Source organism: Notamacropus eugenii, chromosome 2 (assembly GCF_028372415.1).
Source record: "Notamacropus eugenii isolate mMacEug1 chromosome 2, mMacEug1.pri_v2, whole genome shotgun sequence".
NCBI lineage: Eukaryota > Metazoa > Chordata > Mammalia > Diprotodontia > Macropodidae > Notamacropus > Notamacropus eugenii.
The window spans coordinates 14,028,153-14,099,050 of NC_092873.1; the positions used below are offsets into that span (position 1 = coordinate 14,028,153).

The 70,898-nt window shown below is 47.6% G+C and overlaps 2 protein-coding genes across 9 annotated transcripts; one reads left to right on the forward strand and one right to left on the reverse strand.

Annotated features, from left to right (window-relative positions):
- The first annotated feature begins 253 nt into the window (after positions 1-253).
- On the forward strand, positions 254-23,093 carry LOC140522136 (uncharacterized). 8 transcript variants are annotated; one of them, XM_072637221.1, is made up of 7 exons: positions 254-1,644; positions 3,282-3,758; positions 4,842-5,534; positions 11,495-11,628; positions 11,923-12,039; positions 15,894-16,048; positions 16,789-23,093. In XM_072637221.1, exons 3-4 carry the CDS (start codon positions 4,853-4,855, stop codon positions 11,566-11,568), a joined length of 756 nt encoding a protein of 251 aa, XP_072493322.1. In that variant the 5' UTR covers positions 254-1,644; positions 3,282-3,758; positions 4,842-4,852; the 3' UTR covers positions 11,569-11,628; positions 11,923-12,039; positions 15,894-16,048; positions 16,789-23,093. The 8 variants fall into 8 exon arrangements, with proteins under 8 accessions (XP_072493322.1, XP_072493328.1, XP_072493329.1 ...); XM_072637227.1 differs by having other exon boundaries at positions 3,614-3,758; XM_072637228.1 differs by lacking the exon at positions 254-1,644 and having other exon boundaries at positions 2,749-3,401; positions 3,614-3,758.
- Positions 23,094-49,186: 26,093 nt separating this feature from the next.
- LOC140522118 (inner centromere protein-like) lies at positions 49,187-66,900 on the reverse strand. The gene is made up of 16 exons (XM_072637193.1): positions 66,880-66,900; positions 66,366-66,493; positions 64,319-64,438; positions 63,995-64,106; positions 62,702-62,904; positions 62,429-62,480; positions 61,129-61,249; positions 60,909-61,043; positions 57,273-57,406; positions 57,074-57,170; positions 56,862-56,978; positions 56,026-56,171; positions 52,878-52,941; positions 52,554-52,688; positions 50,815-51,019; positions 49,187-49,669 (listed from the first exon to the last, which is right to left on the reverse strand). The coding sequence occupies exons 2-16, from the start codon at positions 66,427-66,429 to the stop codon at positions 49,470-49,472; spliced, it is 1,905 nt and encodes a 634-aa protein (XP_072493294.1). The 5' UTR covers positions 66,430-66,493; positions 66,880-66,900; the 3' UTR covers positions 49,187-49,469.
- Positions 66,901-70,898: the final 3,998 nt, after the last annotated feature.

A 70,898-nucleotide genomic window follows, 5' to 3' on the forward strand; every position in this document is an offset into this window, starting at 1 on the left:
AACCAAACACCAAGTTGGTGAAAGGGTACAATTGTTTGAATGATGTTTATAGCACACCAATTGATTGTTCTCTGAGGCCTGGAGGCTCCAAACAATGAGCTTTCATGATGGGCTATGTGGTGGGTAGAAGTCACTTAAGCTGTCTGTACCTCAGGTTTCTCATTGTCAAACCAGGGGAATATTCTGGCAGTCATATCTATATTTCCTGGGCTTCTTCTTTGAAGGGTCCAATGGAATGACCAGCCGTACTCCTAGGTTTGAGGGTAACACTGAAATCCATGAAAGATCCAATTTTTCTCAATGAGCATTGAATGAACTACAGGTATGTGCAGGGCACAGTCTTGTGCTTTGAGGGAGATAGAAAATCTAGAAAAGAACTGGCTCCAGTATTAATATAAATTACAATTTTTTAAATGCATACGAGAATAGCATGGGTGGTTATCACACAAATGCTCACATGTCAAGTGTGCTAGAGGTACTACATCTAATAGAAGTGTAGACCACCTTCTTCAAAATGTCAAATTGAGAACAGGGGGTCATGAAGCATCTGTGGCAAGTGAGGCTATTTCTAAGCATGGGATAATCAATCAAAAAACATTTATTAAGCACCTTCTCCTTATCAGGCACTGTGCTAAGCTCTGAGGATACAAAAAAGGCAAAAGACTTAAGAAGTCAATAGAAAGGAAAAGACTGAAGAATCATAAGGAAAAAAGACATGACGATTGGATCGTGAACACAGGGGAGAATGGGAACAAATCAGAAGAACAGTCTTGGGAACAAATCAGAAGAACAGTCTTAGGAACAACTCAAGATACGTTTTGTTCCAAGATCATGGCAAGGCAAAGATAATAAGGCAATAAGTATTTTTTAAGATCTGGCTCTATATCAGGCACTCTACGACTGGGGTACAAAGGAAAGAAAAGAGAGTGTCCTTGTAAGGAGAATGAATGAATGACTGAATGGATAACAACATTTATTAAGCTCTTACTAGGTACAAAGTACGGTGCCAAGTAGTCCCTGCTCTCAAGGAACTCCTATTCTAAATGGAGAGGGCAATGTGTAGGTTTCAAATGTCAGTCAGATGAAATGTTCCCATCATTCTTACGGTGCAGGAGGAAAACATAAGGTAACCAGCATCCTTTAATGTAATTCCTTCAGACCATTCTTATGTTTCCAATTTGGAAGTTTTTGTGATTTTGAACCAAGAACTTTGGTGGCAAGAACATTATTTTCGGGGTATTTCATAAATTCAGTGTCTTAGGAGGTTGGGGCACTAGCAGGAGTAGTTACCTTTGCCCTTTGTTTTACAGATGAGAAAACTGAGGTACAGGGATGGGGACACGATTTGCCTGAGCCACATTTGTAGTAAAGTGGCCAAAGCATCTGGATTCAACCCCTCAGGTTTCTAGCTCCAAAGACATCCCTCTAGCCAGACCTTAGTGCCCCACCCCGTCCCTCCCCCACTGGTCCTTCTGTCCCTAACTGCCATGGAATTCTGTAACCCCAACAGTCTGCATAACTGCAAAAGGGACAGTTGGTTTGGAGGGTTGCTTGTTGACTCTGGAGATCAAGAAATGGCCCCAAACTGGGGAGTAGGAGACCAAGGTGTGACCAGGTCTCGCTGGTGTGGCTGCAGACCCCTAGGTAAGCAGGAGTGGGGGAGAGGGGGAGCATCAGTCTGGCTTGAGGTTCATTTCGTGGGGGGAGGCAAGGCTGGGGCTGTGGATTCTTGGCTCCATTTTTCTTCTTCTGTTCAAAAGCTTCCCATAGAAGGCACTTGGACAACCCCTTTGTCCCAGGGGCCTCTTAGTTTGATAAGAGATCCCAAAGTCTGAGACGACTCTCTGTCCCCCACATCTTCCTGACTGGCCCGGCTCCGTGCACTGTCATGTGGGTTACACTGCTGTGTGTGTCTGTCTCAGAGCTCCCCTGGTGGACCATAAGCTAAGGTCTAGTCAAGACAATGGTTAGGTTGTCTCTTTCATCTTTGTGCCTTGAGGACCTTGAACACCTGACATTGGCTCAGCTTCAGATACACTGGGGCAGCCAGCACTGCAAAGGCCTGACCTCTTTCCTCGTCACCTGTCACAGTGTTTGTGGCCCTCCATAGGGGGAGACTGCGGGTCCAATATTGGTGCTTCTCCTCTGGACCTGGTCACTTACTGGCTGTGTCACCTTGGGCTAGTCACTGAACTTCTGTCCACCTCAGTTTCCGCAACTGTCAAATGGGAAGAGTCATAGCACCTGTTTCCCAGGGTGGTGAGGATCAAGGGAGATAGTATAGGTAAGGCACTTGGCAGAATTGAAAGCACTTTTAAAAAACGATTATTCCCATCAATTATAATGGACTTAAGATCTCAAAACTCCTTTCCCAGCCAGGGATTTTGTTCCCAGTGGGGCTTGGAGTGGGTGTATGGGCCTGGCTCTCCCTGTCTGTACTTCCCAATTTCTACCTGGCTGCCCTGTTCCCTTCTGGAATTCAGGGCTCACTTAGCTGAGGAGACCTGAAGACCTGCAGTTGGGGCTTGGATTGATATGAGTCATCAGGGACAGGTCTTGGTTGCCTTTTCTGCCTTCATCCTACTTTGGCCCTTTTTTCTGGATTCATCCTTGGGCTATAGGTTCTTCCTGTGGGGAATGGATCTGCTGGGGATTTGCATCCCCTCTAGTTCCCAGGGTGTTGAATTGAAGGGAACTAATCAATGTGAAGAGGGGTCATGTTGACACTGGTGAGCAGTGGGATGCTGGGCCCGAGGTTGCTTTGCAGAATAGTAAGCCATCAGAGGGAGGATTTTGGGTTCCTGGGGATTCTCTTTCCTCAGGGCAGCAGTATGAAATGAGCATGTGAGCTCCTTCTGATGCCCCATGGCCTCCGTGGGCAGGGTTGCCTGAGTCCCCAACCAACTGCTTACTGCATTTGGGGTGTAAAGCATCTGAGGGAGAAGAATGCCAGCTTGTTGCTGGGCCGGCACTCCACCTTAATTACAGGGTTGCCCCTGCCTCTGGGTCCTGGCTTATTTTAAGGGGCAGCAGCCAGTGATGTCTGACCCATGTCACTTCTCTCGAAGGGAGAGGAATGCTTCCTTTGTGCCTGGCCCTGGGCTTAGCATGGCAGATACAAGTAATCCAAGCTGGTGTCAGCCTTCATGAGTCACTAATGTTCTTATGTGGTAGATAACACAGGGAAGTGGTAACCAGTCTGGGGCACTGATTGAAACATACCACCCAGAATGAGTACACTTGACTTTTAACTGTTCATTTGATTCCTTGGAACCATTTAGCCGTTCTGAGATCTCTGGTCTGTTGGAAGAGTTGAAGGAAACCATATGATCTAGGCCAACGTGCAGAATTGTGACTTGAAATGGAAAAAGTGAAATGCATCCACATGCGCAGATATGAAGGTAACCAGAGTGCTGCTGTAGTGAAGACATTCTTCGCATCTGAGGACGCTACTACTGGGTAGTGGGCTCAGGGTGGAGGGATGGGACTGACCTTAAAGACTGGGCCTGGTCCCTTTCACCTGAGCAACGCTGGAGCCTGCTTCAGACGGTTTTCCTCAGCAGGTGACCTGGGAATTCTCATTTTGACCTTCCCTTCTGCTCTGAAATTGCAGATGGCACCATGGGGACCAGCAAAGGCTCTGTGAGCATCCGGGAGGCAGACAACACCACAGTGAGGGTGTTCAGGCAAAATGTGGAGAAGGAGGACATGGTGTGGCTGCAGAAGATTAAGAAGGAGGCTGTGACAACGTTTTCCAGGTAAGCCTGGGGCCAAGGGACACACGTAGGTGCAGCAGCCCAGGGCATGGGGTATTGGGCAAAAACTGAGTGACCTGAGGGATTGGTGACAGAAACCATTATGGAAAATGGGGGAAATGTGTGGGAAATCTGGCCCCTGTTGCAAGGCAGAGCCAAAGGAACTGAGAAAGCACAAACAAGGACGAGCGCGTGTCCCATTACCCTCCTGCTCAAAGCTCTGCCATTTTGGGCTGTTTTCATTCCTTCCTTCCCCTCCTCTTTCTTTTCTTCTTTTGCTTTCTTTCTCCTTCCATCCTTCTCTCCCTTCTTGCCTCCCTCTATGCCAGGCATTGTATGGAGCCCAGAGAATGAGACACTCTCTTCTCTGTGGACTGGATCTTGTGTTCTAAAGGGATCTGACCAGTCTTCTGGACCTGCCCTTCCTATGCTCCATCAGTATCTGGCTTCCCCAGGGCTAAGTGGGCAAGGCAGGACAATGGAGAAAGGCCTGGGTTGGGAGTCAGCATTCATCTCCAGCCCCCTTAGTCTGTGCTACCTCCCTAGGCCTCTGTAAATAGTGGGAGCTGGGCCAGAAGGCTTCCAAGGTCCCATCCATTCAAATGGTGGTCCAGTGATGATGGTAGAACTCTCAACACTGTGCTTGGTGCTGTGGGAAACATGGAGGGAAGTAGGAGATGTTGAGGGGAGAGGAGACCCAGGCAAGCAGCAAGGGTAGGGCAGGGGAGAGTTTGGTGCTGACGTGCAGGCCCTCCAGAGCATCCAGGACCCAGATTTGGAGCCAGAAGGGACCTTGGAGGTCCTGGAGTTCAAGACTCTCATTTTTACAGATGAAGGAACTGAGGTAAAAGGTAAAATGCCTTGCACATGGTCACCTAGCTAGTCAGTGTCTGGGGCTGGATTTGAATTCGGGCCTTCCTGACTCCAAGCCAGTACTCTATCCACTGTGAGTTCCTTAAGGGCAGGGAACATATTTTGGACTTTGTTCGATTGCCAGGCACATGCTTGTAGACTGAGAGACAGAGCCTCTTAGATAGGTGATGCCTAGGGCCGTGGTCTCAAGACCCTACTTTCTGTTTCCTGCAGGGGTTCTGGCCATGGTAGCCCCAAGAGCAGTCAGTACAGCTGCCAGCTACTTCAGAACAAAGACAACTTGGAGAAGCTGGTCCCGGTGGTGGCTGAGAACCGCTCCGTCCCTTGTGGGACCCAAAGCCAAGCAGCAGTGGTTCCCTCGGTGCCTGCATCACCCACGTTGTTCCCCAAAATGTCCGGGAATCTGCCATCCTCAGGTAAGCTCGTACCCATCATGGAGAGCTTCGTTCAGAGAGCAGCAGAGTGCTGAGAAGTGCCTGGTGGCGAGCAAGGCTAGGACAGCCAGCCAGAAGCTCTCCTTTGTCCACGCTTTGGAGTACGAGGAGACATCTGTGCCAAAGGAGCAGGTGGAAAGCCTAGCCGATCCAGCATCTGGGACCTCCTCAATGGGACTCCCTGAGGCACCCAAGGTGAAAGATATGAGACCTGCTCAGTCTGTGGCCAAACTCTGGATGGCCCAGCCAGCTTCTCCAGAAGATGTAGCGCCTGTGCTGACCGAGTCAGGTGATGCCTCCTCTTCTCTAAGAACACTGCCTCAGCCAGAGACTGAGCTCCTCTTGGACTTGCCAGAAAGCCCCTGGACTCGAAGGGGCTCCCGCTGTGACCTGTGCTCTGTGTGTAGGATCCACGTGCACAAGTCCTCAAAGCCCCAACCAGAGTCTAGAAGCCAAGCAGATAGTGACAGTGGTAAGGCCTTGTCGGGGTGATCTGCTGTAGGAAGGAAGGGGAAGCTCTGGGGCTGGTGGTTGTCTGCCTGCTGCCTCCTTGTCCAACCTGCTCTGACTTTGTGTTTACTGGAGGAGCACCTCCCTCTATTCCTTCATTTCCTCATTTCTAGAGTAAGGGCTGTCAGAACAGATGATCTCCTGGGGGCCATCCCTTTAGAGGCTGTCCCAGGCAGGGGCAGACCTATTAGGTCAGCAGACAATCACCAGTAACGTCTCAGACTCCACAGAAAAAGCTTGACTTTTCTCTAAGGCAATTGGGATGTCAGGAGGTGGGGAAACTGTGCTTCAGAGAAGAAATTGTGGAAGAGTGGGATGGCAATGCCAGCCTGAACCTGGATAGGGCAGTCCTACTCCACAAGGGTTGGCAGACTGGTCCAGACTGGCTGCCAGATCCTGGCTGACAGTTCAGTCCTAGCGTTGCATGCCAAGTGTGGGTGTGGGCTCTAGCGTCTTGCTGTAGCATTGGGGGCAGATGAAGGAAAGGTTCATGGGACAGGACTGAGGAGGAGGAGGTCACGTGGGGGGGTTGCTGGTGGTTGTTGGGGTATTTTTGTTTTAGGGAATTCAGCAGCCCAGTGGTCAACCCAGGCTGGCCACTTAATTGAATCTGTGGTTTGGCTTGTACTTCAGATGGTGACTTGGCTCCTCAGTGGACTACCCCCACCTGCTCACCTAGGCAGGGTGGAGAATTGAGGGGGAACCACTTGGCAGCCTGGTGCCCTGGGAGTCAGTGCAACCTTGGGCAGGTCCCCTTTTTGGGTCAGTTCTTCTACTGTGACTTGGTTCCCTGTGTGCCCTAAGTCTCTGACGAGGATCTCACAAGATAGTGGGGGTGAAAAGCTCTGAGTAAGGGTGGGTCTCCATTGTCTTCTTCTCTCTGTAGAGAGCAAGGAGGCCAGGAAGCTTCCTCAGAGCATCAGGTAGGGTGACCCGAGAGTATCCATGAGCACAAGCGGCAGGGAGAGACCACTCATGATGGCCCCCAGAGCTGGCCAAGGGACACAAGGATTCAGTGATGCTAAAGCGCCACTGTGTGCCTCAGTCAGGAAAACATCCTGGCACTGGGCTGAAGGTCTGCCCTCCAGGTGGTTAGACTCAGCCCTTCTCAAAACCCCCGACTACATATACCAAGGCAAGCTAGGCTGTTGGGGAAAACCACTTTCCAGATGAGCTTGGGGTCCCAGAGGCACTCCAGAGAGCCTTGATCTGGTCTCTGCCTAACCCATCCTGACACACAGCTGTCATGTCCGAAATAACTTCATTCTCAGAATCACCGTTTAAGAAGAGTCTGGTTAGTGGGGCAGGTGAAAGGAAAGGAAGAAGTCATTCTCTAAGTTCTCTGGATGATAAGACCTCAGACTTATTGGTGTGACTTTGGGCAGATGACTCTTCTGTGCCTCAGTTTCCTTCTCTGTCAAATGGGTGAATTGGAAGGCCTCTCAAGCTTTCTTGATGTTCTGTTGCTGGCAAAGTGCTGGTGGACCTTGAGTAAACCCTCCCTGTGGCCTTGGTGTGTGGCTCCAGGAGGAGTTGTGGCCTCCAATGGAGATGGAAGTGTCCTCTCTCCCTCCCTCCCCTAATAAACTCATGCACCATGTATAGGTGACCTACATACATACACACACACACACACACACACACACACACACACACACACACCTAACTGTAGACATTCCTAACAGGATGTGAGACTTTGAAGGCAGAACTTGTTCCCTCTTTACTGCTGGAGCCTCAGAACCTAGAACAAGGCTTTTTAATACAGGAGGTGCTTAGAGAAGTTCTATTTGGTTTAATCAAACACTTATGATTACACAGTAGTGGGTGTGTTATTCTCACCCTGGCTGTTGTCATCTGGTCTTCCTGTTAGATTGTGAGTTGCCTGAGGGCAGGTGGGGGGACTTGACCTTTGTCCCTCCCCAGGTCTACCTAGAGCCCTCTAGGAGTGAGCCACTACGTCTGTGATTTTTGAAGTGTGCCAGGGTCAGGACATGGAGGGAGGGGGAAGGCTGAGACCCCACCTGTCAGGGCCTGACTGCCTGGGCTGTGGCAGGGGGCTGCTGTCATCCCTGTCAGGGCCCCCATGGGCGCTGCTTCTGACCCCACGGAAAGAAGAGGAACTACAAGCAGGCTGTCAGTGAGCTGGGTGAGAACTGTGACCACATGGATGACGAGGCTCTCACTCCTCCTTGCATCCATCAACGTCTGCCCTGGCAGCAAGGTAAGGCAGGTGCGCATAGCTCTCATCCTGGCTGCTGCTATGCTGGCACCATGCCCACGCCTTCATGCTTGTCTCCCTGGGCAGGCGGTGCAGCCCCTACGAACATTCCTACACACACTGCAGAAGACCCAGACGCTCATGACGCTGACCTCAGCCAGCCGCCCCAGTGTCATTAAATCATTCTTCAAGTGCAACACTTCGCACTATCTCGATGCCAAGAGCAGCACCAGGGCCCAGGATAGGCACGAGACAGCCTTATTTGCTTGTCCTGTTCCTGGGCCTTTCACGGGACCGCTGGGAGTGCAGTTTTGGGTTGGTGACCTTCTCAGAGAACTGAGGTCCAAATAGTCCAAGCAGTGCCTGTAGGTGAGTCAAAGGTTTGGTCTGAGTGTACCCAAGAGGCACCTTTGACCCTGGCACTCTAGGTCCTGACTAAGAGCTGAGGCTCAATTTAATGTTCCATATGGGTTGTGTACAGTATAGCTGTAGGAGTTTAGCTTGCTTAAATATTGTGTTGGCCCAAATATTGTGCAAGACCATCAGGGGAAACTCAGCCTACTATGGTTAGCTTGTCCGAGACTTTAGAGGAAATGGCTGGGTCAGAGGTTGGGAGGGCAGGCAGCCCCCTGCCCTGGAGCAGCCTGGAGGACTGGCCTTCAAGGGTAGGTTGGTCAAGTCCTCTGGCTGTGTGCCTGGCTGGGGTGTCTGAGGCAGCCAGAGGAGTTAATGCCAGGTTTTTCTCCTTTCCTCTTTTCACAGGGTAGTTTTCTCCTGAGTAATCCACCCACCTATCACCTTAGTAGCATAGCCACCCATCCCCACCCTCCCTACTGCAACACTACTTCCTGAAGTACTAGAATCACTTGTTTTGAACACCAAATTTGTGAGTGTGTCAGCAGAGTAATTCCCTGGGGAAGGGAACCCCAGGAGGTCGAGTTGCTGGTTCAGGGTCACCCAGCGAGTCCCTGCAGGGCTTGTCCCGGGTTGCTGGCCTGGCACAGATGACCCAACACGGGCATGCCTTTTGCTGTGTTAGCAGCCACGACCCAGTGCCTGACCCTCCTTGATCCTGAGGCCTCAAACCTGAGGTCTTGCCCACAAAGAAACAAGTGGCCGCTTGGCCTGTCTTGCCCCCGATTTTCCCCGTACCCTGGCTCCATGGTACTGCTCCCCACATTAGAATGGTAGGGTTGACCTTTTCAGCTACTGTTAGTGAGAAGAACTACGTTTTCAAAGTCTCATTCCTAATTCCCAAAGTCTCTGAGATCCTTGCTTAAGAAGGTTGGAACTTTCCTTTGAGTTTGATGTAAGGAGCACACTACTGTTGAGGCTGGTTCCTGCCCTGAGGAATATTCCACAAAACCTTCTAGCCAGTTGATTTTAAAGTTGTGGAAGTGATTTGCCTTTTGGAATTGAAGAGGGGGAAGAGCCATGAGACAGACCTGGAGTGATGAAAGTGAAGGGAACCTGAGTCTTGGGCAGAGACAAGTCTATCACCATCACCAGCCTCTGGGAATCAGAAAAGGACCCTGGGGGAGCAGGACAGCTGTCTCCATAACTTTTGGCTGCTGTCGGCACAGTCTCGCCTACTTTCCTGTGCCCAGCCAGGGGTACTGCCTCCGGGATCCCCACATGCTAAGGCAGGGGGTTGTTGTCTGTAGGGTGTCTGTGCGAGGTTTGGGGGAGGTCTCTCACTTACCTAAATCTGGGTTCCTGGGGTGAGATTCCTGCTGACCTTCTTGGATACTTCGTAAGAAACTTCAGGGCCATGCCCAAGGTCCAGGCCAAGCAGCTGATTCTATCTTGAAATATTTGCATGCTTCCTCCAGGGGGAGCAGCCTTTTCCTTTTATGTTCTAGAGACCAGAAAGAGCCCAGCAGATGATTAGGAGTCAATGAAACCATATTTTTCTCCCTCTGGGAATGGGGAGTTCCTTGCGTTGGAGCGTTGGGGCACGGGGTAGCATTTCTAGCCAGGGTTGTGGTGTCTTGGCTCTCCTCTGAGGAGAGCTTTGTCCCATGATGACCCACTGAACTTGAGAGTCAGAAGGCCTTGGCATCCCAGGGAAGGCTGTTCACCCCAAAGTCTCTGTTTAGGGAGGGATCCGAGTGCTTTGACCTTCAAGAGATTGTGGACTAAAGGGCAGGTCACGGGAACTTCAGTGCTCTGGGCCCTTTCTTTAGCTTGTCCAGAGATGTAGATAGTGAGTGGTGGAGGGAATTTACAAACTGGGAATTCTCTTGAGACGTGGCTCCCCCCCAAAGCCCCCTAGTTTGTCAGTTAAATGTGCTGCAAGAAGGTGCTGCTTAAAGCATTTCTGGTTTAATTTCTTTCAGAAAGGACTTTTGTTTCATCAGTTGGAAGGGTTTTGGTATATTCGATTTGATGAACATTGGTTGACACCTGAATTATTGAACAGGCAAACCCAGTTGTACCAGTCATCCCTAAAATGTTGTCTCCCACTATCTTCCCCATTGTTATGCTTCCCACTCTCCCACTTCTTAGTCCAAGCTGAAGCACTTGCCGGAATCGGGAGATTTTACCTCTGGATGATGGCAGAAAGGGCAGTGCGAGGAGGGAGCTGGAGCTGAGTGGGGATAGATCCCTTGGGTAGCGTCTGTGTGGTGAGCTTGGGAGGTTATGTCAACTCTAGCTCTGTGAGAGGGAGGTGTACCCTACGCAGCATCCTGACGGGGTCATCTGTCTAGCCTTTACTGGAACACCTCAGAGCAGCAGGGAGCTCCCTAGTTCACAAGGCATGATTGTCAGCATGATGCTTGAGTGCAGTGGACCTCAAAGTCCTGTGCATTGGGTCGAGTTAGAAGGCTCCATTCTGTTCTCCCGTTGGTTTCTTCCAGATTTTGACTCCTTCTTGGTGTGCAGTCTGAGGCCGGGCAGAGCAGAGCTAGTCTCTGTCCTCCTCTGTTCTCCTTTTTCTTCAGCCCCCATGTGATAGGTTTCTCAAGCCTTACTCAGTCTTTCCCCTGGAGGGGTACCCAGAGCTGACAGGCCAAGAAGGCCCTCGGGGGTCTCTCCCAGCACACTAGGTCCACGACTTCTTTCCAGACAGGTGGCCAAGGGGTGTGTGAGGCGTTCTTGTGGGGGCTGCACTCTCCTCGAGCTAGTGGGCTCAGTTATCCTAGGGTCCAATGGCATTGATCATTTGGCTGCACCTCACAGCTTTTGATGGGTGTGAAGCCCAGCTCGCCGTGTCTTGTATGTGCAGCCTTGGATGAGCCCCTTGCCCATCTGGATCAGTGGCCCCCTGACATTGACTATCAAGAGGAGTCAGGACAGCCTCCGAGCCTTGGTTTCTATACTGCCTCCATGGAAGGGAAGGGCAATGAGCCAATTTAACAGATGATGACTTTTGGATCTAAGAGAGGGGAAGCAATGGTGTACAGCCACCTGGCCAGTTAGTGGCTGAGCAAGCCATGGGAGGCTGCACTGGCAGGACACCAGCCACCCCCCATGCCCTCAGCTTCCCTTCCTTTGACCCATTGATGTCAAGAATGGTTGCTAGAGCATGTGGAAAGAAGAGACAGGTGCCTTCAGAACCTGGTTCAGGTCCTGCCCGTGACATACTCTCTGCAGGTGGAATGGGGGGAAGGTGGGCCTCCCAGGGAAAGGGGGTGGGGAGAAGGGAGTCTGGGGATTCTGACCTGTCTTGGTGCCTGGTGGTCTCCCCATCTGCCTCACAGCTGCAGTCCCCTTCCTGTCCTCAGGAGAAGGAACTACAGCGGCTGGAAAACCTGAAAAAGAAGGAGGAGGCTGAGCTCCTAAGAAAGCAGAAGGTGGAGGAGGACCAGCGCCAGCACCTGGAGGAAATAAAGATGTGAGTGACCACCTTCCGGAGGCTTGGACGGGTGGGGTGCTGGGGAGGACTGAGGGGGCTTGCCAAGCCCAAGAATGTGTCCATTCCTCCTTGTGCCCCACTGAAATGGGAACAGTGCCTGTGGAAGGCCCTGCAGGCCCACAAGCAGGCAGAACAGCTGCAGGTAGAGAAGAAGAAATGCACTGAACAGAAGTTGGAGGTCAGAGACAGCCCCAAACCCTGGGCCCCTGGCGAGATGCTGTGTGGGACAGGGCAGGGTCTTGACCCCTGACCTGCTTGGTCAGGGTCTCACAGGAGAAGCAGAAGCTGCTGGCTGAGAAAGCCAAGAAGAAAGCTGCCAAGAAGCTAGAGGAGGCTGAGATGAGGCTGAAGCAGGAGGAAGAAGCCTGGAGGCAGAAGAGACTCCAGCAGGTGAGTGCAGATGGGCCACCATGGAGGGAGGAGTGGAGCTGGCCAGCCTCTGGTCCTTAGGTCCCACTTACTTGTGGGCAGCCAACTGTGTGCCCCTGTGTGCTGAGCCTTGAGGCAAGAGGACCTTAGTTCAGATCCAGCTGTGCCACCTTGGGCAGCTGCTTTAACTGCTGCCTGCCTCAGTTTCCTCTTCTGCAAAGTTATATTTGCCTCCTAGAAGTGTTGGTAAGGACCAGATGAGACAACCCAAGCCAAGCACTTTTGAAATGTTGTGATCTGCATCATTCTTCCTGGTGTCAGAGAGGAATCTGAGAGAGACAGACTGGGGACAGTTCTTCACCGTCCATTCTGGGATACGTGATGCCCCTCACTGCCTTGTGTCTTACTGGGGCAAGGAGGAGGATGATGCCAAGTGCAGAATATTCACTCTGCAGTCAGTCAGAAGCATGGGCCCATTCTGGAGACACTATGGATGATTCTTGTACAACCACTGATTTTAGAGCTGAGGAGATCTTAGACTGTTGAGAGCAGGGGGGATACTGAGGGCGAGCTAGAGCAGCCTGGTCCGTGCCCATACCAGTCCTCCTCCTGCTCAGTGAGTTGTCTGAGCTCAAGGGCCCATCTGGCTTATCCCTCCGCACCTTCCTGATGGGATCCCTCTCCTTTCTACCTGCAGCAGGAGGAGGAGTGGGAGCAGAAGTGGCAGAGGAAGGTGGCAGAAGCCCTAAGGAACACAGTGCAGCAGGGGCAGTGGGAGAGGCAGCTGGCGCTGGAGAGGAAGGTGCAGAGGAAGAGGGAGGAGGAGAGGCTCCAAGCTAAGTGGTGAGGGCCTGTCTGCCTCTTGAACAGCTGTTCCTTCCCTGCCTCTGTGTTCATGTCTGTGTGTGTGTGTGTGTTTGTGTGCATGAGTGTGTGCGTGTGACAGGGCATGTGACAGTGTGTGTGCATGTGTGGGTGCATGCAGGTGTGTGTGTTTGCATGTGTGTGACTGTGCGTTTGTGTGACAGTGTGTTACTGTGTATGTGCATGAGTGTGTGTCTGTGCGTGTATAGATGCATGCATGTGTGCCAGTGTGCATGTTTGTGACTGTGTGCCTGTGTGTGACTGTGTGCCTTTGTGTGTGTTCATGTGTGAGACTGTTTCTGTGTCTAAGATTGTCTGTGTGTGACTATGTGTCTGAGACGCTGTTTGAGACTGAGTGTGTGAGATTGAAATGTGTGTGAGATTGTGTGTGTCTGTGAGAGATTGTGTGACTGTGTGTGTGAGTGGTAGTGAGACTGTCTGAGTGTGTGTGTGTGACGTGCGTGTCTGTGAGAGATTGTGTGTGTGTGACTGTGTGAGGCTGAGTGTGAGAATGAGTGTGTGAGAGATTGTATATGTGTGTGTGAGAGAGAGGCTGTGAGTGAGTGAGCTCCCTGCAGATACCCCACATCTGTGAGAAGGCCTCTTGGGCAGGGAGGTGCGTGGGGTTACCCCAGGCCACATGCTGACTCCATTATTTGCTTTCCACGTGGCATTGAGAATGTCCCTTGCCCTCTCCAAAACTCAGTTTCTTTTCCCAAAACGTGTGGGTGGTAAATGGGCTCTGTCGTTAGGCTCACAGGGTCATGCTGGGCCCTCCTTGTAGTTTCCCGCCTCCTTAGGGGGAGTCTGAGATCGTGGTGTCATCTCTGGCAGACAGGGCTATGGAGAGGATGAGTTTTCAGATTGGGGAGCTTGGGGTCATGGAGCATGATTCCCCATGCACATCCTGCTTTTCTCTCTTTGTCTTTTGCCGTTCTGGGACTCGCTGTTCTCCTTCCCTTGGATGGGCCATTTCTCATGAGTTCTTAGAACATGAGCAAGCACTTTGATCCCTCGCACTCAGCCCAGAGCAGAAGGCAAGGTCTTTTTCCTCCCTTGGGTTGACTGTCCAGCTGTGCGGGACAAACTCCCTCGCTTCTGCCAAATCTGACAACAATTCTGAGAGTTGTGTATTTGCAGGGATCATCCCCATTTTGCAGAAGAGAAACCTGAGGCTTAGACAACTTGAGACACAAGTTGAATTTGTTGGAAGCAGATTTGAGCGTGAGCAACGGTTTATTTTTATTTCTGTATTTTAAAAATAGGATTTATTAATGTCTTTGACAGACATTGTTTGCTCTCCCATAGTATTCCTTCTTGTGTAAAGGAGAGCTGGGCTGCCCTGACCTCATGTGGGCAGCATTGCGCCCTCCACCTCCCTACAGCAAATGGGCTGAGGTCCAGGAAGAAGAGGGGCTGGGGCGGCTGTTCAGTTCATCTCCCCTTCCGTACGATTCTTGGCTCACACTCTTCTGTCCTTGTGCCTGCTCTTCTCCTTGGTCTTTTCTCAGTACCAGAGCTTCATTTCTTGCTGCATAATAATATTCTTGTTATACCCATAGATCAGTTTGATCGGCCCCTCCCCAGTTGGTGTGTTCCTTCTTTGGTAGAGATACTTCCTCCACGCTGGTGGGGTTCCAGCTCTGCCCAGGGAGCTGCGGCCTCTCAGTGTTGCTGAGAGCCCTTCTATATCCTCAGGTAGCATAGCAGGGACTGGGAACTTAAAGAATGAAGAGCAACCCAGCTCCCCAGAGAAATCGGCAGACCTTTTCCATGTTTTCATCTCTTTGACATCCTACTTGCATCCTTTGATGCTTTCAGGACAGTGGGCTTACTTCGACACTCCAGCCACATCCGATATCAGCTTGTTTTCCCGCAGTTGTCTGAGGCAGCCCTGCTCCTAATTAATCTCTGTCCTGGTCCTTCGTGGCACTTTACGGATCACTCTGTATTTTGAGCTGGTGCCTTTCCATTTCCTGAGCACATCAAGTGTTGACTGGGCTTTTGGGTTCCCTTTACAGTGAAACTTCCGTAGGGTAATTATGGTCTGGTACTGATTCTTCTGTGTACTTTTCACTTTTTCTGACTTACTAGCGTACTTCAGTGAGAATTGCCCCAATTGTCTGCCATCTCCACTCCTTTCAACTTTTCTGCCTGGGCGCTAGTCTTGGCCTTCCCTGTAATAGTGGCTCTCTTGGTAGAGGCATCCCCAGGCCTGTCAAACACATCAGTAGACAACCACTTGTTCCTTACCTTTCTTGGTTTCCCTTGACTCCCGTGTTTGAATTTCAAAGTTTCTCCTCAACTCTGAGCTTTTCATCAGGGCATTTGAAAGTGCTCTATTCTGTTAAAAGCGCATTTGTTCCTGCTGCAGGATTACTGTATTCATTCTTGGAGCCAATCTCTTGACTGATCCTTTGGCTCACTGCATTCTGGGATTTGATGGCAGCTGCTAATCCTTTTTACATTTTGGACCATAACAGGTCGAGAATTCAAGGTGGAGAGTTGTAAGGGAAAGAGGGTGGATGCGGCAAAGACAGGTTATGTAGATGGGCTTTACATACACTCATTTAACACACTTCATTTGTGATGTATGGCTCTGTCTCCAGGATGGGGCAGTTTCTGCATCAGGTTCCCTGCTTTGGTGAAACTACTGGTCCAGATATGAAATCACATCCGGATACTTACATGTATAGTTACGCATCTCTCACATTCATCATTCCATTTCTTTCAAAGCACTTGACTCAGAGTGCTATGGTGGGGGTGTTCTGGTGGGAGGCAGTACTGATTGCTGGCTCCTGCATCAGTGTTTGGGAATGTCCTTGGATAAAGTGGAACAGAAAATAGAATTCAATTCATTGAGCATTTATTAAGTAGATACTATATGTACAAGACACTGTATCTCAGGTCTGGGGGTACAAAGACAGAAACAAACCAGGCCCTGGCATCTGGGACCTTACGCTTCCCTGACTTTCATCCTGATTCAGTTTCTCCTGTCTCATTGTCATCAGTAGGTGAAGAGTAGTTAAGCCCTGGGCAAAGTGACAGGAGGTGGCGCCCCGCCGTGCTGGTGACTGATAAGGACGGACACTTGGTTTGCAAGGAGCGAGCCCTGCAGCTACACAAGGAGAGATTTCAGAGGGAAGTGGAGGAGAAGCAGTAGAGGGTGAGGCACTGGGTGGGACCTGGGATGGTCCTTGGTCTTGGCTACAGCCCTACCCCTTACCCTCTCCTCCATTGGTTCCTTCAAATGCTACTGCCCCTGGTCTCTTTGGGTTTTCCTGGGACAGGGCAGGGGTGAGGGGCAGCACCTTGATGATTCCGGGCTGGCACTCAGCAGAGAGGAGAGGGCTACATGCATGCATAGCTCTGGGAGTGATCCACTTCACCAGAGGAGACAGTATAGAGAGAAAGAAGGGGGCCCAGGAGGGAGCCTAGATACAGACGGCTGAGGAGCAGTCAGTTAGGAAAGAGGAGAAACAGGCAAGGGGCAGGTGGCCTGGAGTCCATCGGCTGCAGAGACAAGACTGTTCCATTTGGTACTGAGGAGATTGCTGGGGACAGTTGCACTTGAAGGGAGTGATGAGCATCTGACTTTTGAAAGGAGTTCAGTGGAGGGAGGGAGGGCAAGGGAAGAGACGTGCTGCAGGACGGGCTCTCAGGAGGCTCCTTCAGGGACAAGAGAGGAAGGGATTGGATTGAGGTGCTGGGAGAGGACTTTGGCTTACTGAGAGCCTGGGGCCTGAGGTCAGGGGAGGAAGGTTCTCAGCTGCGAGGACTGGCGTTACATGGGATGATGAGAAGGGAAGTATTGGAGCAGCCTTGATGGGGGGAGCCATTAGGACTTGGATGGCATCTCCTTGTGAGTGCCCTGCTCTGCTGTGACCCCTGACTCTCCTGCCCCAGGGTTCCAGCTCAGGCAGGCCGTCATTCATCAGTACTACCTTCCTCCTGACATTGACCACCTCTTTGGCACCATCCTCAACCTGGACCTCCAGGACATATTCCAAAAGACTAAACCGTGTTGCCACACTCGCACCAGCTCTGCCTTCTGGCATTCTCCACCCCTGCCAGTGTCCCTGCGCTTGAGGGGTCTGTCGAATGGCCTGAAGACGCCTTGAGAAGGGAGAAGGGAAGTGCCTCTTGTCCATCCTATGCAGTCAAAGCCAGGCCTGGGGGCAGCAGAGATGGAGACCCCCAGAAGCTGTGGGCGAGCTCCAGGGAAAATGGCGCACACACGGCCCACATGGCTAAGCCAGCAGTCCCTCACCTGTACATAAGTGCTAGTTTGCTACATAGCTAGTTTGAGGCTGATGTCAAGCTCCAGCGTTATAAGGTTAGGTAAAGGAAAGGTTAGGTTATGAGGTTAGGTTAACAAAGAAAAATTTTGAGGAAGCTTTGAGGAAACTTGCTGGGCTTCTCATCTTGGTCCATCTTGCTCTCTATGGAGAGAAGAACACAATGGAGAACCACCCTTACTCAGATCCTTTCACCTCTGCTATCTTGTTAGATCCTCGTCAGAGATTTAGGGCACAGAGGGAACCAAGTTACAGTAGTGGAAATGGACAAAAGAGGAGACCTGAACAAGGTCACACTGACTCCCAGGGCACCAGGCTGCCAAGTGACCCCCCAATTCTCCCCCCTGCCCAGGTGAACAGGAGGGGGTAGCCCACTGAGGAGCCAATCACCATCTGAAGTTCAAGCCAAACCTCAGATTCAATTAAGTGGCCAACCTGGACTGACCACTGGGCTGCTGAATTCTCTGAAAAAACAATGGCCCAACACCCCCCAGGAACGTTCCATGTGACCTCTTTATTCTCAGTCCTATCACATGAACCTTTCCTTCATCTGCCCCCAATGCTACAGCAAGACGCTAGAGCCCATACCCACGTATTGCATGCTTTGCTAGTGCTGCTCCCATCCACCAGAGCCTGGCAGCCAGTCTGGACCAGGATGCCAACCCCTGTGGAGTTTGCCTGACTTATCCAGGTTTAATCTGGCATCACCAGCCTCCTCCTCCACAACTTTCTCTCTGAAGCACAATTCCGTGCCCTCCTGACATCTCAATTGCCTTAGAGAAAAGTCAAGCTTTTTCTGTGGAGTCTGAGACGTTACTGGTGATTGTCTGCTGACCTAATAGGTCTGCCCCTGCCTGGGACAGCCTCTAAAGGGATGGCCCCCAGGAGATCATCTGTTCTGACAGCCCTTACTCAAGAAACGAGGAAATGGAGGAATAGAGGGAGGTGCTCCTCCAGTAAACACAAAGTCAGAGCAGGTTGGACAAGGAAGCAGCAGGCAGAAAACCACCAGCCCCAGAGCTTCCCCTTCCTTCCTACAGCCCATCACCCCAACAAGACCTTACCACTGTCGCTATCTGCTTGGCTTCTAGACTCTGGTTGGGCCTGTGAGGACTTGTGCACCAGGCTCCTACAGACAGAACAGGGGTCACAGCGGGAGCCCCTTCAGGTCCGGGAGCTTTCTGGCAAGTCCAAGAGGAGCTCAGTCTCTGGCTGAGGCTGTGTTCCTAAAGAAGAGGAGGCATAATCTGACTTGGTCAGCACAGGTGCTACATCTTCTGGAGAAGCTGGCTGGGCTATCCAGAGTTTGGCCACAGACTGAGCAGGTCTCATATCTTTCACCTTGGGTGCCTCAGGAAGTCCCATTGAGGAGGTCCCAGATGCTGGATCAGCTAGGCTTTCCACCTGCTCCTTTGGCACAGATGTCTCTTCACACTCCAAAGCGTGGACAAAGGAGAGCTTCTGGCTGGCTGTCCTAGCCTTGCTCGCCACTAGGCACTTCTCGGCACTCTGCTGCTCGCTAAGATCTCCATGATGGGTATGAGCTTACCTGAGGATGGCAGGTTCCCGGACATTTTGGGGAACAACGTGGGTGATGCAGGCACCGAGGGAACCACTGCTGCTTTGCTTTGGGTCTCACAAGGGACGGAGCCATTCTCAGCCACCACCTGGACCAGCTTCTCCAAGTTGTCTTTGTTCTGAAGTAGCTGGCAGCTGTACTGACTGCTCTTAGGGCAACCATGGCCAGAACCCCTGCAGGAAGTAGAAAGTAGGGTCTTGAGACCACGGCCCTAGGCATCACCTATGTAAGAGGCTCTGTGTCTCAGTCTAAAGCATATGCCTGGAAGTCAAAGAAAGTCCAAAATATGTTCCCTGCCCTTAAGGAACTCACAGTGGATAGAGCACTGGCTTGGAGTCAGGAAGGCCTGAGTTCAAATCCAGCCTCAGACACTGACTAGCTAGGGGACCATGGGCAAGTCATTTTGCCTGCGTACCTCAGTTTCTTCATCTGTAAAAATGAGAGTCTTGGACTCCAGGACCTCCAAGGTCCCTTCTGGTTTCCAATCTGGGTCCTAGATTCTCTGCAGGGCCTGCACGTCGGCACCAAACTCTCCCCTGCCCTACCCTTGCTGCTTGCCTGGGTCTCCTCTCCCCTCAACATCTCCTACTTCCCTCCATGTTTCCCACAGCACCAAGCACAGTGTTGAGAGTTCTACCATCATCACTGGACCACCATTTGAATGGATGGGACCTTGGAAGCCTTCTGGCCCAGCTCTCACTATTTACAGAGGCCTAGGGAGCTAGCACAGACTAGGAGGGCTGGAGATAGATGCTGACACCAAACTCAGGCCTGTCTCCATTGTCCTGCCTTGCCCACTTAGCCTTGGGGAAGCCAGATACTGATGGAGCATAGGAAGGGCAAGTCCAGAAGACTGGTCAGATCCCTTTAGAACACAAGATCCAGTCAACAGAGAAGAGAACGTCTCATTCTCTGGGCTCCGTACAATGCCTGGCATAGAGGGAGGCAAGAAGGGAGAGAAGGATGGAAGGAGAAAGAAAGGAAAAGAAGAAAAGAAAGAGGAGGGGAAGGAAGGAAGGAAAACAGCCCAAAATGGCAGAGCTTTGAGTAGGAGTGTAATGGGATACATGCTTGTCCTTGTTTGTTTGTGCTTTCTCAGTTCCTGTGACTCTGCCTTACAACAGGGGCCAGATTTCCCACACATTACCCCCATTTTAAATGGTTTCTGTCCCCAATCCCTCAGGTCACTCAATTTTGCCCAATACTCCTTTCCCTGGGCTGCTGCACCCATGTGGGTCCCTTGACCCCAGGCTAACCTGGAAAAAGTGCTCAAACCCTCCTCCTCCTGCATCTGCTGCACCCACACCGTCTCATTTCTGTGGGCCTCCAGGACTCTCCCAGAGCCTATGGTGGTCCCCATGGTGCCATCTGCAATTTCAGAGCAGAAGGGAAGGTCAAAATGAGAATTCCCAGGTCACCTGCTGAGAAAAATCATCTGAAGCAGGCTCCAGGGTTGCTCAGGGGAAGGGGACCAGCCCCAGGCTTTAAGATCACTCCCATCCTTCCACCCTGAATGCACTAGCCATTGGGAGCATCTTCAGATGCCAAGAATGTCTTCACTGCAGCAGTAATCTGGATACCTTCATATTTTCAGATGCTGATGCATCACACTGGTTCCCATTCCAGTCTCCGTACTCCATCTTTCTCGAGGTCGTAGGTTTTTCGGCGACATTGGAAAGGCAGCAGTGATCTCAGAAAGGCTAAATGGTTGCAAGGAATCAAATCAACAGTTCAAAGTCAAGTGTACTCATTCTGGGTACTGTGTTTCAGTCAATGCCCCAGACTGGTTACCACTTCCCTGTGTTATCTACAACATAAGAACCTAAATGCTCAATGAAGGCTGGCACCAGCTTGGCTTGCTTGTATCTGCCACGCTAAGCCCAGGACCAGGCACAGAGAAATAATTCCCTTCCTTCCTATTTGTCCTCTGAATATTGTCAAGCTGTTAGAAGCCCCAACAAGTGCCATTAGATTTTTGTGTCTTGGCAGCAAACTGGGAGGTAGCAGCATACTGGGCAGGAAGAAGGTGATTAACAGGAGTCTTGGCGACTGGCTGGCGGACCACGGGGACCACTGAGTCTATATCTGGGATCCCAGGGTGAGGAAAGGAAGAGAGAAGTGACATGGGTCAGACATCACTGGCTGCTGACCCTTAAAATGAGCCAAGATCCAGAGGCAGGGGCAACCCTGTAACTAAGGTGGAGTGCTGGCCCAGCAACAAGTTCGCATTATTCTTCCTCAGATGATTTACACCCCAAATGCAGTAAGGAATTGGTTGGGGACTCAGGCAACCCTGCCCAGGGAGGCCATGGGGCATCAGAAGGAGCTCGCATGCTCGTTTCATACTGCTGCCCTGAGGAAATAGAATCCCCTGGAACCCAACATCCTCCCTCTGATGGCTTACTATTCTGCAAAGCAAATTCGTGCCCAGCACACCACTGCTCACCAATGTCAACACGCCCCCTTTTTCTGTTGCTGAGTTCCATTCAATTCAGCGCCCTGGGAGCTAGAGGGGATGCAAATCCCCAGCAGATCATTCCTCACAGACAGAACCCTTAGCCCAAGGAGAAAACCAGAGGAAAGGGACACAGTAGGATGAAGGCAGGCAAGGCAGCCAAGACTCGTCCCTTATTACTCACGTCAACACAAGCCCTACTGCAGGTCTTCAGGTCTCCTCAGAAAAGCGAGCTCTTAATTCCAGAAGGGAACAGGGCAGCCAGGCAGAAATTGGGAAGTATAGACAGGAAGAGCCAGGCCCGTACACCTACCCCAAGTTCTACTGGGAACAAAAGCCCTGACTGGGAAAGGGGTTTTGGGATCTCAGATCCATTATTATTGATGGGAATAATCATTTTTAGAAGTGCTTTCAATTCGCAAAGTGCCTTACCTATACTATGTCACTTGTTCCTCATCACCCTGGGAATCAGGTGCTATGACTGTTCCCATTTGACAGTTGAGGAAACTGAGGCACACAGAAGTTCAGTGACTAGCCCAGGGTCACAGAGCCAGTAAGTGACCAGGTGCAAAGTTCTACCCCCCGAGGCACCAGCTAAGGGAATATGGTACCAGTTTCCCCAGGGGAGAAAGTACCAATATCGGACCTGGAGTCTCCCTATGGAGGGCCAGAAACACTGTGACAGGTGCCAAGGAAAGAGGTCAGGCTTATGCAGGCTGGCTGCCCAAGGGCATCTGAAGCTGAGAGAATGTTAGATATTCAAGGCCCTCAAGGGACAAAAATGAAAGAGCCAACCTAACCATTGCCTTGACCAGACCTTAGCTCATGGTCCACCAGGTGAGCTCTGAAACAGACACACGCAGTAGTGTAACCCGCACGACAGTGCAAGAAGCCAGGTCAGTCAGGGAGATTTGGGGGACAGAGAGTCCTCTTAGCCTGTGGGATCTCTTATCAAACTTAGAGGTCCCTGGGACAAAGGGGTTGTCCAAGTGCCTTCTATGGGAGGCTTTTGAACAGAAGAAAAAACAGCTAAGAATCCATAGCCCCAGCTTTGCCTCCCCCGAGAGATGAATGCCAACCCAGACTGATACTTCCCCTCCCCTCCACTCCTGCTTACCTAGGCGTCTGCAGCCACACCAGCGAGACCTGGTCACTGTTTGGACTCCTACGCCCCAGTTCTGGGCCATTTCTTGACCACTAGAGCCAACAAGCAACCTTCCAAACCAATTGTCCCTTTTGGAGTTACGCAGACTTATTGGGGTTGCAGAATTCCATGGCAGTTAAGGGGAAGGAACGGGTGGGGCTCTAAGGTCTGGCTAGAGGGATGCGTTTGGAGCTAGACAACCGAGGCGTCGAATCCGGCTCCTTTGGCCACTTTACTACAAATGTGGCTCAGCCAAATCGTTTCCCCATCACCATGCCTGAGTTTCCTCATCTGTAAAAGAAAAGGAAAAGATAACTATTCCTGCAGGTGCTAGAGCCCCAACGTCCTCAGACATTCAATTTATGAAATACCCAGAAAATAACTGCTTGCCACCAAAGTTCTTGCTTCTATATCCCAAATGATTCCAAATTGGAAACATAAGAATTGTCAGTAGAAAATATATTAAAGGATGCTCGTTACCTTATGTTTTCCTCCTCCATCCTAAGAATGCTGGAAATGTTTCATCCGACTGACAGTTGAAACCTATACATTGCTCTCTCCATTTAGAATAGGAGTTCCTTGAGAGCAGGGACTACTTGGCACAGTAGTTTGCACCTTGTAAGAGATGAATAAATGTTATTCATTCTGCATAGAAGGACACTCTCTTTCCTTTGTACCCCAGGACTTACAGTGCCTGGTATACAGTCAGCACTTAATAAATGTTGCCTTACTGTGTTTGCCTTGCCATCATCTTGGAACAAAATGTATTTTGAGTTGTTTCTAAGACTATTCTTCTGATTTGCTCCCATTCTCCCCTGTGTCCACGATCCAATAGTCATGTCTTTTTTCCTTATGATTCTTCAGTCTTTTCCTTTCTATTGACTTCTTAAGTCTTTTGCCCTTTTTATATCCTCACAGCTTAGCACAGTGCCTGATAAGCAGAAGGTGCTTAATAAATGTTTATTGATTGATTATCCCATGCTTACACATAGCCTCACATGCCACAGATCCTTCATGACCCCCTGTACTTAATTTGACATTTTGAAAAAGATGGTCTACACTTCTATTAAGCTTAGCACCACTAACACACCTGCCGCGTGTGCATCTGTGTGATACACCTATGCTATTGTCTTATGCATTTAATTGTCATTTATATGAATCCTGGAGCCAGTTCTTTTCTAGATTTTCTATCTCCCTCAACGCCCAGGAACGTGCCATGTTCATACCTGTAGTTCGACCAATGCTCAATGGAAAAAGGGATCTTCTATGGATTTCAGTCTTATTCTTAAACCTAGGAGTTTGGCTGTTCATTGAATTGGACCTTGTGAGGAAGAAGCCCAGGAAACATAGATATGACTGCCAGAATATTCCCCTGATTTGACAATGAGAAACCTGAGCTACGGACAGCTTAAGTGACTTCTACCCACCACATAGCCCATCAGGAAAGCTCATTGTTTGGAGCCTCCAGGCCTTAGAGAACATGCTGTAAATGTCATTTAAACAATTATACCCTTTCACCCACTTGGTCCTTTTTGATTCCATTATTCCCACCACCTAATCTCAGACATAGCTAAATAAGTATGAGGACAGATTCAGGAATGAAATGCATTTGCTTTATTGAGGGGAGGCTTTGCAGTGGATGCTCAGGATGACAGGCAATGTTGAGGTTTACATTCTACAGTGAGTGGGCCCTTCGTTGACAAGACGTCCATTTGGTTCCACAAAAGCTTCTAGGAGGCAACACCTTTTTTAATAGTCTGCCCTTTTTCCTGAAAAAAGACAGAAATATGTGACTGTGGCTCAGCCCATTCTTTGGGAATTTAGTTAGCACGAATTCTTATGTCCCTGTTACTGCAGTCATTCCACAGAAAACAGGGATCCCAGAGGCCAGACATTGGGGATTCAATGTTGATTCGGTATTCACTTTTGCTATGAGCATGTTCAGAAAGAGGAGGAAGGAAGGAGAATTTGGCAAAATCCAAGAACAAATGACACTTTTTTTCTTCTTTTTTTCTTTTATATTTGTGGTGTTCTGCAATCACTACCATAAACTTAGATCATTTTCACCTACCTCCCCCTTACCTCTCTCCTTGAGACAGCATAAAATTGTATACAGGATCTATACATACATTCCTATTAAATACATTTTTACTTTAGTCATGCTGTGTAGAAGAGTTATAATGAATGGGAGAAACCAAATAACAAACCAAAATGTAATACACACACAAAATAATGATTGCAGTATTCTGCAATTGAATTTCATAGTTCTTTCTCTAGATGTGGAAGGCATTTTGCCTTAGAAGATAATTGGTAATTTTTTTAAAGTCCTTGTATTGTTATGAAATTCCAAATCTACCGGAAAAACTGTAGCAAACTGTGGTCATTGCTTTGCACAAAATTCTCATGGCTCTGCTCCTTTCACTGAGCATCAGATCACATAAGTCTTTGCAGGTCTCTCTGAAGTCTTCCTGTTCATCATTTCTTATAGCACATTAGTATTCCATTATCTTCATGTATCACAATTTTTTCAGCCATTCCCCAATTGATGGGTACCTCTTGGATTTCCAGTTTCTGGCCATCACAAAGAGTGCTGCTGTAAATATTTTTGTACATGTGGGACCCTTTCCCATTTTTATGATCTTTTGGGGATATAGTCCTAGAAGTGTTCTTGCTGGGTTAAAAGGTACGCATATTTTGTAGCCATTTGGACATAGTTCCAAATTGCTCTCCAGAATGGTTGGATCAACTCACAGCTCCACCACCAATGTATTGGTGTTCCAACTCTCCCACATCCTCTCCAACATTTATCATCTTCCTGTTCTGTCATGTTTCCCAATCTTATAGGTGTGGTGCGGCACCTCCGAGTTGTTTTCATTTGCATCTCTCTCTATTCGAAAGGGATTTACAGCATTTTTTCATATGATTATAGATATCCTTAATTTCTTCCTCTGAAAATTGCTTGTTCATATCCTTTGACCATTTGTCAATTGGGGAGTGACTTGTATTTTTGTAAATTTGACTCAGTTTTCCATATATTCTTGAAATGAGGCATTTATCCCTGACATCAGCTGTAAAAATTCTTTGCCAATTTTCTACATCTCTCCGAATTTTGGTTGCTTTGGGTTTGATTGTGCAAAAATTTTTCAGTTTAAGGTAATCAAAATTACCCATTTTGCACTTCATAAACTTTCTATCCCTTCTTTAGTTAAAAATTCATCCCTTCTCGTTAAATCTGATAAATACCCTATTTCTTGCTCACCCCATCTGTCCACAGAATCAACCTTAATATCTAGATTGTGTACCCATTTGGGTTTTATTCTTCTCTACGATGTCAGGCATGGGTCTATGTCTGGTTTGTGCCATACCGTTACCCAGTTTTCCTAGCAATTTTTGTCAAACAGTGACTTCTTATCCCAGAAGCTGGGTCCTTGGGTTCATCAAACAGCAAATTGCTATATTCATTGTCTACTCTGTTTTGAGTACTTAGCTCATTCCACTTCTCTACCCTTCTCTTTCTTACTAAGTACCAAGTGGTTTTCATAATTACTGCTTTCAAATACAACTGGAGATCTGGTAGTGCTGGGCCACATTCCCTAGCATTTCTTGTCATGGATATCCTGGACCGTTTTTTCTTCCAGATGAATTTTGATAGTATTTTTCCAGCTCTGGAAAATAATTATCCCACACTTTAATTGATGTGGCACTAAATAAGTAAACCTATCGAGGGAAAAATGTCATTTTTATTATATTGGTTTGTCCTACCCACGAGAAAGTGATCCTTTGCCTCTTACTTAGATCTGACTTTATTTGTGGGAAAAGTGTCTTGCAGTTGTGTTCATGTACTTAACCTCATTTCAGAGAAGGAAATTGAACTAGCCATCAATCATCTCCCTAGGAAAAAATCTCCAGGGCTGGATTGATTAACCAGTGAAGTCTATCAAACATTTAAAGAACAGTTAATTCCAACACTATATGGATTATTTGGGAAAATGGAGGAGGAAGGAGTCCTCCCAAATTCTTTTTTCAATACAAATATGTTTCTGATAGCAAAAGCAGGAAGAGACAAAGCAGAGAAAAAATTACAGACCAATTTCTCTAATGAATATAGATGCAAAAATTTTAAATAAGATTTTAGCAAAAAGAATACAGCAACTTATCACGACAATGGCACATTGTGATCAAGCAGGATTCACACCAGGAATGCAGGGCTGTTTCAGTATTAGGAAAACTATTAGCCTTATCAATCATATCAACAAGAAAACTAATAGAAACCACAGGATTATCTCAATAGATGCAGAAAAAGCTTCTGACAAAATACAACACCCATTCCTACTAAACACATGGGAGAGCATAGGAATAAAGGGAATGTTCCACAAAACAATAAGCAGTTTCTATTTAAAGCCTTCAACAGGCATTTTGTGCAATGGAGATAAGCTAGATGCATTTCCAATAAGATCAGGGGTGAAACAAGGTTGTCAATTATCACCATTATTATTCAATAAGGTACTAGAAATATTAGCTATAGCAATAAGAGAAGAAAAAGCATTTGAAAGAATTGGAATAGGGAAAGAAGAAACTAAGTTATCATTCTTTGCAGAGGATATCAAAATATACTTAGAACATCCCAGAGATTCAACTAAAAAACTACTTGAAACAATAAGCAACTTTGGCAAACTAGCAGGTTACAAAATAAACCCACATAAATCTTCTGCATTTCTATAAAGTAGTAACAAAGCCCAACAGGAAGACACAGAAAGAGAAATCCCCTTTCAAGCTAGGGTAGACACTATAAACTACCTGGCAGTTTACCTGCCAAAACATACTCAGGGACTAAAGGACACAAATCTTTAAAACCCAGGAAAATTTTTTCCAAGTCTGGAATCATTCATATTAGGCTGATTATCAGAGTGGGAGAGAAGGGGATCCAGGCTCACTCCTGGTCCCGGGAAGGAAATACAGCTCAAGATCTCATCTAAAGAAAGGAACCATGCTCAGGGATCTTACCTCAGGAAAGAGAACTACTCTCAACTTTGGCTGAGACAAAGTGGCCAGGCTTAGCTTTCTAACCCACAGAAGAAATCTGGCTCAGATTGTGAATCCAAGAAAGTGAACTTGGTTTGGTTCTCTAGTCTAGCTAAGGAATGAAAGGACTGGTCTAAGAATCTAGGACATCTACTCTGTTATTCCTTACATCTGGTGCTGGGCTCAAAAATAGCACTTAAAGAGGACCAAGTTATAACAGGATCAGCAGAAGATATTACTACAAACTCATTGACGAATTTAATTGTTTCTCACTTAGTTGTTTGACACATTCATTTTTATCTCTTACAGTCAGCATGAGATCTCTCAGAAAACTAACGCGGTCCAAGGTGACCTTTCTCATCATATCCATGGAAATGGCTGAAATACACAAAGGGAAAATATGACAGAGATACTGCTTTGGCTTTTTATTTAATCTCTCCTTGTTGACTTTTGATCCATTCCCCATCCTTGATATAATTCCTGACTGAAGACACTCCAGCACAGAGAGTAAAAGCTGAAGAAACTGGAGAGAATATGTAAGCTCATTTTTTTTTTAAGTCAGCCTGGAGAGGCAGGGGAATGGACTATATGACCCCTCATGGATTCTCTATACCTTATACTTGGAGTTCCTTGAAATAGAGTGATCTAGGGCATGAATACTCTGAGACCTAAAATGAATGACCTGATAGGTTCCCTGCTGTCAGGGGCAGATGAGTGGGGAATGCAACCCTCCCCAGGAGGGATCAGGAAGGGCAAGGTGACTCACCTTCACAATAGTAAATCACCAAGTTAGCTACTAGCAAAACAAGAAACATCTCACCATAAGAAAATGAGGTTCTGAGGTACTGGGCTTCAGGAGGCTGGGAGTGCTTTGGAACTTCCAGAGACCACAAGGACATTTGTGCCGTGCAAGGCTTCCCAGGCCTCCCCTAGGAGTGAGTCATGTGATGTTACGATAAAGCCTTGCACACACAGGCCCCTTCCACCTGTCTCCAAGTCAACTCCTGACATCTGTCAGAGAAGTAATCCTTGAGACTCTTAGTTTCCTCAAAGCTTTCAGGCTAGATTGGAACCTCTCCATTTTTATTTGATGGAACTTGCTCATTTGAGTGTGTCTCCTCCACACATGAAACCCAGGCTGAAGTCATCCAAGTGACTTCTTATGTTATCAGTTCCGCAAACGTCTCTGCCTTGGACGTTTGAGGCCAGATAGGTCCTGGCAATGGGGGTTTGAGGCATTTGCCTGTATGCTACTTCAAGGTAGAAGAGGCTGCACAACACCAAAAGAAGTCCCAGTTTCTCCTCTACTAACTGGAGAGTTCTGCCATTTAACGGTGTACAATTACAAAATGTCCTTAGAGTCATCTGAATCACCATCCAACGCGTATTGAAACTTAATCCCACTTACAGAAAAATGTTCTTCACTTTTTTTGTATCAGAAAACCACTAATTTGTCCCCAACTGCATACATCACTGACTTCCTGGATGTTTCTTTTCTCTAATGGGATTCCAGGAAGGATTTCAAAAGATCCTGACTCAGGTAGCATTCTTTGTTGAGTACATAGGAATAACAAAGTATTCAAGGTTCCACAATTCTCTTAGGATAGTAGATTGAAGAATTGGAAGATACCTTAGAAAGTATCTAATCCAATCTTCAACATCTGACATAAGCAATTGGAAGCACAGGGAGCCTCAATGACTGGTAAGGTCAAATAGATATGTAAGCCAGGGCTAAGATTTGAACCCATGCTCTTGACTTGAGCATGCATTTCTGCCTTCCTGCTTTCCTTTCTTCCTTCCTTTTTCTTTCATTTAAAACTTGCCTCCAGAACACAGAACACAACATTGTGTCAAGTCAAGGAGGAAAGTGGGCAGTGTCACCTCCTATGAGAATTCTATCCTGTCTACTCTGGTCCAAGTGCACTGTCCCTGGTACTTACTCTATATTTCATTTCTACATCATTTTTAAATTTCATTGGTTTCACACCAAGAGAACAACAGTTTCTCAAGGGTGGGGACTGCTGTATCTTGTTTTTGTATCCCCAATGACTAGCACAAGGAATACAGTCTATGGGGACTTACGAAACTGACTTGAAGAGGTGGGCAAACTCTTTGCTCCAGTAGAGAAGTATCAATAATCAGTACCATGGACAGATCAAGGGGGCTAACTGTAAGGTATCTGAGGACAAGGACTGTTTGCATTCTGGCTCTCTGGTCCCAGTGCTTAGCACATCAGAGGTATTTTATAAATGTTTGTTGAATCAGTGAGTAAATACATCCAGAGAGCAGGTTTTAACCTTTACACGGTCATTATTAACTCTGTGACCAATGAGTAAATAATTTCCCTACTCAGACTCTTTGTTCCACCTCTGAACCTTGAGTCAATACTCTCATTCCTGACCACAGTCTCCCAAAATACCTCACTGAGATCTCCAAGCAATCCCATGAATATAAATTTCATTTTGAAATAGAATATTCCCATCGAATACCGAAAGGTTGATTCTATGTATAGGAGAAGGATAGACTGTTTTGAGCATTGTATTTTTGCATCTGGAGTTGAACACAAAAGACTTCCTTAAAAATAATGGGGAAAAGCCTTTAAAAGTCATGGAGAAATACCACACACTTTTTCATACATGCTATTTTTAGTCCTCGAATGCACAGTTTACTTCTGCAGAACATGAATGGATTTGGATGATAAGCCCTATGAGGCATTATCTGAAATACAGAAAAAGAAATACCATATAGGGAGCATTTGTTTTTGGATAGGTCCCAAATGGTTCTCTACTTAGTAATGATGCTGTCCTTATCTTTCGCATAATTCTCACATAAAAACATATAAGTAGAGAAGGGAGAGGCTAGTGGAGCAATGATGCACGCTTCTGTGTGTGTGTGTGTGTGTGTGAGTGTGTGTGTGTGAGAGTACATGCACTTACTAACCTCCTACTATGTGCCAGATTCTGTGCTAAGCACTTCACAAATATCATCTCATCTTGTTTGATACTCACAATTACCCTGAGAATTTGGCATTTTGCACGTGAGGAACTGAGGCAAATAGAGGTGAAGTGACTGGTCCAAGGTCACATTGCTAGTCAGAATCTGAGGCTAGACATGAATTCAGACCTTCTTGACTCTAGCCTCAGACACTTACTATCTGGGTGTCCCTCCCTCAGTTTCCTTAAATGTAGTGTACAGAAAATAGAATCTACCTCCTAGGTTTGTTAAGAGGATTAAATGAGAAATTTATAACGTGCTTAGCTCATTGTACTGCACGTAGTAGGGGCTATATGAATGTTAGTTCTTCTCTTTCAGGTCTAATTGTGGCACCTTTGACCCTGTCCATAAGGATATATTTACTATTTAGGATTTTTGTGCCTGAGAGAGTGAATGCAAATGAATTGACATTGCTGCTGGGCAATTTATATTGACACACATTAGTAAAGGCCTGCTGGTCTGTCTTACAGCTACAAGACCTCTGAATATCTGAAATACTGGACAAAAAGTCCTGAATGAATAATATCATTTCATAGCAAGATTTCGAATCTGGACACTGGCTCAGAAAAGTCGAGAACTGCCCCACCCACCCCCAATTGATTACAATGTTTAAACATCTCACTTGACAGATCTGGGAATGCTGAGATAAGATAACACCCCACTTCCCCACAAATTACTGCCCTGGAGCCTCCCCAAAGTGAGGAAGACTGGTAGACAAGTCAAATAATGAAAGGGGAAAATGCAAAATAATATTTGAAGCCCCACTCCTCATAAATCAGCCCAGTGAAGACAGATAATTGCCTCGTTCTCTGACTCCACCCAACCTGAACAATCAGGTGAATGTCAATAATGTTTTTTAATAAATCCCACCTAGATATGTAAGTTGGTTTGGGCTGAGGTTTTCATCCGTTCCTTTCCTAATATGAATGGGGATGTCCCAAAGCATTATTCATTTAGAGAATAATTGTCTGCCACATGTAGGAATTTTAATGGGCAAGAGAAGATGACCAATCCGTTTTGTTTTAATGAAAATGACATATGAACTCAGTCGTCCTGGTGGCTCTCTATATGACTTATGCACCCATGCCCTAAGCTTTGAGCTGTTTGTTGGATGATAAACTGATAGCCTCATGTTTCCTATTTTAGTTCATCTATATCTTGGGAGAAGTAGATGTAAATCATGACCCTCTTCCTCAGGAGAGCTCAGCTGGTGCAAGATTACTCACTTTCACAGCAGGAGCTTTCAGCAGAGCATCAAGGAAAGGTCTCCTGGTGGAGATGTTGGCCCGTGAGTTTAAAGAGGCTCAGAGTGCTTTGGGATTAGCAGAGTTCACAGGGATCTTTGTGTCCTTCAAGGCTGCCCACTCCCTCCCCAAAAGTCAATCAAGTGATATCATGGCAAATCTTGGCACACCTTCCATTTCTACCCGTGTCCCATATCCTCTCCTGGTGTCTCTCAATGAAACCCCTCCCCAGGGCCTCCAACCTGGAATGAAACCTCTCCCATGTTCCGTAGCATCTCTTCACTGGCAGGGAAGGGCATATCCTCAGGGCATGGAGCCCTGGCAGCTAGAGCCCCAGCTCTGTGAGATCCAGTCCTTCCTCTTTCTTGCCAGTTGGTGGTTGTGGTGGGAAACTGGGTGCCTTGGACGCCTTTTCAGAGTTTGGGTGCTTGGAGACAGAACTAAACCTGATGGGAAGTCCTAGGGTTAGAAGAAGAGCTGACTGCAGCTTCTAAGCACTTTACAAGGGACATTCACAAAGCCACTCTGGGAGACATCACCACCTGCTCCAGTTCCTCTGACTCTGACAGCATGTGATAGTTCCCTGACTATTTTGGGTATATTTCTCACTGATCCTTCCATCCACAGGGATCATGGAAATATCCTAACCTGGGTGGCTTTCTTTAAGGGGCACAGGAAGGTAGAGACCAAAATCCATATTGCCAGTAACTAGGAGATTCCACTGAGAGACCAGGTGGCATGATGGATAGAAGGCAAGCTTTGGATTCAGGGGAGATCTGGGTTTGGATGTCAACTCTAACAGCAGCTATGTGTCCTGGGAGTGTCATTTGACCTCACTGAGCCTAACGTTCCAGATAATGATACTTTTCACGGTCACTTCATGGGATTTGTGTGTCATTCCAAGGAGATAAGGGCTTTCTAAATCTTAAGGTAATGTATGAACACTAGCTAGTATTGTTATTGTTATGATTAACTTCCTGTGCCATGGGTAGCATCTTCACCCCCATTTTTGTGAAAAGGGAGCCTGCAGGAACACAGCTAAGGGACTCAATCCCATTGTACAACCTTTCAGGTAAAGAGGCCCCAACTCCTAAATTTACAGAGTGAACTCGCATGCTTCCCAGTGCTTTGAGGATCGTCAACAAGAAAGATCAACATTTGTGGGAGAAAACAATTAACAAGCCCTTATTAATTATGTATTATGTACCAGGCACTGTGCTGGCTGTACAAAGACACAAAGGCATCACTATCCATCTTCAAGGAACTTCCATTGTCAGACAACACAAACACATTCATACATAGGCATATTCAAAATCGATCCATGAAGCTAGCAGCTCCCTGGCGGTGGTGTGGAGGTGGGGAGGTGGGGGCAGGTGGGAAAGCTGAGTCCTAGGGAAACAAGGAAGTCTGAGAATACAGTCTCTAGTTTCTGATCTATATTCTGCCTTTGGTGACTGGGAGGGAAAGGGAGAAAGGAGTCCTTGGAGACTGGCACAGATGAAGCATTCGATTCAGGGTCTGAGAAGCTGATCTCACAGCCTTGTGACCCAAGCCAATGAACTCAACAAGCATTAACTTATTGTCTGTTACTTGCCAGATCCTACACAAGGTGCTGGGAATATGAAGACAAAAACAAATCAGCCCCTGCCCTCAAGGAACTTACATTCTACTTGGCAGTAACAACAGATACAAAGAAATTGTTCAGTCATATCACACTCTTCATGACCCTGTTTGGGGTTTTCCTGGCAAAGAGAGTAGCGTGGTTTGCCGTTTTCTTTTCCAGCTCATTTTACAGAGGAGGAAACTGAGGCAATCAGGATATAAATGCTAAATATAGTCTTCATTTTAATGCAAAAGTTTTACTTCAATGAAAAGAGAGAGAAAGAGAAAGACAGAGAAACATAGAGCGAGGGGAGAGAGACAGAGACAGAGAGACAGGGAGACAGAGCACACTACCAGTGTGGGAATAACATCCTCTCTGGGGTGGTATCTAAGCTCTGCTTTGACGGAATATGAGGATTCTCTGAGCCACAGGTCAAGAGAGCATTCCCAGCACACAACATTACCTGTCTATAAAGGCCTGGAGGCAGGATATGGAATGTCTTGTAGATGGACCAGCTGGAAGGGAGCTTCTGTGAGGGGCAGCAAAGTGAGATGAGTCAGGAAAGGTCAGAAAGGTTGGAAAGATCCTGATGGTGAAGGACGCTGTATGGCAGAAAGAGAAATGTGTGCGGTGTCCTCGATGAAATAAAGTCACAAGGTTTTGGAGCTGGACACTGACATGGTCAGATGTGTAATTTACCAAAATCAATCAGACAGCAATCCTCCTTACACCATGAGCTTCTTGAGAGCAGAGATTGCTTCTTGGTTTAGTTTTGTTTCCCCTTCCAACCTCTGTGCTCATCTCAACAACTGGTAAGTAACAAGTACTTCCTAATGCTTGTTGAATGACACCTTTAGAAAAACCTAGTTGGAACCTGGATAAAGAAAAGGAAAGACTGGATGCAAGGAGATGCATTAGGAGGCAGCTGGATAATAATACATTTACTGAAACTCTCTGAGCCTCGGTTCCATAAAACAGGCATAATTCGGAATGGCACATTCCGAGACTTCCACTGATACAACTCACGTGGTAGAGGAGGCTGGGGAGAGTCATAATGATGTGTCATCAATGTGGCTTGGAGAGACTTGGGATCATGTGTAGTCATTCTATTCCTGGTTTCTTCCTGCAAACTACATGGTAGATGATGGCATCCTGAGCAACTTGGGGTTCCTTCAGAAGGTGCTACCAAACCAGAGCCTTGACCGTTCTTCTTGGCAGTTCTTCCTTGGTCCATCTCTGTCTCTTTCTCCCCCTGTCCCTGTCTCAATATTTCTCTTTTCTCTCCTTTGTTAGTAGCTAGTAAGAGATAATGTCATAAGGGCGAGGCCTTGGACCTTCTCTCCCTTTAAGGTTGACATGTGAGTCTATGAATACGGCCTTCATTCTCTGTTTGTCTTGGTGTTTGTTTGTTTTGTCTTTGAGTAGCAAGAGATTACTTTGAGGCACCAATCTTGTGGGTTTTGGAAGGCCCAAGGAATGAGCCTCTGGAAATCTTTGAGGAGACAAGTCTAGCTTCAAAGTCCTAAAGAGGAGTGAATGAGACCCATCTCAGAAGTAGCTGAGACACTCACTCATGTGGCATCCACCTCATTCACCCACCTTCAATCATTTGACAAATGAGGCAGCCTAAAAAGGTTCTGTCCCTTGCCCACGTCCAGATATTAGCAAGGCCAATATTTGAACTCAGCTCTACTCACTCCCAAGCAAGTAGTTTTTTCCACTATGATATCCGGCCTCTCTGCCCCTACCTGTACCTCTGCAGTTTAGGTCTGTGTTCTGCCTTCCATCCTTCCCTTAGTGCTCACAATTCTTTACCCAGAATCTCAGTAATCTCCAGGTGGTGAGGACAAGGTTCTAAGTATCCAGACCTCAGGCCATTGCTCTCTCTTCCACGAAAGTAACGGGACACTGGATAAATCCTCAGGACCCAGCCCTCTCGCCTTGATTCTCTAGTTGGAGCCCAAAGGCAGGGAATCTCCATACTTTGTCCTTTTGGGGTCTTTCCCTAGAATGAGATCCCAGGTGATAGTGTAGTTCTGACATTGCCTCCATTCCACTACCTGAACCTTGAATGGAGCCAGAACATTTGACATTTTAGAAGCTCCGCCGTGACCCTCTCCTCCTCGGGGCCTTAGGCTGGATTGCAAGTTCTCTATGTCCATGGGCCCTACTCAATGGGGCGTATGTCCTCAGGGCATGAATACCTGGTTCAAGTCAGCTGGGACCTCAGGTCTCCCTCTCATAGAATGGTACTGTGAGTCTGGGATTTTTTTTTATAACCAAATTCCATTCTCACCCAGGGACAAGGTGGGACTCACAGAGGAGGGAGGAGAGTCATCCTGATCATCTGTGAACCATTTATCCTCAATGAGAGGTACAGAGCAGAGTAGACAGAGGGTCAGCCATATCCAAAAAGACCTGGATTCAAGTTCCCCTGCTTCCCCAAACTGATTGCATCACCCTAGAGAAGCAATTTAACGTCTTAGAGCAAAAAGTAGCTCAATAAGTTGAGACAAGGTCATAACTTGCAGTGGTTGAGGGACTTCCTCACCTGGGGGTTGGCAGTACTAATACAATCCCAGATTCCTATTCCTATTCGTTGGCCATGGTGAATCTTTGACGTGTTTTCTGACGTGTTTTCTGCATTTTCTGTAGGTTGTATCATTACTCTGAACATTGTTTCAAGAGCCATGGGGACCCCTTTATTGCCATTTATGAAGACCTAGATACTGCCTCTATTTGATCTCTGTTGTGAAATTTTACAAGGGAAACTCCTGAGTGAGGGAAATGAGTCAAAGAGATGCTGTTTTAGAGAACTAGTCCTCAAGATTGTTGCAGATCCATGGAAGCCCAGAGGAGAAATTGAGATAAAGATTTCCAGAAAAAATGGAGGAGAAAGAGTTGGTGGTAGGGAGAGCTAGCATCACTCCACACAGGTTGTCAGGCTAAGGTTGAATGTGACCAGGTTGCAGGCAATAGTCTAGTTTGGTAGAAATGTAGAGCATGTAAAGGGGAATGATGTGAAATATGGCTAGAAAAGTAGACCAGCGTGGATTAATGGAGGGTCTTACATTCCCTGGAGACAAAAAGCAGCCAATGAAGATTTTTTGGCCTGAAGAGTGTTTTGGTCAGACTTGTGCCTTGGCAAGATTTTTTATTTGTTCAAAGAGACAGAGAGGTTTGTTTGCCTCTGAGCCAAGCCTTCACATTTACGAGATTCCCAGGCTTCTTTGCTGAGGGGCGATCAGCTTCTTGGCACATGGCTTGCACCAGAGGTTTGTGGGTCGTGTGTGGGTGCCTCCCACTGATGCAGTCGAGGTGCTGGGGGTGTAGGAAAGGGGAAGAAAATAGCAACTGATGGGACTGACTTGGCAGCTTTAGAGGTAAATCTGGAGGAAGCTGTTTGTAGGGAAGGACTCACCAGCAACGAGTTAAACAGGCTGTGACCTTGTGATTTCTCTCCATGAACTTGGATATGGCCCAGATTTGTGCAGTTCAACTTCAGGAGTGTTGTCCCTAGGTAAGCAAGGCTTGCTGAGCACACACAGAGACTTAACAGTTCTCATGTTGTGCACTTCAAGAAATTCTTTCTGTACAAATCTGGAAGTGTCCTAATTAAAAATGATTCTAATCCATTTGCTGCAAATTTCCAAGCCTCCAAAACAAACAAGATGACTCTATTTTCTTTCCTCAGGAGTGTTGGGGCATTTCCTTAGGCCTAATGCCTAGAAGAGACGAGAGCTTAATCAGTTTTCTGACTGTCTATTCATCTATCCATCCATCCATCTCTATCAACCCCCTTGCATCTATATATCTCTATCATCTATACATCCATTGAACTATTCCTCCATCTCTATCATCTCTTGCCTATCTAGCCAACTATCTTATCTATCCATCCATCCATCCATCTGTGTCTATCTATCATCATCTCACACAAGTCAGGATTCTCCTCCTCCATGTTTTTCTTTTTTTATATGAGACTTTTTTCCATATTGCATTTTAAACATTTATTGATATAGATTGTTTTGACATCCCTGACATTTCCCAATGTATCCCTTTCCCTTTCTTTTCCTTTTTCAGAGAGCTATCCCTTATGAAAAAGAAGAATAAAAACAAGAGTTCATACAACAAGACTGACGTAGGCAATAATCACCCCCAACGTCTCCCTCCTTTGTAAAGGACTGGAGCAGGTGCCTTCTCCTATCACTTCATTGGTGCCAAAGTTGGTCAGAATGGGGATCTGAAGGCAGGGACCTGGCACAACATGGAGTCAGTGGGAATGCACTGCTCATTGAGGTTAACTCTGAGAAAAAGTAGACAGATGGAGCAGGTCCAGCAAAACTACTCAGACACAAGGAGAGCTGGTGAGCTGGAGTTCTGAGGCATGGCTCTTCCCTCTTCCTCCAATTGCTTGCTGACCCAATCTCAGGGATGTACAAATCTGCAGTTCCTTCCTTTATTTATTTCTACAATTCAAACTTACACATTTTAAGAATAATGTTGATCAAGTGAGCAGATGACCCTGGGATGGGGTGGAGACTGGAGAGCAGAGTACGTGCCAGAGAGATGTTGAAGCCAACAGCAGCTGCCAAGCATCAGGAGTTCAGGAAACTCCAGGAAGTGAGAGGGAGGAATGGTGTAAGTATGTGTGCTCAGTTCCCTCCAGTGGGTACTCATGATACTGAAAGCTGGAAGGAGCATTATTCCATCATGTCAGAGCAGTTAGGCACCCCAGGACAGAGAATCCTGCAACTAGAAGGGTCATATGGACTCTTTTACAGATGAGGAAACTGAGTCATAGGGAAATAGAGCCAGGAAATGATATAGTCTACACTTCAACCCTGGCTGTCCTTGCTCTAAATCTAGTGACACTGTGTTCTAGGTCCAGATGCATGACTTCTATCCTTAGAGGGACTAGGATCCAGGAAGGATTAGTACCATTCTTGAGTATGACTGACTTAGTACCAACAGACCCCGAGAGTCACAAACTCAGCAATGTATCCATTTATTGACCATGAGGAATGGGAGAGATGTCCTCTATGAATAGAGGAAAGTCAATGTCGAAAAATTTTTTAAATCAAGGGAAGCAAATGTATATCTTGAAACTCTAGGTCAGTGAAGGTGACTTTGGTTTCCTGGGACAATTCTTGAATAGATAATCCTAGAGGTACTTTGGGGACATTGAATCAAGATTGTTCAAGAACCAGCATGGTGCTCTCTGGAACCTCCTGCACAGGATACATCTGATTAAATTTTTGTGGATCAAAAGTCACTTTTCTCATCTTCAAAACAGGAATAATAATAACCCACAACTTGTGAATGGCTATGAGGAAAGTATGAGATAGTATTTGTAAAGTGTTTTGCACAAATATTAAAGTAGAATGTAAAGGTTAGCTTTTCATTAAACAGCAGGTTTTCTGAAAAGGATCCGAGATCCTTAGTGGTTTTCCAGTGATTGTGAAATGATGATGGATTAATTATCATTATAATTACAGCCAAGATTGACATGACACTGAACGGTTTGCATGACATCTTCCCTCGGTGATCCTCCTGAGATGCAGGCTTTGGGGTAGGAGCTTTCATTAACCCTGTTTTACAGAAGAGGAAGGTGAGGTTCTGACCTATCAATGATTGCTTGAGACAGCATTTGAAGTCAGGTCTTCATGACTTCTGGTGCTGCGCTCTCAAGGATTGGTCAAAAGCAGTCACCAGGTCACACAAGAGGAACACTCTAATCCCAGAATTTTATAGGCAAGAAAACTGAGACCCCAGGCAAATGAGTGACTTGCTGAAGGTCATGCAGCTGGTGAAATCCAGGTCATCTTACCCCAAACCTATTTCTCCTTTCACTCCATCCTGTATCTTTCTTTACCACCCTATTGACATCAGGGTTCATCACAATACTTGGTATGTAGTATGTGCTTATTAAAAGTTGGTCAACTGACTGACTGACACCCCTGGCATTCATGATATGTCTAGACAGGCAAACATGTTAGAAGGAAAAAAAAAGATAAAAAACACTGTTGGGGGATGGAGGCAAGATGGTAGAGTAGAAAAACACACATACTCTAGCTCTTCCTCTACAGCCCATAAAATACCTGTCAAGAATGACTCAACAAATTCTAGAGCAGCAGAAACCACAGAACGATGGAGTCGAGGAGACTTCCAGCCCAGGGTGACCTGCAAGGCCTATGGGAAAGTTCTGTCTCACCAGAATCAGAGCAGAGCACAGCCCAGTCTTGGCCACTGGACCAGGGCTGGAGCAGGCCTTGAAGGCACAATCCCCAGGGACAGCCCAAATCCCTCAACCCCCAGGTGCCAAAGGTCAGTGAGAGGGCTTTTTCAGCTGGCTGAGAATGGAGCAGGGTCCCTTCACAGCTCTGACTCCAGGCTGTGGCAGCAGGGCCCACAGCCTGCGGCGCTCACGGCAGGCAGCAGCTGGCATCCGTTGCAGGAGAACTCGTTGTAGCAGACCACCCACATACCTACACGGCTTGGTGATGTGGTGAAGAAAAGAGACACAGGAGGTGGGAAAAGATAGACAAATTCCGTTCATTGATCTGAGGGTTAAGGTATTTATAGACAGAAACGGCAAGCCTACGTGACATTCTGCTTATCTCCAGTGCCAGGGATTAGGCCAGTCTAACAGTCTTTAAAGATTGTTAGCCTAGAGGACATCTATTTTACATATCCCTTGTTTTCTGTGATTCCCATGTTTGTCTCAAGGAGACAGCTACTTCTGGGGGGCATGGAAAGCCATTCCAGATGATAATGAGCACTGTCTCAAAGAACAGTTTCCCCAAAGGTCTTTCCTGATCTTGTCAACAACACTCCACCCTGGCCCTCAACGCATTGGAAAGCCTCTGGGGGTACTGAACAGTTGATCTGAACCTCAGGCCTGAGTGGGATCCTGCCCCCACCTCAAGCTCCTGGGGGAATTGAGGATCTGATCTGAAACTCAGCCCCCACTGCTGGCATAGTGGAACTGCAGGTGAGGTGTTTGTGGAGAGGAAATTCTACCACTCACACATTCTGGACACAAAAGTTTTCTGCTTTATCCCAGACCAGTGCTCAGGCTTGCTTGTGCCACCTTGGAGGAACTGAGATCTTATAGGGACCCAGAGTGCACCCTACTCTTGACAAAGAACCCAAAAGTCAAGTATCTGATTGGGAAAATGGCTCACAAAGGGAAGAAAAATGGGTTTTTATAAGGTGACATCCCTGGAGAACAGATATCTTCTCCTATCTGTTTGCATGAGGAATAACAATGCCTACCAGCAGGGAAAGACATAAAAGTCAAGGCTTCTGCATCCCAAACATCCAGAATAAATATTCAATGGTCTCAGGCCATAGAAGAGCTCAGAAAGGATTTTGAAAATCAAGTAAGAGAGGTGGAGAAAAAAATGGGAAGAGAAATGATAGAGATGCAAGAAAATCATGAGAAGTGAGTCAACAGCTTGCTAAAAGAGACACAAAATACTGAAAAAAAATAGCATCTTTTAAAACGGGGTAACTCAATTGGCAAAGGAGTTTCAGAAACACAATGAGGAGAAGAATGCTTCAACAACACAGAATTAGAAAGATTGAAAAGAACGTTCAAAAGCTCACTGAAAAAATAATTCTTGAAAATTAGAGTGGAAGAGTTGGAAGCTCTTGACTTTATGAGAGGCCAAGAAATCGCAAAACAAAACCAAAACAATGAAAATGTAGAAGACCATGTGAAATATTTCATTGGAAAAACAAGTGACCTGGAACATAAATCGGGGAGAGGCAATTTAAAAATTATTGGACTACCTGAAAGCCATGGTCAAAGAAAGAGTCTAGACATCCTTTTTCATGACATTATCCAGGAAAACTGAACCGACACTCTAGAAGCAGAGGGCAAAATACATATGGAAAGAATCTAAGGATCACGTCATGAAAGAGATCGATAAAGAGAAGCTCCTAGGAACACTGTAGCCTAAATTCAGAGTTTGCAGGTCAAGGAGAAAATATTGCAGGCAAGTAGAAAGAAACAATTCAAGTACTGTGGAAATATCATCAGCATAACACGAGCTACCATTTTCTATGTTAAGGGAGTGAAGGGCGTGGAAAGGATATTCCAGAAGTCAAAGGAACTAGGATTAAACCCAAGAATCATCTACCCAGCAAAGCTGAGTATAATACCTTAGGGGGGAAATGGTCTTTCAGTGAAGTAGAGGACTTTCAATTTCTCTTGCTGAAAAGAAAATTTGACTTTCAAATACAAGAATCAGGGGAAGCATGAAAAGATAAACAGGAAAGAGAAATCATAGGGGCCTTACTAAAGTTGAACGTATCACATTCCTACATGGAAAGACAATATTTGTAAATCTTGAAACTTTTCTCAGCATCTGGGTACTTGGATGGATTACACAGACACACACACACACACACACACACAGAACTCAGGGTGAGTTCAAGAGGAAGAGGTCATATCTAAAAAAAGTAAAATTAAGGAGTGGGAGAGAAATATACAGGAAGGAGAAAGGGAGAAATGGAATGGGGCAAATTATCTCTCATAAAAGAGGCAAGAAAAGCCTTTTCAATGGAGGGGAAAAGTGAGGAGGTGAGAGGGGAAAAGTGAAGCTTGCTCTCATCACATTTGGCTCAAGGAAGGAATAAATGCATGCTCAATTTGGTATAAAATCCTATTTTACCACATAGAAAATTAGGGGAGAAGGGGATAAGCAGGGTGGGAGGATGATGGAAGGGAAGAGAAATGGCTGGAGGGAGTAATGAGAAGTAAACACTTGGGGAGGAACAAGGTCAAAAGAGAGAATAGAAGACATGGGAGGCAGGATAGGATGGAGGGAAATCGAGTTAGTGTTCCATAACATGACTATTATGGAAGAGGGGCAGCTAGAGAATAGAGCACCAGTGAAGGAGTCAGGAGGAAGTGAGTTCAAATTTCACCTCAGATGCATCACACTCACTAGCTGTGTGACCTTGGGTAAGTCACGTAACCCCAATTGCCTCGTGCTGGGTCATCTCCACGTATCCTGATGAATATCTGGTCCCTGCATTCAGATAGCTCTGGAGGAGAAGTGAGGCTGGTGACCTGCACAGCCCTCCCTCACTCAAAACAAAGTCAAGTGCAAGTCATGTCATCATTTCTCTGATGGCATGCGGTTCTTTGGCAATGAAGGATGAATACACACACACACACGCACAGACACACACACACACAATCACATTATGGAGGTCGTTTCCCAAACTACACATGTATAGCGTATATTCAATTCCTTGCCTTCTGAGTGGTGATGGGTAGGGAGGGAGGGAGGAAGAGAAGTTGGAACCGAAAGTTTAAGGAGAAAATGTTGAATATTGTTCTTGGACACAACTGGGAAATAAGAAATACCAGTAATGGGGTATAGAAATTTATCTTGCTCTACAGGACAAAAGAGAAGATACATTTAAGGGAAGTGGAGAGATGTTAGAAGGGAGGGTAGATTGGTGGTAGGGGTAATCAGAATGCTTGGAGTTGTGGGGGGGTGGGGAGAGAGGGGGAGAAAATATGGTAGTCAAGATTTTGTTGAGATGAATATTGAAAATTCAATAGAAACACTATCGAATCAGGGTCCCCTCAAGACCAAAGAATCATAGATTGTCAAAGGAAAAGAGAAATAATGAGTGACTCTGAAAACGAATGTTGGCATCTAGATGAGCACTAGGCTGGGAATAAGTTCCAAAACACAGTTTTTCACTAATAGGGAGAGGCTTAAATCAAGGTATACACTCATGTGTGTGCATGCACATGTGAGCATGTGTGTGCATGTGTGCATGTGTGTGTGTGTGTGTGTGTGTGTCAGAACCCTATGAATCTTAGCATATTGAATTGCTTTCCTCACTTTGGCTTAGCTGGATTTGTATTTGAATTCTCTTGAATTCCCTTCCATCTATAATCAAAGAGAACATGAGTCTTGGTTTCTGGAATTCCCTTCCATCTATAATCAAAGGGAACATGAGTCTTGGTTTCTGGTTCTTGGAGGAAGGACGTCTCTGCTTCTCAGGCCAAGTGGAAAAAACTCTGGCCTCAGAATTAGCGAGGCCAGAAATCAAGGTCTTAGCTGGGGAATTTTGGCCCAAATCTCTGTAGGTCTCAGTTTCTTCACAGTCCTTCTCAGCTCTGACATTCGATGTTCTGAACCACTTTGGTGTGTCGTACCCTGCCCAAGGTCACCCAGGTTACAGTAAGTGGTGAGCCCAACAAGGTGTGTGGATATTACTGATTACCTTGGCATGGTTGTGGAGGGTTGACATTGGTCATGGTCCCCACCAGACGGGGAGATCCTTCAGGGCAGGGAATGTCTTTTGCCTCTCCTCCTATCCCCAGCACAGTGTCTGGCACTAAGTAGCTGCTTAATCAAGCTTGTTGACTAGTCCACTAACTTGACATTCTTTAAACCATTTCTGCTAAGGTCCTGCTCTGACATCCTATCTTCCCTATTACAAGGTTACTCCATCCCAGGTTTGACCTTTTGGTTTCTAAAATTCTTCCCATTAGCTGGACCAGTATTCAAGACGTACCCCAAGGTCAGGAGATTAAAGGAAGAGGATAAAGATTGCTATATCCCAAGATACTTAAAGCATCTCTTTTCATGGTAGCTTGAAGATGGAATCTAAGGGGCTACTCTTCTACTGGGGAGCGGCTGGACAAATTGTGCTGTATTAGTGTGATGGAATATTGTGTCCTGAGAAATGACTAAATGGCGAGTTTCAGAGGATCCTGGAAAGACCTCAATAAACACACAGAGAGCAAAGTGAGCAGAACCAGAACAGTTTGTATAGGGAACACATTGTAGGGAAAACCAACGTCCAGATGTCGAAGCAAGCAGGGGAAAATTGTGAGTCCAGAAAACTCAAAAGGACACCTCCATCTCACTTTGACGAGAGGCTGATGAACTCCCAGTGCCAAGAAGGATGTATAATTTTTACAGCTAAGCTCGGGGATAAAGGCCTCATTTCTAGAATATATAGAGAACTGACCCAAATGTATAATCATACAAGTCATTCCCCAATTGGTAAATGGTCAAAGGATATGAACAGGCAATTTTCAGAGGAAGAAATCAAAGCTATCTATAATCATATGAAAAAATGCTCTAAATCACTATTGGTTAGAGAGATGCAAATCAAAACAACTCTGAGGTACCACATCACACCTATAAGATTGGCAAACATGACAGAACAAGAAAATGATAAATGCTGGAGAGGATGTGGGAGAGTTGGAACACTAATTCATTGTTGGTGGAGCTGTGAGTGCATCCAACCATTCTGGAGAGCAATTTGGAACTATGCCCAAAGGGCTACAAAAATGTGCATACCCTTTGACCCAGCAATATCACTACTAGGACTATATCCCCAAGAGATCATAAAAATGGGAAAGGGTCCCACATGTACAAAAATATTTATAGCAGCACTCTATGTAGTTGCCAAAAACTGGAAGTCAGGGGGATGTCCATCAATTGGGGAATGGCTGAATAAATTATGGTATATGAATGTAATGGAGTACTATTGTGCCATAAGAAATGATGAACAAGAAGACTTCAGAGAGGCCTGGAAGGACATATATGACCTGATGCTGAGTGAAAGGAGCAGAACCAGGAGAACTTTATGCACAGCAACAACCACAGTGTGTGAGAGTTTTTTCTGGTAGACTTAGATTTTTGTAATAACACAAGAACTTCTGAAAAAAAAAAAATCCCAATGGTGGACCTCAAGGCAAAATGCCTTCCACACTCAGAGAGAGAAATATGGAAGTCACTCACATAATGTAGCAGATCATGTTTGTGTATGTGTATCTGTTTGTGTATCATGTTCTGATTTGTTATACGGATTCTTTCATTTATCTTAGTCTGACTACATAGCATGACTATAGTGAAAATATACTCAATAGGAAAGTTTATGTAGAATCTATACAGAATTGTATGCAGTCGTGGGGAGGGAGGGAGGTAGTGGGGGGTGGGTGGGGAGGGATAAAATCGCAATTGTTTGCCAGTGATTGTTAAACATTAAAAAAATAAAAAAATATAATAATAATAATAAAAGACTGAGGATTTGTTTTGCTTCACCGCGCATGTTTATGGGGAGAGAATTTTTCTTTTCCTTTGTTTGGAACTGGGGGGATGAATGGAAGGGAAGATTATAAATATAGAAGAAAAACCATTTTTCAGAATTATTTCTTAAAAAAGATCCCTCCCAGCCCTTATATTCCACATTCCACATTTTATCACCACTCTGGCTTTCACATTTCATAATCTGTACAGCTTGACAAAACAAATATTTGCATCATGTACTTCTGGACTACACTTTCACCCCTGTAAGACCCAACTGTTAGATGTAGACTGAGCCCAGGCTCCATTTCTGCACATGTCTAGTCCTCACTTAGTTGACCACTTCAGGGGTCCAGCGTCTCGAACAATGAAGCAGGTCTTCTCACCAGCCAACACCCAGTGTCAGGCATTTGGGTGAGCAATGGCTCTCGATTTCCCTTCTCCAGTACCTGCCTAGGAAAGCCCAAATGGATTCCCAGAGAGTTGGGCATGACTGAACAAGAGGAGTGGGGAACCGTGTGCAAGGATGGGATGGGAACAGAGGAGGTCTCCATAATCCAAAAAAGTGTTCCACTTTTTTAGCTGGGGAGTCAGGGAAGCGTTACCAGATATAGTGAGGCATGACTTGGGCCTTGAAGAAAGAATTCAGTGGTCCAAAGAGTCCAGCTTCTGGGATAAGAACTCATGATTTCCTAAAACCTGCTGGGAAAAAGGGAGAAAAATATGGCAGAAACTAGGCATACACCAATGTCTTACACTGCATACAAAGAGAAGGTCAAAATGGGTACATGATTTAGACATAAAGGTTGATGCCATAAGCAAATGAAGAGAGCATGGAATAGTTCACATGTCAGATCTACAAAGAAGGGAAGACTTTGTGACCAAACAAGAGACAGAGAGAATGATAAAATGCAAAATGAATCATTGTGGTTACATGAAATTAAAAGGTTTTTGCACAGACAAAACCAATGCAACCAAGGGGAGAAGAAGGAAAGCAGAAAGACTGGACACAATTTTCAAAGCCAGTGTTTCTGTTAAAGGCCTCATTTCTCAAATATGCAGAGAAGTGAGTCCAATTTCTAAGAATACAAGTTATTCCCCAATTAATAAATGGTCAAAGCAATTCAACAGGTAATTTTCAGATTGAATCATTAAAAGCTAACTATAGTCATATGTCAAAGTGCTCTAAATCACTATTGATTAGACAAATACAAATGCAAACAAGTCTGAAGTACCATCTCACACCCATCAGATTGTCATGGGTAACATGACAGAAAAGGAAAATGATAAATGTTAGAGGTGTGGGAAAATTGGAACAGTAATGCGTTATTGGTGGAATTTTGAACTAATCTCACCATGGTGGAGAACAATTTAGAACTGTGTTCAAAGGCTATGAAACTGTGTATACCTCTTGATCCAGCAATACCACTACTAGGTCTGTATCATAGAAATCATAAAAAATAGTAAAGGACCCACATGGACAAGAATATGTAGAGCAGCACTTTTTGTGGTGGCCAAGAACTGGAGACTGAGGGGATGCCCATCTCTTGGGCAATGGCTGAATAAGTTGTGCTATAAAAATATATCTTCTAAGAAATGATGAGCAGGCAGACTTCAGAAAAAGCTGAACTTACAGAAACTGAGGCTGAGTGAAGTCCGCAGAACCAGAACTCTGTACACAGAGCAGCCGCAGTGTACAATGAACAACTATGGTAGACATGGCTCTTCTCAGCAAGGCAAGGATCTAAGACAGTTGCAAGAGACGCAAGATGGAAAATGCTGCCCACGTGCAGAGCAAGAGGTAGCGGGTCAGAATGGAGATCAAAGCATGCTATTTTTTGGGAGTATGACTTTGCCCTTTTCTTATGTTTCTTCTTTCACAACATGACTAATGCAGACATATTTTCATCGTGGAGTCTGCATAACTTATAGGAAAGTGCTTGGCCTCTTGTGGAGGGGGGAGGGGAGGATAAAGTGACTGATAAACAAATGTGGAATTCAAAACCTTATTATCAACAAAGGAATATTTACATGCAGTTGAAAAAGGTAAACTACTATTTCCAGAAAAAGAAAATTGTAAGTCATTAATAACTACTTTTAAAAGAATTTAATGGGATCACAGTTGCAGAGCTAGAAGAGGCTTCAAAGGTCATCTGATGGAGCCCCCTTCTTTTACATATGGGGAAACAGAGGCCAAGAAGTGAAATGAATTGTTCAAGGACCAAGCAGCAATATGTCTGACACTTTACCACCATGAGCTCATTGGATTCTCACAACCACTTTATGACACATTCTGATGCCCATTTTAGAGATGGAAGCGTTGAGGCTCAGCTTAAGTGACTTGACAGGGTCACACAGACAGTTTCATCCCCATGGAGACATTGAATTTCAGCTTCGGGTTCCCCACCAGCTCTGGTCCAGGTTACCTCTCAAACACTGATGTGGAGGGAGCAGGTATGCTCTTGGGAGGGATGGAGAGTGATTAACTGGGGAAACACCCAAGACCTTTTAAACACTACTTGGAAATAGTTTCGTTCAGATTGATTCTGAATTTGAAAAAAAAAAATAACCCCCTCAGGAGAAATCAAAGGAGAGACAAAAGTTGCAGAGGTATGTCTGGCCTCTTCCCTTTCCTGCCACATCCACGGGAGTTTTGGGCCCACATGAGAGGCGATGTAAGCATGGTATTGTGCCGAAAACCCAGCAGTGAGGTCAGAGGTTGGGTCCAAGCACCAGCACCGAGTCTGCTCCTTGAAGCAGGGAGGGGAGTCTGGGCCTCATTTTTCTCATTCTTAAGTAGGTGTGGTTATTGTCAAGGATGCAGGTGAAGCCTGCTGTAAGCCACAAAGCACTTCATCATCAGCCTAAAGTACGTTCAGTCTTGTCCAATTCTGTAATCCCATTGGCGGTTCTCCTTGCACGTATATGGGAGCAGATTTGCCACAGCCTCCTCCAGCTTATTTTCCAGGTGAGGAAACAGAGGCAAGCTGGGCGAAGCGACTTGCGCAGGGTCACTCTACTAGTGAATGTCTGCAGCAAGATGAAGAGAGCCTGGGCTCGAAGTCAGGAAGACCCCAGTTTCCAATCCTGCCTTAGACATGTACCAGGTGCATGAAGTGCAGGGCGAGTCAATGAGCTGCTGCCTGCCTTGATTTCCCCAGCTGAAAAATGAGGATCACAGCACCGAGTTACCAGGGTTGTGAGGGATACAATGAAATGACCTTTGCAAGGTGCTCTGTCAGGCTTAGACAGACATGTCATTGTTATAACTATTAGTGGTATGGGCCTTAATCATCCTCCCTGAGCAGGCGTGCATTTCAGAGTTAAGATGCTGCAACCCACAGATGGGCTCCCATTTGGGCCACACTCTTAAAGAGAAAAGAATTTCTGAACATTTCCCACTGCACCCTGACTGCACACCTGCCCCGATTCTATGTCTCTTCAACACATCCAGCCCCAACCGGCAGGGTGGCACCAGAGAACACAGTACAGGAATGTCTGGGCTGGGGATACCAGACAGCATGGGACATGAAATGTCCAGGCTGAGGAGCAGGGCAGCAGAGGAGGTAAAATATCAGCACTGGAGGAACCAGAGAACCCAGGATGTAGAAGGTTCCAGCCAGGAAGTAGACAATGACTGGGACAGGAGGGCCAGGAAAAGGCAGAGCTGGACAGATCCTTGGAAGCCAGGCTGTCAGGGCACAAAGGCATCTCAGAACCTTCTCTTGCTCCTTGACTGCTGCTGAGGGTCAGCTGTTTCACCCCAGTGCCAAGCCCAGGTCCCTGCTGAACTCGGCCACCTGAAACCGACCATTGCCACTCCTCCCAGCCCAGGTCACGCTGCAGAGTTTCTTGATCAAGTACCAAGACCTTCCTAAAAGGAACAATGCCACATCATATGCCAGAAAATTTTTATTTATTAACCTAACCTTATCATCTAACCTTTTCTTAACCTAACCTTGTAACACTGGAGTCTGACATCAGCTTCGAACTAGCTACCTAGCAAGCTAGCACTTATGTACAGGTGAGGGACTGCTGTCTTGACCATGTGGGCGCTGTGAGCACCATTGTCCCTCGAGCTCACCCACAGCTTTTGGGAGTCTCAGTGAGGTCCGGCTGTGACTGCACAGGATGGCCAAGAGGGGCCTCCCTGCTCCCATCTCAAGGCGTCTGCAGGTCATACGACAGTTCCCTCAAACTCCGGGACTCTGGCAAGTGGTGGGGAATCCCAGAGGGCAGAGCTGGTGCGAGTGTGATAACGTGGTTTACTCTTTTGGAATATGTCCTTGAGGTCCGGACTGAGGATGGTGCCAAAGATCTGGTCAATGTCAGGAGGGCCATAGTACTGATAGATGGTGGCCTGCCTGAGCTGGAACCCTGGGGCAGGAGAGTCAGGGGTCACATCAGAGCAGGGGTCTCACAAACAGATGCCACCCAAGTCCTAATGACTCTCCTCATCAAGGTTGTTCCAAATATTCCCTTCTCCTCACCCCTTGTAACGCCAGCCCTTGCATCTGAGAACCTGCCTCCCCTGACCTCAGGCCCCAGGCTCTCAGTAAATTCCCTTTCTCTCCAGACACCTCAATCCCATCCCTTCCTCTCTTCTTCCTGAAGGAACCTCCTAAGAGCCCACCTTGCAGCATGTCTCCTCCTGGCCTTCCCTCCCTCCACTGAACTCCTTTCACATGTCAGATGTTCAGCACCCCCTTCACATACAACTGTCCCCAATAACCTCTTCAGTGCCAAAGGGAGCAATCTTATCTCTGCAGCTGATGGATCCCGGGCCACCTGCCCCTCGCCTGCTTCTCCTCTTTCCTAATTGACTTCTCATCAGCCCTCTGGATCAAGGATCCTTCTAGGGCCCCATTCTGCTTTCTCTCTCTACTGTTTCCTCTGGTGAAGTGGATCACTCCCAGAGCTATGCATCCATATAGCCTTCTGCTCTCTCCTGAGTGTCAGCCCCAAATCATCCACTGCCAGCTGGCTCTTTCAAAAAGGATGTCTCACAGGCACCTCCAGTTCTCTATATCTGACATGCAGAATTCTCTCCCATAACGGACACCTCCACCTTGTTGTGGAGAGCACTGCCCACCTGGCTCACAATCTCAGCATTACCCCAGACTCCTCACTCTTTTTCCTCGCACATGGCCTATCAAGGGCCAACCAAACCTTACACTATCTGAACTGAATCTGACCCAGTTATTGATGCTGCCTCGCCCACCACAGCAGTTCACACAGCCCCCCGTGACTTCACCTGCACACTGCCCTCCCTGTGGATCTCCCCCACCCATCCTCCACAAGGCTACACGGGAATTTTTCCAAAGCCCAGCAGGACGGACCACATCCCTCCCCTGCTTAGCCTATAGATCAAATGGAAGTTTCCACTGACATTGAAAGACCAAGCTTTACAACTTGCTATCAGCCTACATTTCTAGCCTTTTAAACATTGCTCCCCTTAGTACACCTCACTCCAATCTCATGAGGGGTGTCATTTGTCATTCAGGGAGATGGTCTTCACTTACCAGTGGCCCAAGCAGGAATGGGCCTGCCGGGCTGGAACTCATCATCTGTGGAGTCATCACTACACAGATCCATTCCATCACTGTCTGGGATGATCTTGAGACTCCCCTTGGGGGCCTGGGGGGTCATTTCAGAAGAGTTGCCAACTGGAGACTGAAGAAGAAAGGAGACCTCTTTATCTCTTCCTGGCCCCTTGGGCTGCCAGAGCTGAAAGAAGCCGGGAGATGATTCAGCGCAAACCCACCCCCACCCCATCTGACTGATGAAGAGACTGAGGTCCTGAGTGGCCACAGGCCAGGAAGAACACTCTCATTATGTCTCCACCTCTATGTGGATCCGTTTCTTGATGTGTCCAATGTGGATAAGTCACACTCAGCTTCCAGCTGGGAGTGTCAGAGGAAAGGATGTGAACACAAAAAGAAATCCCTGTTTCTGTGGAGGAAATCTTGTGTCTGGCAGGGTCCAAAGACTTCTTTTCTGGGAATGTGTGCACTGACCCCACAGGGTTTGTGGGGCATCTTCAACTCCTTATAGACCAAGGACCTGATCACTGAGAGCAATGGGGAAGGCCGATGGAGATGGCCTCATCTCGATGTGTGTAGCTGAACCCTAGATAACACTCCTGAGGGCCAGGACCTCTTGGACTTGACCCTCTGCTGACCGAAAAAAGCCAAACATCAGGAAACTGCTGGCAGACAGAGCTGAGGCAAGCCTGCAGAGCTTGGTTAAGCTTCGGGCTGACAGGCGGCCAAGGGGTCCCCACACTGGGCTCCCCTTGGAGAGTTCTCCCAAGGCTTTCTTTCCCTTCTCCTCTGTAGAGGTCACAGAATGTGGAGGAGGTTCAGAGTTTGAACTAAGTGGGACCTTGTGGGGTCATTGAGGTCATCCCACTGCCCCACGTTGCAAAAGAGAACTCTGGGTGCTAGAAAGTGAAGAGTTCACACAGGAAATGGTGCATGCTGCAGGCTGAACCCCAACGTGGTGTCCTGTTTGGTCCTTAGCCCCCACTGCTCTCAGATACAGCCTTGGGCTACGTTGCACAATGCTGGCGGTGCCAGCCCACTGAGCCCTAGTTCAGTGTTGAGAAGATGGAATTAAATAGGCATTCGTGTCAATGTCAAAATATGGTTTCAGACAATCCAAATTTGCAAGGGCGAAGTGTGGAGAGTCATAAGGTCATGTGAAAAGGCCCCAGGACGTTCAGGGGACAGGAAGTTCAGGGTAGGTCAGCAGTGACACAGCATCCCAGAAAGACAGGGAGAGGCAGGTGGGCAGGGCTTCCAAAAACAAGGAGGTGGCCCTGGTGCCTCTAGCCTCTGCTCCCTCTGAGGCCCAGGCTACACCCCGTCGTACAATATTGAAAACCAGACAGTCCGCAGCAAAGGGCAATCCAATGCCAAAGGACGTGGGACTGCTGAGCCAGGACAAGAGGAGACTTAATTTGTCCCCTCACGTCCACGTGTGGTGGGCGCCTGGCTGAGACAACAGAGGATAGAACCAGGGCCAAAGTGGGAAGGTCCCCTGGGCACATCCTGACATTCAGAACTCTCCCAAAATGCAATGGGCTGGCTGATCAATTGATGGGCTCCCTGGTCTTGAGAGATCTTGAAGCAGAGGCCAAGGGACCTCTTATCCTGAGCACTGGAAGAAGACCGAGAGTGGACCTGGCTAGTGGCCTAACAGCCCCCTAGGAGCCTGCCTTTCTACGTTTCTGGGCAGTGAGATGCAGAAGGGGCCTCACCTGCACGTGCGTGGTCTCATCCAACCATCTATCACGGGCTCCAGTAGTGGCTGCCGCCACCTTGGCCTCCTTGGCCTTCTTCTCCTGCTCCTTCTGCAGCTTCTTTGGCTCCTGCTTGTGGCGCTGATCTTGCTCCTGGGGCCACAACAGCATTGCGTCAGCCCAGACAACTGCCCAAGGCGCTGCCCCTCATCCCTGCCCTGTCCCAGGAAAACCCAAAGAGCCCAGGGGCAGCAGCCTCTGAAGGGACCCTTGAAGGAGGAGATAAGGGCTGGGGCTGTAGCTAAGACCAAGGCCCACCCCAGGTCCTGCCCAGTGCCTCACTCTCTTCTGCTCCTCTTCCAGTTCCTTCAGTAATCTCTCCTTGTGGAGCTGCAGAGCTCGCTCCCTGAAAACCAAGAGTCCTTCCTCAGCAGTCACCAGTAGGAAGGGGGCCAGAGGGTTGGTCCTGACTCAAATCCCTCCCTGCGGCCCCTCCTGCCACTTTGCCCAGGTCTTAACTACTCTTCACCTACTCATGACAATGGGACAGGGGAAAGAGCATCAGGATGAAAGTCAGGAAAGCCTAAGGTCCCAGATGGCAGGGCCTGCTTTGTTTCTGTCTTTGTACCCCCAGAGAACTGAGACACAGTGTCTTGTACATAGTAGGCACTCAAGAAATGCTCAAGGAATTGAACTCTCTTTTCTGTTCCACTTTAATCCAAGAACATTCCCAAACACTGATGCAGGAGCTGGGAATCAGTACTGCCTCCCACTAAAACAGACACCCACCATAGGCCTCTGAGTCAAGTGCTTGGAAAACAAATGGAATGATGAATATAGGAGACGCAAAACCATACATGTAAGTATCAGGACGTGATTTCATATCTGGACCAGTAATGTCATCACAGCAGGGAACCTGATGCAGAAACTGCCCCATCCGTGGAGACAGAGCCATACGTTTCAAATGAAATGTCCACCTGTCATGGTCCAAAACGTTAAAAGGATTTGTAGCTGCCATCAGATCCCAGAATGCTACAGGGCCTCCTTAGTGAGTCAAAGGATCGGTCAAGAGATTCGCTCAAAAACTGAGTATAATTATGCTCCAGAGGAACAAAAGGGGTCTTGAACAGAATAGAGCACTTTCCAATACCCTGATGAAAAGCTCAGAGCTGAGGAAAAACTTTGAAATTCCAACACGGGAGTCAAGAGAAAGCGGGAAAGGCAAGAAACAAGTGGTTGTCTACTGAGGTGTGTGACGGGCCTGGGAATGCCTCTGCCAGCAGCGCCACTGTTACAGGGAAGGCCAAGACTGGCGCCCAGTCACAAAAGTTGGAACAAGAAGAGATGGCACACAGTTGGGGCAATTCTCACTTAAGCAGACTAGTAACTCAGAAAAAGTGCAAAGGACACAGAAGATTCAGTGCCAGACCATCATTGTCCTACAGAAGTCTCATTGTAAAGGTCAACACTTGATGCCCGCAGGAAGTGGAAAGGGAGCAGATAAAAATACAGAGTGATCCGTAAAACTCCACGAAGGACCAGGACAGAGGTGAAATACGAGCAGGGCTGCCTCAGACCATCCCGGAAAACAAGCATGGGGCTAGAGTGTCCAAGTAAGTGCACTGTCCTGAAAGTGTGAAAGGCTGCAACTAGGACAGCAAAGAGATGAAAACATAGAAAAGGTCTGCCAATTTCTCTGGTAAGCTGGGTTGCTTGTCATTCTTTAAATTTCCAGGCCCTGGTATGCTACCTGAGGATCAGCCACACTGAGAAGCCACAGCTACCTGGGCAGAGCTGGAACCCCACCAGCGTGGAGGAAGCATCTCTACCAAAGAAGGAACACACCAACTGGGGAGGGGCTGATCAAACTGGTCTATGGGTGTAACAGAATATTAGTATGCAGCAAGAAATGAAGCTCTGGTACCGAGAAAAGTCCAAGGAGAAGAGCAGGCATGAGGACAGAAGAGTGTGAGCCAAGAATCATATGGAAGGGGAGATGGACTGAACAGCCGCCCCAGCCCCTCTTGTTCCTGCACCTCAGCCCATTTGCGGTAGGGAGGTGGAGGGCACAGTGCTGCCCACCTGAGGTCAGGGCAGCCCACCTCCCTTGTCACAGGACGGAATACTATGGGAGAGCAGACAACGCCTGTCAAAGACATTAATAAAACCTATTTTCAAAATACAGAATTAAAAACAAACCGTTGCTCGTGCTCAAATCTGCTTCCAACAAATTCAACTTGTGTCTCAAATCGTCAAAGTCTCAGTTTCCTCATCTGCAAAATGGGGATGATCCCTGCAAATACACACCTCTCAAAATTGTTGTGATATTGGACAGAAGTGAAGGAGATTGTCCCACACAGCGGGACAGTCACCCCAAGGAAGGAAAAAGACCTTGACTTAGCATCTGCTCTGGGTTGAGTGCGAGGGATAAAGAGCTTGCTCATGTTCTAAGAAGTAAGGAGACATGGCCCATCGAAAGGAAGGAAAACAGCTAGTCCCAGAAGGGCAAAGGACAAAGAAGAAAAGCAGGATGTGTCTGGGGAATCGTGCTCCATGATCCCAAGCTCCCCAATGTGAAAATCCATCCTCTCCATGGCCCTGCCTGCCAGTGATGCCAACATGATCTCAGGCTCCCAAGGTGGTCAGGAACTACGAGGAGAGTTCAGCACGACCCTGTGAGTCTCCCGACAGGGCCCATCTAGCACCCACACCTTTTAGGAAAAGAAACTGAGTCTTGGAGAGGGCAAGGGACATTCTCAATGACCGGTTGAAAGTAAATAATGGAGCCAGCATGTGGCCTGGAGTAACCCCACGCACCTCCCTGCCCAAGAGGCCTTCTCACAGATGTCGGGTATCTGCAGGGAGCTCACTCACATTCACATCCTCTCTCTCTCTCTGTCTCTCTCTCTCTCTTTCTCTCTCTCTCTCTCTCTCTCACACACACACACACACACGCACACGAATACAATCTCTCACACTCAGCCGCACATAGTCGCACACACACAATCTCTCACAGACTCACACAATTTCACACACATTCCAATCACACACAGTCTCCTCATTCACACGCACACACAATCTCAGACCCAGAAACAGCCACACACACAAGAACACACAGTTACACAAATATGAAGACACAACCAAACACATGCACACAGGCACACAGTGACATGCACACACACAAAATCTCAGACGACCAGTCATAAACACTCAAACATTCATGCACACACAGGCACAGATTCATGCACACATACAGTCACACATAGAGTCGCACAGAAGCACACACAGTCAAACACATGTACACACACATGCACCCATATAATCACACACAGGAACTCACACTCATGCACACAGTCACACACACGCACACACAGCCACACTTCTGCACCCACACGCACACACAGAAACATTCACAGACGCGCACACACACACAGACATGAGCAGAGAGGCAGGGGAGGCACAGCTGCTCAGTGGGCAGACAGGCCCTCACCACTCAGCCTGCAGCCTCTCCTCCTCCCTCTTCCTCTGCATCTCCCTCTCCAGCGCCAGCTGCCTCTCCCGCTGCCTCCGCTGCACCGCGTTTCTTAGGGCTTCTGCCACCTTCCTCTGCCGCTTCTGCTCCCGCTCCTCCTCCTGCTGCAGGTGGAAAGGAGAGGGATTCCGTCAGGGAGGTGGGGAGCGACGGGCCACATGGGCCTCCGAGCACAGACAACTCACTGAGCAGGAGGAGGACTGGTGTGGGCACGGATCAGGCTGCTCTAGCTCGCCCTCAGTATCCCCGCTGCTCTCAACAGTCTTTAAGACCCCCTCAGCTCTAAAATCAATGGTTGTACAAGAACCATCCATGCTGGCTCCAGATTGGGCCCATGCTTCTGACTGATTGCAGAATGAATATTCTGCACGTGGCACAGTCCTCCTCCTCGCCCCAATAACACACCAGGCAGTGAGGGGCATCAGGTATCCCAGAATGGACGGTGAACAACTGTCCCCAGTCTTTCTCTCTTAGGTTCCTCTCTGTTGTGGGGCTGGGCCCTGACAACAAGAATGATGAAGATCACATTTCAGTTGTGTTTGGCTTGGCTTATCTCCTCAGGTCCTTACCAACACTTCTACTAGGCAAATATAACTTTGCAGAAGAGGAAACTGAGGCAGGCAACAGTTAAAGGAGCTAACCAAGGTGGCACAGCTGGATCTGAACTAAGGTCCTCTTGCCTCGAGGCTCAGCACACAGGGGCACACAGTTGGCTGCCCACAAGTAAGTGGGGCCTAAGGACCAGAGGCTGGCCAGCTCCACTCCTCCCTCCATGGTGGCCCATCTGCCCTCACCTGCTGGAGTCTCTTCTGCCTCCAGGCTTCTTCCTCCTGCTTCAGCATCATCTCATCCTCCTCCAGCTTCCTGGCAGTTTTCTTGCTGGCCTTCTTAGCCAGCGGCTTCTGCTTTGCCTGAGAGACCCCGAGCCAGGAGGTCAGGGGTCAAGACCCTGCCCTGTCCCACCCAGCATCTTGCCAGGGGCCCAGGCTCTGGGGCTGCCTCTGACCTCCAACTTCTGCTCAGTGCGTTTCTTCTTCTCTACCTCCAGCTGTTCTGCCTGCTTGCGGGCCTTCGGGGCCTTCCATAGGTGCTCTTCCCGTATCCTGGGGGAACAAGGAGCAATGGACCCATTCTTGGGCTTGGCGAGCCCCCTCAGTCCTCCCCACCATACCGCCCGCCCATGTCTCCAGAAGGTGCTCACTCACATCTTCATCTCCTCCAGGTGCTGGTGCTGGTCCTCCTCCACCTTCTGCTTTCTTAGGAGCTCAGCCTCCTCCTTCTTTTTCAGGTTTTCCAGCTGCTGCAGTTCCTTCTCCTGAGGACAGGAAGGGCATCGCAGCTGTGAGGCAGATGGGGAGACCGCCAGGGGCCAGAAGAGGTCAGAATGCCCAGACTCTCTTCTCCCCACCCCCTTTCCCTGGAAGGCCCACCTTCCCCCCATTCGATATGCAGAGAGCATGAGAAGGGCTGTGTCACAGACTGGACCTGAACCAGGCTCTGAAGGCAGCTGTCTCTTCTCTCCACATGCTCGAACAACTGTTCTTGACATCAATGAGTCAAAGGAAGGGAAGCTGAGGGCATAGGGGGTGGCTCGTGTCCTGCCAGTGTGGCCTCCCAGGGCTTGGCCAACCACTAACTGGCCAGGTGGCTGTACACCACTGCTTCCCCTCTCTGAGATCCAAAATTCATCATCTGTCAAATGGGCTCATTGTCCTTCCCTTCCATGGAGGCAGTATAGAAACCAAGGCTCGGAGGCTGTCCTGGCTCCTCTTGATAGTCAACATCAGGGCCTCACTGATCCAAAGAGGCAAGGGGCTGATCCAAAGCCTCACGTACAAGACACGGTAAGCTGGGCTTCACACCCATCAAAAGCTGTGAGGTGCGGCCAAATGATCGATACCATCGGACCCCAGGATACCTGAGCCCACCAGCTCGAGGAGAGTGCAGCCCCCACAAGAACACCTCGCACACCCCTTGGCCACCTGTCCGGAAAGAAGCCTTGGACCCAGTGTGCTGGGAGAGAACCTCGAGGGTCTTCTTGGCCTGCCAGATCTAGATACCCCTCCAGGGGAAAGACTGAGTCAGGCTTCAGAAATCCATCACATTGGGACTGAAGAAAAAGGAGAACGGAGGAGGACAGTGACTAGCTCTACTCTGCCCAGCCTCAGAATGCACACCCAGAAGGGGTCAAAATCTGCAGGAAACCAACGGGACAGCAGAATGGAGCCTTCTAACTCGACCCAATGTACAGGGATTTGAGGTCCACTGCACTCAAGCATCATGCTGGCAGCCATAGACACAGGCCATGCCTTGTGAACTAGTGAGCTCCCTGCTGCTCTGAGGTGTTCCAGTAAAGGCTAGACAGATGACCCCATCAGGATGCTGTGGACGGTACACCTCCCTCTCACAGAACGAGGGTTGACATAACTTCCGAAGCTCACCACACAGACGCTACCCAAGGGATCAGTCCCCACTGAGTTCCAGCTCCCTCTTCGCACTGCCCTTTCTGCCGTCAACCAGAGGCAAAATCTCCCGATTCGTGCAGCTGGCTCAGCGTGGACTAAGAAGTGGGAAAGTGGGAAGCATGACAATGGAGAGAATAGTGGGAGACAGCATTTTCAGGATGACTGATACAACTGCGTTTGCTTGGTTCAAAAATTCAGGTGTCAGCCAATGTTCATCAAATCGAATAGACAAAAGTCCTTCAAATGGATGAAACCAAAGTCCTTTCTGAAAAGATTCGGCCCAGAAATGCTTTAAGCAGCAGCTCCTGAAGAACGTTTAACTGACAAACTTGGGGGCTTTGGGGAGCAGCCAAGTCTCGTGAGAATTCCCAGCTTGGTACCTCCCTCCACCACTCTCTATCGACATTTCTTCACCAGCTAAAGCAAGGGCCCAGAGCACTGCAGATCCTGTGACCTGCCTGGGAGTCCACAATCTCTTGAAGGTAACAACACTCTGATCCCTCCCTAAACAGAGATTTTGGGATGAACTGCCTTCCCTGGAATGCCATGACTCCCAAGTTCAGTAGGTCATTGTGGGACAAAGCTCTCCTCAGAGGAGAGCCAGGACACCACAACTCTGGCCAGAAATGCTACCCCGTTCCCCAAGGCTTCAAGGCAAGGAACTCCTCATTCCCAGAAGGAGGAAAATATGATCTCCTTGACTACTAATCACCCGCTGGGCTCTTTCTGGTCTCTAGAACATAAATGGAAAAGGCTGCTCCCCTTGGAGGAAGCATGCGAATATTCCAAGACAGAATCAGCTGCTTGGCCTGGACCTTGGGCATGGCCCTGAACTCTTAAGAAGTAGCCAAGAAGGCCAGGAAGAATCTCACCCCAGGAACCCAGATTTAGGTAAGTGGGAGAACTCTCCCAAATAACCCTAAGACCCCTTACAGAAAACTGCTGGCCTTAGGATGTGGGGATCCTAGGGGCATTACCCCTAGCTGGGCACAGTGAATTAGGCGAGACTGTGCAGTCCTCAGCACAAAGTTACAGACGCAGCTGCCCTGCTTCCCCAGGCTCCTTTCCTGATTCCCACAGGCTGATGATGGTGATGGGCCTTTCTCTGCCCAAGACTCAGGTTCCCTTCTCCTTCATCACTCAAGGTCTGTCTCATGGCTCTACCCCCACTTCAATTCCAAAAGGCAAGTCATTTCCACAACTTTAAAATCAACTGACCAGAAAGTTTGTGGAATGCCCCTGGGAGCAGGAACCAACCCCAACAGTGGTGTGCTCCTTAGACCAAACTCAAAGGACAGGTACAAGCTCCTTAAGAAGGATCTCTCAGAGACTCTGGGAATTAGGAATGAGACTTTGAAAACATAGTTTTTCTCACTAACAGGAGCTGAAAAGGTCAATACTAGCATTCTAAAGTGGGGAGCACCATCGCCTACCATCGAGCCAGGGTACGCGGGAAAATCGGGGGCAAGGTAGACCAGGGGGCCATTTGTTTCTTTGCTGGCAAGAGCCCAGGACTGAGGCCTCAGGATCCAGGAGGGTCAGGCGTTGGGTCGTGGCTGCCGACAGTGCAAAGGGAATGCCCGTGTTGGGCCATCTGTGCTGGGCCAGCAACCCGGGACAAGCCCTGCAAGGACTTGCTGGGTGACCCTGAACCAGCGACTCGACCTCCTGGGGCTCCCTTCCCCAGGGAGTTACTCTGCTGACACACTCACAAAGTTCACGTGTAAAACAAGGCATTCTAGCACTTTAGGAAGTAGTGGTCCAGTAGGGAGGGTGGGGATGGGTGGCTATACTCCTAAGATGATAGGTGGGTGGATTACTCAGGACAAAAGTGCCCTGTGAAAGGAGAAAAGGAGGAAAACCTGGCATTAAGTCTTCTCGCTGCCTCACACACCCCTGCCAGGCACACAGCCAGAGGCCTTGGACACCCCTGCCCTTGAAGCCAGTCCTCCAGGCTGCTCCAGGGCAGGGGGGCTGCCTGCCTGCCCAACCTCTGACCCAGCCATTTCCTCTAAAACCTCGGGCAAGCTAAGCAGAGTAATCTGAGTTTCCCTTGATGCTCATGCACACTATGGGGCTGACACACCACTGAAGAAAACTCATCTCCTAAGACGATTCTGTATACAACCCACATGGAACGTTCAATTGAGCCTCAGCTCTTAGTCAGGACCTAGAGTGCCAGGGTTAAACCTGCATCCTCTCTACACTCAAACCAAACCTCTGGCTCACGTACAGGCACTGCTTGGACTATTTGGACCCAAGTTCTCTGAGAAGGTCACCAACGCAAAACTGCACTCCCAGCTGTCCCGTGGAAGTCCCAGGCACAGGCCAAGCAGAGAAGTTCCTCTGGTGGCTACCCCTGGCCCCGGTGCTGACCTCGGCATCCAGATGGTGGACAGTGTTGCGCTTGATGAACGACTTCATGACACTGGGGCGGCTGGCGGAGGTCAGCGTCACGAGCATCTGCTTCTTTCTCACTGTCTGTAGGAACATTCGTACGGGCTGCACCACCTGCCCAGGGAGATAATGAGGAAGGCGTGGGCATGGCGCCAGCCTAGCAGCAGCCAGGATGGGGAGTGTGCCTCACCTGCCTTACCTTACGGCCGGGGCAAACAGGTAAGGCTGTCTTGGTGCAAGGAGGAGTGAGAGCCTCATCGTCCATGTGGTGCCATTTCTCAGCCGCCTTACTGACAGCTTGCTTGTAGCTCCACCTCCGCCTGTGGGGGCAGAATCAGCACCCATGGGTGCCCTGGGACAGATGACAGCAGCCCCCTGCCACAGTCCAAGCAGCCAGGCCCTGACAGGTGGAGTCTCAGCCTTCCTCCTCCCTCCACATCCTAGACCTGGCACACTTTAACAATCACAGGCCTAGGCACTCACTCCTGGAGGGCTCTATCTTGGCCTGGGGAGGGACAAAAGCCAAGTCCCCACCTGCCCTCAGAGAATGCACAATCTTACAGGAACACCAGATGCCAACAGGCAGGATGAGAATCACACACACACACTGCTACGGAATCATATGTGTCTGATTAAATCAAATACAACTTTTCTAACCACCTCCTCCATCAAAAAGCCTTGTTCTAGGTTCTGAGGCTCCAGCAGTAAAGATTGAACAAGTTCTGCTCTCAGAGGCTCACATCCTACTGGGAATTTCCACAGGGAGGTGTGTGTGTGTGTGTGTTTCCGTGTGTGTGTGTGTGTGTGTGTGTGTGTGTGTGTGTAGGTCACCTATACATGGCAGACGAGATTATATGGGGAGGGAGGGAGAGAGGACACCTCCCTCTCCACTGGAGGCCAAAATTCTTCCTGGAGCCACCCACCAAGGCCACAAGGAGCGTTTACTCAGGATCCACCACCACTTTGTCACCAACTGAGCATCAAGAAAGCTTGAGAGGCCTTCCAATTCACCCATTTGACAGAGAAGGAAACTGAGGCCCAGAAACGTCATCTGCCCAAAGTCACACCAATAAGTTTGAGGTCTTATCATCCAGAGAACTTAGGGAATGGCCTCCTCCTTTCCTTTCACCTGCCCCACTAACCAGACTCTTCTTAAAGGCTGATTCTGAGAAGGAAGTTATTTTGGACGCCTTAGCTGGGTGTCAGCATGAGTTGTGCAAGGACCATATTAAGGATCTCTGGAATGCCTTGGGGACCCCAAGCTCATCTGGATGGCGGCTTTTCCCCAAAAGCCTAGCTTGCCTTGGAGGTTCTGAAAGAGGCTGAGTCAAAGCGTCCAGAGGGCAGACCTCCCCGCAGTGCCGGGATGTTTTGCTCACTGAGGCACACAGTGGCACTTTAGCAGCACTGAATTCGTGGATCCCTTGGCCAGCTCTGGGACCATCCTGTGTGGTCTCTCCCTGCCACTTGTGCTCACAGATACCTGCGGCTCCTCCTACCTGATGCTCTGAGGAAGCTTCCTGGGCGCCTCACCTTGGTCCATCGTGCTCTCTACGGAGAGAAGAAGACAATGGAGACCCACCCTTCCTCCGAACCTTTCACCCCCGATATCTTTTTAGATCCTTGTTGCAGATTTAGGGCACAGAGGGAACCAAGCCACAGCAGTAGAACTGGCCCAAAGAGAGGACCTGTGCTAGCCTTGCTCACCACCAGGCACTTCTCGGCACTCTGCTGATCGCTGACGCCAATCTCCACGACGGGTACGAGCTTACCTGAGCATGGCAGGTTCCCTGACATTCTGGGGAACTCCGTAGGGGAGGCAGGCAGCGAGGGGACCGCTGCTGCTTGGCTTTGGGTCCCACAAGAGACGGAGCCGTTCTCAGCCACCCCCGGGACCAGCTTCTCCAAGCTCTCTTTGACCGCAAGTAGCTGCTGGTGGTGCTGACTGCTCTTGGGCCTCCTGGGGCCAGACCCCCTGCAGGAAGCAGAAAATAGGGTCTTGACACCACGGCCCTAGGCATCGCCCATCTGGGAGGCTCTGTCTCTCAGTCTACAAACCTATGCCTGGCAAACAAAGAAAATCCCGAATATGTTCCCTGCCCTTAAGGAACTCACAGTGGATAGAGCACTGGCCTGGAATCAGGAAGGCCTGAGTTCAAATTCAGCCTCAGACACTGACTAGCTAGGGGACCATGGGCAAGTCATTTTGCCTGCGTACCTCAGTTTCTTCGTCTGTGAAAATGAGAGTCTTGGACTCCAGGACCTCCAAGGTCCCTTCTGGTTTCCAATCTGGGTCCTAGACTCTCTGCAGGGCCTGCACGTCGGCACCAAACTCTCCCCTGTCCTGCCCTTGCTGCTTGCCTGGGTCTCCTCTCCCCTCAACATCTCCTACTTCCCTCCATGTTTCCCACAGCACCAAGCACAGTGTTGAGAGTACTACCATCATCACTGGACCACCATTTGAATGGATGGGACTTTGGAAGCCTTCTGGCCCAGCTCCCACTATTTACAGAGGCCTAGGGAGCTAGCACAGACTAGGAGGGCTGGAGATAGATGCTGACACCAAACTCAGGCCTGTCTCCATTGTTCTGCCTTGCCCACTTAGCCTTGGGGAAGCCAGATACTGATGGAACATAGGAAGGGCAAGTCCAGAAGACTGGTCACATCCCTTTAGAACATAAGATCCAGTCCACAGAGAAGAGAGTTTCTCATTCTCTGGGCTCCATACAATGCCTGGCATAGAGGGAGGTAATAAGGGAGAGAAGGATGGAAGGAGAAAGAAAGGAAAAGAAGAAAAGAAAGAGGAGGTGAGGGAAGGAAGGAAAACAGGCCAAAATGGCAGAGCTTGGAGCAGGAGTGTAATGGGACACATGCTTGTCCTTGTTTGTTTGTGCTTTCTCAGTTCGTGTGACTCTGCCTTGCAACAGGGTCCAGATTCCCCATACGGTTCCTAAATTATTTTAAATAATGGTTTCTGTCCCCAATCCCTCAGGTCACTCAATTTTGCCCAATACCCCTTGCCCTGGGTTGCTGCACCCATGCGGGTCCCTTGGCCCCAGGCTAACCTGGAAAAAGTGCTCAAACCCTCCTCCTCCTGCATCTGCTGCAGCCACACCGTCTCATTTCTGTGGGCCTCCAGGACTCTCCCAGAGCCTATGGTGGTCCCCATGGTGCCATCTGCAATTTCAGAGCAGAAGGGAAGGTCAAAATGAGAATTCCCAGGTCACCTGCTGAGAAAAATCATCTGAAGCAGGCTCCAGGGTTGCTCAGGGGAAGGGGACCAGGTCCAGGCTTTAAGATCACTCCCATCCCTCCACCCTGAATGCACTAGCCATTGGGAGCATCTTCAGATGCCAAGAATGTCTTCACTGCAGCAGCAATCTGGATACCTTCGTATTTTCTGATGCTGATGCATCTCACTGGCTCCCTTTCCAGTCTCTGCACTCCATCTCTCTGGAGGTCGTAGGTGTTTCGACGACATTGGAAAGGCAGCAGTGATCTCAGAAAGGCTAAATGGTTGCAAGGAATCAAATCAACAGTTCAAAGTCAAGTGTACTCATTCTGGGTACTATGTTTCAGTCCATGCCCCACACTGGTTACCACTTCCTTGTGTTATCTACCATGTAAGAACCTAAATGCCCCATGAAGGCTGGCACCAGCTTGGCTTGATTGTATCTGCCACGTTAAGCCCAGGGCCAGGCACAGAGAAAGCATTCCCTTCCTTCCTAATTGTCATCTGAATATTCTCAAGCTGTTAGAAGCTCCAACAAGTGCCATTTGATCTTTGTGTCTTGGCAGCAAGCTGGGAGGTCAGCACCTAGCAGCACGCTGGGCAGGAAGAAAGTGATTAATAGGAGCCTTGGCGACTGGCTGGCGGGCCACAGGGACCAGTGAGTGTACATCTGTGGTCCCAGGGTGAGGCAAGGAAGAGAGAACTGACTTGGAGAGAGAGGCCCAGAAGCCAAACCTCTCTCAGACATGGGTCAGACATCACAGGCTGGTGCCCCTTAAACTGAGCCAGGATCGGGAGGCAGGGGCAACCAGGGAAGGAAGGTGGAGTGCCGGCCCAGCAACTACCTGGCATTCTTCTCCCTCAGATGCTTTACACCCCAAATGCAGTAAGGAATTGGTTGGGGACTCAGGCAACCCAGCCCAGGGAGGCCATGGGGCATCAGAAGGAGCTCGCATGCTCATTTCATACTGCTGTCCTGAGGATGCAGAAGCCGCAGGAACCCAACATCCTCCCTCTGATGGCTAACCATTCCGCAAAGCAACCTCGGGCCAGCACCCCACTGCTCACCAATGTCAACATGACCCCTCTTCATGTTGATCAGTTCCCTTCAATTCAACACCCTGGGAGCTAGAGGGGATGCAAATCCCCAGCAGATCCATTCCCCGCAGGAAGAATCCATATCCCAAGGAGGAAACCAGAGGAAAGGGATAAAGTAGGATGAAGGCAGGCAAGGCAACCAAGACCTGTCCCTCATGACTCACATCAACACAAGCCCCAACTGCAGGTCTTCAGGTCTCCTCAGCAAAGTGAGCCCTGAATTCCAGAAGGGAACAGGACAGCCAGGCAGAAATTGGGGAGTACAGATAGGAAGAGCCAGGCCCATACACCCACTCCAAGCTCCACTGGGAACAAAATCCCTGCCTGGCAAAGAGGCTTTGGGATCTCAGGTCCATTACTATTGATGGGAATAATCATTTTCAAAAGTGCTTTCAATTCTGCAAAGTGCCTTACCTATACTATTTCCCTTAATCCTCACCACCTTGGGAATCAGGTGCTATGACTGTTCCCATTTGACAGTTGCGGAAAATGAGGCACACAGAAGTTCAGTGATTAGCCCGGGCTCACACAGCCAGTAAGTGCCCAGGTCCAGAGTTCCAGCCACTAAGCCACCAGCTGAGGAAATATGCTACCAGGCTCCCCAGAGGAGAAAGCACCAACATGGGACCTAGAGTCTTCCCCTACGGAGGGTTACAAACACCGTGACGGGTGATGAGGAAAGAGGTCAAGCCTTTGCGGTGCTGGCTGCCCCAGTGCGTTCGAAGCTGAGGCAGCGTCAGGTATTCAAAGCCCTCAAGGTACAAAGATGAAAGAGCCAACCTGACCATTGCCTTCACCAGAACATAGCTCATGGTCCACCAGGGGAGCTCTGAGACAGACACACACAGCAGTGTAACCCACACGACAGTGCAAGGAGCCAGGCCAGTCAGGGAGATTTGGGGGACAGAGAGTCGTCTCAGACTTTGGGATGTCTTATCCAACTGAGAGGTCCCTGGGACAAAGGGGTTGTCCAAGTGCCTTCTATGGGAGGCTTTTGATCAGAAGAAAAGAAAAGCAGCCAAGAATCCACAGTCCCAGCCTTGCCTCCCCTACGAGATGAACCCCAAGTCAGACTGATGTTTCCCCTCACCCCCACTCCTGCTTACCTAGGGGTCTGCCGCCACACCAGCGAGTCACCCTTTGGACACCTGCGCCCCAGGTTTGGCCCATTTCTTCACGACCGGAGTCACCAAGCAAACTTCCACAGCAACTGTCCCTTGTGAAGTAACGCAGCCTGTTGGAATTGCAGAATTCCATGGCAGTTAGGGAGAGAAGGACCAGTGGGGGAGGGGATGGGTGGGGCACTTAGGTCTAGAGGGATGTCTTTGGAGCTAGACAACTGAGGCATTCAATCCGGCTCCTTTGGCCATTTTACGACAAATGTGCCTCAGGGAAATCGTTTCCCCATCCCTGTGCCTCATTTTCCTCATCTGTAAAGCAAAGGGAAAGGATAACTCCTCCTGCCGGTGCTAGAGCCCCAACCTCCTCAGACATTCAATTTATAAAATACCCCGAAAACAACTTTCTTGCTACCAAAGTTCTTGCTTCAATATGCCAAATGCTTCCAAATTGGAAACATAAGAATTGCCCGAAGGAATTACATTAAGGGATGCTGGTTACCTTGTGTTTTCCTTCTGCACCCTAAGAATGCTGGCAATGTTTCATCTGACTGACAGTTGAAACCTATACATTACTCTCTCCATTCAGAATAAGAGTTCCTTGAGATCAGGGACTACTTGGCACAGAACTTTGTACCTAGTAAGAGCTTAATAAATGTTATTCATTCATTCATTCATTCATTCATTCATTCATTCATTCATTCATTCTCCTTACAAGGACTCTTTTCTTTCCTTTGTACCTCAGTACTTAGAGTGCCTGATATACAGTCAGCACTTAATAAATACTTGTTGCCTTATTATCTTTGCCTTGCCACAATCTTGGAACAAAATATATCTTGAGTTGTTCCTAAAACTACTCTTGTGAGTTGTTTCCATTCTCCCCTGTATCCACGGTCCAATAGTCGTGTCTTTTTTCCTTATGATTCTTCAGTCTTTTCCTTCCTCTTGCCTCCTTAAGTCTTTTGCCTTTTTTGTGACCTCACAGCTTAGTACAGTGCCTGATAAACAGAAGGTGCTTAATAAATGATAATTTTTTGATTATCCCACGCTTACACATAGCTTCACATGCCACAAATCCTTCATGGCCCCCTGTACTCAATTTTGCATTTTTAGAAAGATGGTCTACGCTTCTATTAGACTTAGTAGCTCTAAAATACCTGTCGTGTGAGCATTTGGATGATAGCCAGCTATGCTATTGTCTTATGCATTTAATAAATTGTTATTTCTATGAATGCTGGAGCCAGTTCTTTGCTAGATTTTCTATCTTCCTCAAAGCACAAGACCGTGCCCTGCACATACCTGTAGTTGGACAAATCGTCATTGAAAGAAAATGGATCTTTTATGGATTTCCGTCTCATCCACAAACCTAGGAATTTGTCTGGTCATTCAGTTGGACCCTTGGAGGAAGAAGTCCAGGAAATATAGATGTGAGTGCCAGAATATTCCCCTGGTTTTACAATTAGAAACCTGAGGCACAGACAGCTAAAGTGACTTCTACCCACCACACACTCCATCATGAAAACTCATTGTTTCGAGCCTCCAGGCCTTAGAGAACAATCAAGTGGCATGCTATAAACGTTATTCCAACAATTGTAGCCTTTCACCGACTTGGGCCTTTTTGATTCCATTACGTCCCACCCCCTAATCTCAGAAACAGCACAGTGGGCCCTTGGTTGACAAGATGTGTATTTGGTTCCAGAAAGCTTCTAGGAGGCAACACCTTTTTTAGTAGTCTTCCATTTTTCCTAAAAAGAGACAGAAATATGTGACTGTGGTTCAGCCCTTTCTTTGAGAATTGAGTTAGCACAAATTCTTACATCCTTGTTACTCCAGTCATTCCACAAAAAACAGGGATCCCAGCAGCCAGAGATTAGGGATCCAATGTTGATTCAATATTCAGTGCTGGTATGAGCACGTTCAGGGAGAGGAGGAAGGAAGGAGAATTTGGCAAAATCCAAGAACAAATGACACATCTTTATTTTTCTTTTTATACTAATTTTATTTTTTATTCACTACTATATAACTTAGATTTCTTTCTCCTACCTCCCCTCTACCTCCATCCTCCCTCCCTCACACGGCAAACAATTTTATATAGGATGTATACATACAATCCTCTTCAACACATTTTCATTACAGTCGTGCTGTGTAGAAGAATTATAACGAATGGGAGAAACCATAGAACAAACCAAAACGTAATACACAGAAAAAAAATGATCTGCTATATTCTACTATTGAATTCCCCAGTTCTTTCTCTGATATGGAAGGCATTTTGCCTTAGAAGATCATCGGGGAATTTTTTTTAAGTCCTTGCATTGCTACGAAGTTGCAAGCGTACCAGAAAAATCTCTCTCCCACTGTGGTCATTGGTGTGCATAAAGTTCTCCTGGTTCTGCTCCTTTCACTCAGCATCAGATCACATAAGTCTTTCCAGGTCTCTCTGAAGTCTTCCTGTTCATCATTTCTTATCGCACAATAATATTTCATTACACTGGCGTTCCAACTCTCCCACATCCTCTCCAACATTTATCGTCTCCTTCTTCTGTCATGTTTGCCAATCTGAGAGATGAGATGTGGTATCTCAGAGTTATTTTCGTTTGCATCTCTCTAGTCGAAAGTGATTTAGAGCATTTTCTCCTTTTTTTAAACATTCAATTAATTAATTAATTTTTTCATGTTCTATAATCACTACAAAAAAATTAGATTTTTAAATCCCCACCTATTCCTCACCACCCCCCTCCCTCCCCAAGACGTCATACAATTCTGTATAGGATCTACATATACTTTCCCATTAAATACGTTTTCACTATAATCATGCTGTGTAGATGAACTAAAATAAATGGAAGAAATCATATAACAAATCAAAATATGATACACACACAGACACATATACAAACATGATCTGCTACATTCTGTAAATGGATTCTGTAGTTCTTTCTCTGAGGGTGGAATGCCTTTTGTCTGAGAAAACCACGGGGATTTATTTTTTTTTAAGGTCTTGCGTTATTATGAAGTTCCAAGTCTACCAGAAAAGCTCTCGCACACTGTGGATGTTGCTGTGCACAAAGTTCTCCTGGTTCTCCTCCTTTCTCCCATCATCAGATCATATAAGTCCCACAAGCCCTCTTTGAGGTTTTCTTGTTCATCATTTCTTATGGCACAATAGTACTGCATGACATCTATCTACCACAACTTATTCAGCCATTCCCAAATTGAGGAGCATCACCTTGATTTCCAGTTTTTGGCAACTTCAAGGAGTGTTGCTAGAAATATTTTGGTACATGTGGGACCCTTTCCCATTTTTATGATGTTTTGAGGATACAGTCCTAGTAGCGATATTGCTGGGTCAAAGGGTATGCACATTTTTGTAGCCCTTTGGGCATAGTTCCAAATTGCTGTCCAGAATGGTTGGATGAGCTCACAGCTCCACCACCAAAGTATTGGTGTTCCAACTCTCCTACATCCTCTCCAACATTTATTGCCTCCTTGTTCTGTCATTTTTGCCAATCTGATAGGTGTGATGTTGTACCTCAGAGTTTTTCTGGTTTGCATCTCTCTAATGAGAAGTGATTTAGAGCATTTTTTCATATGACTATAGATATCTTTAATTGCTTCCTCTGAAAACTATCTGTTCATATCCTTTGACCATTTATCAACTGGGAAATGACTTGTATATTTGTAAATTTGACTCACATCTCTATATATTCTCGAAATGAGACATTTATCCCGGACATTCTGTCAAAACTCTGTAAAAATTCTTTCCCAGTTTTCTACATCTCTCCGATTTTTGTTGCATTGGGTTTGGTTGTGCAAAACCTTGTCAGTTGAAGGTAATCAAAATTACCCATCTTGCACTTCATACTACTGCCTATCTCTTCTTTAGTCAGAGAAATACACTATTCCTTGCTCCATCAATTTGTCCATGGGATCAATGTTTACACCGAGATTGTGTACTCATTTGGATTTTCCTCTTCTATGTGATGTCAGGCATGGGTCCATGTCTACTTTCTGCCATACTGTTATCCAGTTGTCCCAGCAATTTTTGTCAAACAGTGGCTTCTTAGCCCAGAAGCTGGGTCCTTGGGTTTATCAAACAGCACATTGCTATATTCATTGTCTACTCTGTCTTGAGTACCTAGCTCTATCAAACATCTAAAGAACAGGTAATTCCAATATGACATAGACTATTTGTGAAAATAGAGGAAAGAGTCCTCCAATATCCTTTTAATAATACAAATATGGTTTTGATATCTAAATCAGGAAGAGACAAATCAGAGAAAGAAAAATACAGACCAATTTCTCTCATGAATATAGATGCGAAAATTTTAAATAAGATTTTAGCAAAAAGAATACAGCAGGTTATCACAAGAATAATACATTATGATCAGGTAGGATTCATACCAGCAGTGCAAGGCTGGTTCAATATTAGAAAAACTATTAGCATAAGCCATCATTTCCACAAGACAAATAACAGAAACCACAGGATTATCTCAATAGATGCAGAAAAAAGTTTTTGACAAAATA

Coding starts and splice junctions, on each gene's coding strand:
- LOC140522136 (XM_072637221.1), top strand. CDS start 4,853: ATGGTAGCCCCAAGAGCAGTCAGTACAGCTGCCAGCTACTTCAGAACA. Junction 5,535..11,494: donor CCAAGCAGATAGTGACAGTG/GTAAGGCCTTGT, acceptor TCTGCCTCACAG/CTGCAGTCCCCTTCCTGTCC.
- LOC140522118 (XM_072637193.1), bottom strand. CDS start 66,429: ATGGGCCAAACCTGGGGCGCAGGTGTCCAAAGGGTGACTCGCTGGTGT. Junction 64,107..64,318: donor CAGCATCAGAAAATACGAAG/GTATCCAGATTG, acceptor CTGAAATTGCAG/ATGGCACCATGGGGACCACC. Junction 56,979..57,073: donor GCACTGAGCAGAAGTTGGAG/GTCAGAGGCAGC, acceptor GGGGTCTCTCAG/GCAAAGCAGAAGCCGCTGGC.